The sequence below is a fragment of the Akebia trifoliata genome, chromosome 16, assembly GCF_017979445.1.
Source record: "Akebia trifoliata isolate Shusen 1 chromosome 16, ASM1797944v1, whole genome shotgun sequence".
NCBI classification, from domain to species: domain Eukaryota; kingdom Viridiplantae; phylum Streptophyta; class Magnoliopsida; order Ranunculales; family Lardizabalaceae; genus Akebia; species Akebia trifoliata.
In genome coordinates, this window is record NC_141390.1 from 30,804,290 (window position 1) to 30,863,508 (window position 59,219).

At 33.4% G+C, this 59,219-nt stretch overlaps 5 protein-coding genes, 1 long non-coding RNA gene and 1 pseudogene across 8 annotated transcripts; 6 read left to right on the forward strand and 1 right to left on the reverse strand.

Moving 5' to 3' along the window:
* The first annotated feature begins 138 nt into the window (after positions 1-138).
* Positions 139-2,160, forward strand: LOC147383501 (major allergen Pru ar 1 pseudogene; annotated as a pseudogene).
* A 7,994-nt stretch (positions 2,161-10,154) lies between these two features.
* LOC147383502 (uncharacterized) lies at positions 10,155-12,710 on the forward strand. The gene is made up of 2 exons (XR_015173197.1): positions 10,155-10,757; positions 12,261-12,710. It is a non-coding gene; the product is annotated as an uncharacterized LOC147383502 (long non-coding RNA).
* A 4,705-nt stretch (positions 12,711-17,415) lies between these two features.
* Positions 17,416-18,845, forward strand: LOC147383503 (uncharacterized). The gene is made up of 2 exons (XM_086429081.1): positions 17,416-17,574; positions 17,696-18,845. The coding sequence occupies exon 2, from the start codon at positions 17,707-17,709 to the stop codon at positions 18,667-18,669; it is 963 nt and encodes a 320-aa protein (XP_086285207.1). The 5' UTR covers positions 17,416-17,574; positions 17,696-17,706; the 3' UTR covers positions 18,670-18,845.
* Positions 18,846-27,869: 9,024 nt separating this feature from the next.
* LOC147383504 (uncharacterized) lies at positions 27,870-28,388 on the reverse strand. Its single transcript, XM_086427302.1, has one exon. The coding sequence runs from the start codon at positions 28,386-28,388 to the stop codon at positions 27,870-27,872; it is 519 nt and encodes a 172-aa protein (XP_086283428.1).
* Positions 28,389-34,203: 5,815 nt separating this feature from the next.
* Positions 34,204-35,115, forward strand: LOC147383505 (uncharacterized). The gene has a single exon (XM_086429529.1). The coding sequence runs from the start codon at positions 34,378-34,380 to the stop codon at positions 34,891-34,893; it is 516 nt and encodes a 171-aa protein (XP_086285655.1). The 5' UTR covers positions 34,204-34,377; the 3' UTR covers positions 34,894-35,115.
* A 2,324-nt stretch (positions 35,116-37,439) lies between these two features.
* On the forward strand, positions 37,440-44,381 carry LOC147383506 (uncharacterized). Of its 3 annotated transcripts, none has more exons than XM_086428697.1 (6): positions 37,440-37,548; positions 38,898-39,097; positions 39,728-39,786; positions 39,873-41,588; positions 43,361-43,508; positions 43,592-44,381. In XM_086428697.1, exons 2-6 carry the CDS (start codon positions 38,977-38,979, stop codon positions 44,251-44,253), a joined length of 2,706 nt encoding a protein of 901 aa, XP_086284823.1. In that variant the 5' UTR covers positions 37,440-37,548; positions 38,898-38,976; the 3' UTR covers positions 44,254-44,381. The 3 variants fall into 3 exon arrangements, with proteins under 3 accessions (XP_086284823.1, XP_086284822.1, XP_086284820.1); XM_086428696.1 differs by lacking the exon at positions 37,440-37,548 and adding an exon at positions 38,174-38,358; XM_086428694.1 differs by lacking the exon at positions 37,440-37,548 and adding an exon at positions 38,175-38,364.
* Positions 44,382-50,645: 6,264 nt separating this feature from the next.
* LOC147383507 (uncharacterized) lies at positions 50,646-52,120 on the forward strand. Its single transcript, XM_086428997.1, has one exon. The coding sequence runs from the start codon at positions 50,739-50,741 to the stop codon at positions 51,915-51,917; it is 1,179 nt and encodes a 392-aa protein (XP_086285123.1). The 5' UTR covers positions 50,646-50,738; the 3' UTR covers positions 51,918-52,120.
* Positions 52,121-59,219: the final 7,099 nt, after the last annotated feature.

Consider the following 59,219-nt stretch of genomic DNA (forward strand, 5'->3'; position numbering starts at 1 on the left):
GCAACAGATGGACTTTTCGTATCCTAATCAAAGTCAATAAATACCACCAATGCTCCTCACCATCTTCATCCCTATTCTCTTTCTTTTTCTTCATGTTCCTTTGATCATGATCTTATTTCATTAGAACCGGAGGTGGAGATGGGTATCACCAGTTATAGCCATGAATCGAACTGCTTCATCTCTCCAGTTAAGTTGTTCGATGCCTTGTTCTTTGACCATGACCTTTTTCCCAAGCTCCTACCTGATGTGTTTAGGAGCATCGATATAATCGAAGGTGATGGAGGGGCTGGAACCATCAAACTACTCAGCTTCAGTGAAAGTAAGTTACAAAACATGAATTATCTAGTAAGGTTACACACACTTACACACATATATTTTTGCAAAATTGCGTCTACTTTTGATTAAAGCTCTTTTGTTCAATTGATAATAGATACCAATTTTCAAGAGGTGTTTATTTGGAGAACTGTTCTTTGGACATTATTTTGGTGATTATGTTAAGAGTTGTGTCATGGTTTCAAAACTGGTTTTGACAGATCATCTCGTTCATGGGCAAGACTGAATTGTCTCGGATGATTCAACTCATCTTGGACGAGATAAACCATTTTATTCATTATATATATTATATATAAATGATTATAATTATTTTTATAAAAATAAGGTATAAATTAGAAGTTGTTTAATCATTAAATAATATTTAAAGTTTAAAAATTATTTATTTTATTTAAAATATACAAAATCCTAATTGATTGGATGATTTTTAGTGACTCGGATGAGATTTTCAAAATATCGTCCCAGTCATCTCATTTGTCTTGCAAGATTTTGCAAATGTGAGATGACTCATCTATCCGTCTCATTCATGGATGATGTTGATACGGTGTCGGATGAGATTTAAAACCATGAGTTGTGGTCCTTTTGTCTTTAATAATTAATATCTTAAAGATATGATGAAAGGTATTTTAGTAATTAAATAATTTCTGAAACAAGATGAAGGGTATTTTAGTTATTGGCTAAAATAGATGCACATTGTAGACCAAAATATATCAATAACTTTAAGAATATGTTTGATTCATGGAAAATGACTTTCCAAGGAATTTGAAATCTATAGAAAAATAATCGTGGAAAATTGGTGGAGTTGGAATACCAAATTTCATTGTTTGATTTCATCTAGAAAAAATCATGAAAAACAATATATGAGAAGAAGTAGAAATGGGGATGGTGGAGAAGAGAGAGAGGGTTGAGGTGGAGGGAGGAGAAGGAGAAAGAAGAAGAGGAAGAGAGGGAGAGAGGGAAAGGGTTGGGACGGAGGGAGGGAGGAGGAAGAGAGAGAGAGAGTGGTGGCCGGCGGCAACAACGACGAAGGGGTGAATGTGACGGTGGCTATAGTGGTGGGAAGAAAAAGGGATGAAGTTAAGATTTTGATTTGAGGATGAAAAATAAGGATGAATTTCATTTTCTCGTAGGTATGGGTGGGAAGATGAAATCCAAGTTTTGTGGGACTTTTGGAGGAGGGTGGAAAATCATTTTCCATGTAAAAATGCAATTAAACATTCGGAAAATGCAATTTCCATGGTAAATAGTTTTCCACCCTATTTTCCATATGCAGTCAAACAGACCCTTAGCTCTGTTTGATTGTCACAAGCATTGGACGTGGAAAGTTGGTCTGAGAAGTAGGAAATGCTTCTCAAATCTGTACCGAACCTTAATATGAACTCCCAAAATGATTTCAAATGTTAAAAGCACTAGATTCACTCTCCAAACACTAATTAATTATTTATTTATTATTATTAATTTTCTCAAAAAATACTAACTTAGATATGATTGTATGCAGTTGGTGACTTGAAAGACTTGAAACATGTGAAGCATAGGATCGAAATACTTGATAAAGAGAACTTCTACTGCAAATACACTTCGTTCGAAGGTGATATATTTCCAGACGGCCTGGAAAAAATAGTTGTCGAGGTTAAGCTTGAGGACTCTGGCAATGGAGGATGCATTTGTAAGCAAGTCAGGCATTACCATCACAAGGATGGTGTTGAAATCAACGAAGAGGAAATTAAGGCCTTCAAGAGTAAATTCATAGCCCTTTACAAAGTTGTCGAGGCCTACCTAACCGAAACCATGACGCCTAAATTTAGTGTCTCCTTTTTTTTACCCCAATAAATTATGGTAAGTGTGTCTTGTCTATCTTACGTAACACTATCACTTGTACCATACTGGCCCAAATAGTGTTTGGCTTAATAATAAGAAACCCGTGTTTTGATATTCCTTTTAAAAGGGGTTTTGTTCAAAAGTTTAATTTAAATCAAGTGTTGATGTATAATTTTGTTTAATTGTGCGCAAGTTTTTTATAACTTGAAAAGATTCCAAGATGGAAGAAAGAACTTAAAATTAATAATGGATGACTAATGAAATGATTGAGATCTTATGTTGCAAAATATATATTTGTATTAGAAAATTTTCTTATTTTGAAAATTCCTCTGTTTCTTTTTCTACCATATTCTATGATGAATGACAAAACAAATTAATAAGAAATTATTAATAACAAACTTGGTAGTTGAGTACGATCAAGGGCAAAATCATAGAATTCAAGAACTTTAAATGGGCGGTTGGGATCGTTAGAACCATCATAGTCAAGCATGTACACAATAATTCAGATGGAGTTAAAATCATTATGCTTCTTGGAATTGTAAATGAACATTCAAAATATATCCATCATAATTCAAAGTCTTATCCAAAGAAAGTGTCATTCCTCACAAAAAATCAGCTCAATCCGAAAGTTCTAGCCCATATTTTAAAATTTTATTATTATTACATTGTTTTTACATATGTCCAACTCAATCTGAAACTTCTAACCCATATTTTGAAAATTTATTATTATTGCATTGTTTTTACATATATCCCATGATCCATCATATATGTGTGTGTGAGTAAGTATGTTTTATTGATAAAATATAAAAATATCATTTTAAAATTATTGCAAAAAAAAAAAACAAACATAATACATCATCTATAAAAGAACCAATAACATAAAAACAAATTGATCTAACAAATATATGACTTAACTTCAAAAAAAAAAAAAAAACTGAACTACATATTTAACAACAATAAACTTGTAGGAAAGAAGGAATTTTTAAATCCGCATAAAAAAATTTATATGAAAACATGAAAAATTTTAGGCAATATCTATTAACTTTAAAAGGTACGAAAACCATCAACCATTTATAATATGAAAAAATAGTAAAAGAAATTGGTTCTGATTTCCATTCGATTCGGTTCGTTTTAGACCCGACTCTAATTAGGTAGTGAAAACAAGGATCGAGATTTGAGGTTGTAGACACCCAAAATTTCATAAGTCCACTTACAAAAAGGGTCCAAAAAATTAGATTTTGGGGCACAGCCCATATTCAATTTAAAGGATTCCTAAACCTAGATTATGTTCAAAATAAAAGTCCAAGAGACCCCGAAACCCACCAATTTGGCTCATGGATCTCCCAAAAGAGCCATTGTACATATTCTTATTTTGCTTGCCACTTGGAAAACCCTCATAGTTTCTTAATATTTAGTCCATGTTCAATTTGGAAGATACCTAATCAAAGCCCAAAGCCCATGAATCTTACATCTTCCCCCAAAAGAGTCACTGGGTAAATTCCATAGACCCCAACACCCAAGGAAGCCTTTCATTAGTAGGCCAAGGTTAAAAGTCCACCGGTGGGTCAACCCCTTAAGAGAAATTCCAACATTATCCCCCTTTGAAATTAAAGTTAACTAATAAAATGCTTAGAATTCTTGTAAATATATCAAAAACTATGGTGTGGTTCTATCTACACACACCAAGATGACTAATTATACTCACTCTAAGTGAAAAATGTAAAAAGGAATTCAGTAAGTATTGGATTTAACCGATTTGAAAAGTACCTACTAAACATTACAAAAGAGATTCAATAAGTACCTACCAAATAGAATTTTCTCATGTGAATGGCTTCGACTCGATTGGAAGTTTTACAGTAAGAAAAACAAGTATATCAAAACTTAGAACTCTTATTAAAATCATTTTAAATACAAAGAAGAAGAAGAAGAAGAATAAGAGGAAGAAATGGGTCAATTGGGTGGGTGCAATGAGAATTAGACAAAAACAGAAAAGGGAAATAAGTGTGTGCAATAAGATATTTTGTCTTTAAGTTGGACATCATGAATAAGTTGATACAATTAGCCATTTTGGTGTTTGCAAATACAACCACCAAAAATTATGTGATTGGAACATCTTACCCTAAAAGATAAAAAAAATCAAGTACATATACTTTGTCCTTTTTTACCAGATGTCTATCATGTAAAGGGCCTATTTTTAACTTAAATTTTTACTCATACTCTTTAAAATATTTTTAAAAGGGAATTGCTAACGTCCAATACTTTATAGGGACGTTAGCATTGTTCAACATTTTTTTTCAATAATACTCTTCATTGGATTTGTTTTTTAGTGAAAAAGACAAGGGTATATTTGTCTTTTATATAATAAATGTCTGTTTACATAATAAATACTATAAACATTTAAGTATTTTGAATTAAAAATCTTTGTTGTAGTAAATGGTTTGGCGATCAATACCAACATAATAAATACATTTATTAATTGCATAATAAATATACTTATTGTTTAAAAGACTAACATGACCTTGTCTTTTTCACTAAAAAATAAAATAAGGAGGGGTATTATTAAAAAAAAAAATTGTTGGATAATGCTAACGTCCCTATGAGGCCTTGGACGTTAGTATTCCCCTTTACAAAATACTTAAAGCCCACATTTACATTTGTCATCTTCTCATCTATACTCGCAAAAGTATTTTTTCACTTCTTCTCATTTACTTTTTTTTTTTTAAATATTTACAAAAGAACTAAGATTCACCTTTCCACATGGTATTATCACATTTATTCTCCCAAAATATTTTTGTCTTTTCTCATTTACCCTTATTTTTAAAAGTATTTATTAGAAAGCAAAAGATCACATTTCCACATGTCTTTCTCTGACTCATTTTTTTACTTTTTTTTTCTCCACCACCAAAGTTGAGTCACTATGCCAAACTCATGTGGGTTGTAGGTTGTGTCATGTGGCATGGGTCAAGAGACCCATAATATTTTTCCCTATTTACCATTGAAAAGTAAGAAAAATCGAAAACATGTCCATGAATCAGCTCATTCCAAAACTTCTAACCCCATCAAAAATGATTTACAAAAAATGGACGGTCCATGATTTTTCAACTTATAAACATGGGGCTAAAAGTTTTGGAATTGGCTGATTTTTGGTGATGATAATCTTTTAATCATAGAGATCATCCTCTCCAAAAATCAGCCCATTCCAAAACTTCTAACCCATGTAAGACAAAACACGTTGTTAAAGTGTAGGGTAAAGCTTAGGGTGTTGAATATATATATATATATATATATATATATATATATATATATATATATATATATATATATATATATATTTTGAAGAAAAAGAAGGAAAAAAGTTGTCTAAACTGAAGGACCAGATTAAGACTGTACCGAAACAATGAAAACGTGACACATGTATTTTATTTAACTAGAGGTGAACCTGCGTTAATCTAATAAATCATGGGTCTTCAACGATTTATTTTCTTTCTCTAACTGCTTCCTAAAAAAGAGGGAGAGAAATAATAGAGTTTGAGAGAAATTCATCTTCTAGATTAAAAAAAAAAAAATTTCTCTTTGTGATTTCTTTCCTAAATGCTGGATCTCTTGATCTCTCTACTCCCATATATCCATCTTTTCCTTTTCTCCTCTAAATAAAACATTAGGAAAATCTGAAAATCTAAATCAATGGAAAGGAGGAAGACATTTAATCTAAATCTCCTTTTGTTCTAGTCTCACCATCAATTATTAAGAAAAACTAGTTTACTGTTTTTGACCTTTATACACAACCATGGAAAAACTCAACATAAGAGGGGGCGAGCCAATTGAAGTCAACTTTTCATTCTCTTAAAATTTGTTGTATCTAATAGTGTTATGTATTTTCATTTTTCCCATTTTTATGACCAAGTGATTTGTCATGGTTCAAAGTACAGTTTATTCTATGAATTTATCGTCCAAAGATGTTTTGTTTTCAAGCAAATTGATTTAGATGATTTTTAGTGACTTGGCCAAGATTTTTAAAATATCGTCCCAATCATCCCATTTGTCTCGTGAAATTTTGCAAATGTGAGATGATTTGTCCATCCGTCTCATTCATGGACACTATTGAGACATTCTCAAACAAGATTTAAAACCATGAGTTGTGGTCGTTTTGTCCTTAATTTATATCTTAAAGTTATGATGAAGGGTATTTTAGAAATTAGATAATTTTTTAAACAAGATGACGTGTATTTTAGTTATTAGCTAAAATAAATGTACATTATAAACCAAAATATATCTATAACTTTAAGGGTATGTTTGATTACATGAAAAGTGATTTTTCAAGAAATTTGAAATCTATGAAAAAATAGTGATGCAAAATGGGTAGGGTTGGAATACCAAATTCCATTGTTTGATTTCATTTAGAAAAAATCATGAAAAAAATAATATGAGAAGAAGTAGAAGAGGAGGAGGTGGCGAAGAGAGAGGGTTGGGGCGGAGGGAAGATGAGGAGAAAGAAAAAGAAGAAGAGAGGAGAGGGAGAGGGTTGGGGTGGAGGGAGGAATACTAATAATAATAATAAGAAGAAAAAGAATAAGAAAAAAGAGAGAGGGATGGTAGTCGGCAGCAACGACGATGAAGGGATGATCGTGGTGGTGGCACTAGTGGTGGGAAAAAGAAGAGTTGCAATTAAGATTTTGATTTGGGGATGAAAAGAAGGGTGAATTTCATTTTTTTTTCATGGGCTTGGTGGCAAATGAAATCCAAATTTTATGAGACTTTTGAATGAGCATAAAAATCATTTTCCATGTAAAAATGCAATCAAACATTCGGAAAATGTCATTTTCAATGGTAAATGATTTTCCACTTTATTTTTCATGTGCAATCAAACATACTCTATGTTCTGTTTGGTTGTCACAAGCGTTAGACATGGAAAGTTGGTCTAAGAAGTAGGAAGTGCCTTCTCAAATTTGTACTAAACCTTAATATGAACTCTCAAAGCCATTTCTGACATTAAAAGCACTAGATTCACTCTCCAAACACTTTGATTAATTAAATTTTTTGTTGTCAACAAATGCTAACTTAAATATGCATGATTCTATGTAGTTGGTGACTTGAAAGACATGAAATATGTGAAGTATAGGATCGATTTACTTGATAAAGAGAACTTCTATTACGAATACACTTTGTTCGAAGGTGATGAATTTCCAAACGGCCTGATAAAAAATAGTTAACGAGGTTAAGCTTAAGGACTCTGGCAATGGAGAATGTATTTCTAAGATTGTCACCCATTACCATCTCCAGGATGGTGTTGAGATCAATGAAGAGGAAATCAAGGCCAGCAAGAGCCAAGTCATAGCCAATTACAAGGTTATCGAGGCCTACTTAACCGAAACCAAGACGCCTAAATTTAGTGTCTCCTTTTTTTTACCCCAATAAATTATGACATGGGTGTATTGTCTATCCTTTGTAATGCCATCACTTGTATTATACAATGGCCCAAATAGTGCTTGTCTTAGTAATAATAAACCAATGTTTTGATATTCCATTTGAAAGGGGTTTTTTTTTTTTTTAGAGTTTTTGAAAGGGATTTTGTTCAAAGGTTTGATTTAAATGAAGAGTTGATGTGTAATTTTGTTTAATTGTGCACAACTTTTCTTATCACTTGAAAAGATTACAAGAATGAAGAAATAACTTAAAATTAATAATGGATAGCTAATGAAACATGGAGATCATATTTTAAGAAATATATATGTATTAGAAAATTTTTTGTTTTTCGGAAAATCCCTCTGTTTCTTTTTCTATCATATGTTCCGATGAATGACAAAATAAATTAATAAGAAATAATTAATAACAAACTTGGTATGTTGAAAAACAATCAAGGGGGCAAAACCATAGAATCAATAGAAGGATGTTTATTGGGCGGTTAGGATCATTAGAACCATCATAGCCATGCATGTACACGATAATTTAGATGGAGTTAAATAATTATGCTTCTTTCAATAGTAAATGAACACTCAAAATACATCTATCATAATTCAAAGTCTGATCAAAAGAAAGTGTCATTCTATGAAATTAATCAACTTTGTCTTCGATCCATCGTCAATGTCTAGTTTAAACCCTAAAATTTTTTTACCCAAAATCCCATCTTTCTATTTCTCCAAAAATTATTTTTATTTTTTAATTTTTAAAATATTAAACTATGTGAGTAGAAGGCCAGATGCCTCGAACTTATAATCTCATAAAATGAAATAAAATCTTAGAATACTTCGACGTGCCACCATCACAGATGCCTCAAGATGGATATTTCTGACTTTCATGTGTTTGAAACATCTAGAAGATGTGATGTTGGACGTAAAAAGGTCCAAACCAAAGACTTCTCAACACATGAATGAGACCAATAAGTTTTGAGCTGGGCCTAAACTATATGGCTACGTGTAAGTACACATATGCCACAAGTCCACTCAAATCTCTGTCTAATTTAATTTCTAGAATTCAGATAGGGACCCACAGCTTTAAAAAAATAGGAAACCTCCCAACGTGTTCATATTTTAAGAAAAACTAATAATTTTCTATTATTATGAACATTGACCATAATCATTTCGCACCCAAGACATCTTGATGATATAATAAATCTATAAATTACATAAATGCCCTCCACCAATCTTCCCAACTCAAAAATAGTTTATCCCCTTAAGCCAATTCAATCTCCTTCTATCATCTTATATTTCCCTAAATGTGAAGATGGGTGTCACCACTATACAAATGAGTTGGACTGCTCCATCTCAGCATCTAGGTTGTTCAAGGCATTGTTCCTTGATCAAGACCTCATTCCCAAGCTCATACCCCATGCGATTAAGAACGTTGAGGTACTCTATGGAGATGGAGGGGCTGGAACCATCAAACAACTCATCTCAGTGAAAGTAAGTTATCAAACATGAATGGTCTTCTTGTTTATGATGTTAAGTTCGAGGCATCTGGCCATGGAGGATGCAAATGAAAGATGACGAGTCATTGCCATGCCAAAAAAGGTGTTGAGATCAAAGAAGAGGAAATCAAGGCTGGCAAAGATAAGGCCATGGACATGTACAAGGTTGTTGAAACCTACCTCACCAAAAATCCCAATGCCTATGCTTAGTGTCTTTTTATTTTTTGCCCAATAAATTATTCAAATTCTGTCTTTGTTGAGTAAATGTTGTATGCCTTCTTCTATCCTAGGTAAGGAAAAAATTTATTCTATGTACCTTTGCCAACACTCCTTGCAGTTGGTTCAATAATTAATAAGAATCCCCTTATTATGATATTGCTTTCAAAGGGGGCTTTGTTTTAATGTTTTTTATTTAAAAAAAGAGTGATAAGTTTGTTTGGATTCATTTTAAATTATTACTTTTAAAAAATAAAATATTTAATTATTTTCTATTTTCTAAAAGTTATTTTTTTCCAAAGATATTTTATGCTAACTACTTTCTATTTAAACGAACTCTTAATTGTTTAAAGACTGCTGATAATTTGAATCCCTATTTTGTACGTTCCCTGACCTGGCAATTCATAGAACAAATATATATATATATATATATATATATTTTTTTATTTATTTATATATCCCAAAACAAAGGATCTACGACTCTATTAAGGAAACGTACAAAAAAAGAGACAGATCATCACAATTCTTATTCAAAACTAATCACTCTGATATGTATAATTTTAATAACAAAAACAGAAATTGAGAAGAATTAAGGGCAAAGTCACATAGAATTAGGGGGATTAAGTATACTAATTTGGCAGTAAGGATCATTTGATTCGATCACCTATGCCATGATCACAGAAAGAATTGGCCCGTAGATCTCACATGATTGATTGATCGTATTTAAATTTCTAATATAAATAATACAAATTTGGGTACTTCAAATTCAAAAGACATCTATCTGACATCTATCTTGTTGAAGAAGATTGATGATCCTAGAGAATTACATTACAAATCACATATCTCATAGAACAATTCCAAGAGAGATAAATCTATTACTAATGAATTCCTCGTATTTTAAAGTTTGTTAAAGTAAAATATGAAGAGACCATCTCAATCAGTCTTCACATTTAACCTAATGAGGGCAAATTTGGCATTAGCTAGGAAAGTCCTTAAGATTGAGAAGTATCGACCAAAGAGAGTAATTTCTTAGTTGGTGGTCGAGCTCTCAATGATTGACAGCATTCCGAACCTCATTATTATATGATATTTCAAGTCTTTGAAATAGATTTTTGATATTTGACTTTCGGCCGGGTTCATTGAATAGTAGCCAGGGATTGAACTTGGAGTAGAGATCCACTTTTCCTATCCTAATCAAAGTCAATAAATACCACCAATGCTCCTCACCATCTTCATCCCTATTCTCTTTCTTCTTCTTCATGTTCCTTTGATCATGATCTTATTTCACTAAAAACTGGAGGCGGAGATATGGGTATCACCAGTTATATCCATGAGTCGAACTGCTTCATCTCTCCAGTTAAGTTGTTCGATGCCTTGTTCTTTGACCATGACCTTTTTCCCAAGCTCCTGCCTGATGTGTTTAGGAGCATCGATATAATCGAAGGTGATGGAGGGGCTGGAACCATCAAACTACTCAGCTTCAGTGAAAGTAAGTTACAAAACATGAATTATCTAGTAAGGTTACACACACTTACACACATATATTTTTGGGAAATTTTGCAAAATTGTGTCTACTTTTGATTAAAGCTCTTTTGTTCAATTGATAATTGATACCAATTTTTCAGGAGGTGTTTATTTGGAGACCTGTTCTTGGACATTATTTTGGTGATTATGTTAAGAGTTGTGTCATGGTTTCAAAACTCATTTTGACATATCATCTCGTTCATGGGTGAGACTGAATTGTCTAGGATGATTCAACTCATCTTGGACGAGATAAACCCTTTTACTCATTTTATAATTATTTATTCATATAAAAATGATTATAATTATTTTTTATAAAATAAGGTATAAATTAGAAGATGTTTAATCATTAAATAATATTTAAAGTTTAAAAAATTATTTATTTTATTTAAAATATACAAAATCCTAATTGATTGGATGAGTTTTAGTGATTCAGATGAGATTTTCAAAATATCGTCCGAGTCATCTCATTTGTCTTGCAAGATTTTGCAAATGTGAGATGACTCGTCTATCCTTCTCAGTCATGGATGATATTTAGACGGTGTCGGATGAGATTTAAAACCATGACTTGTGGTCCTTTTGTCTTAAATAATTAATATCTTAAAGATATGATGAAGGGTATTTTAGTAACTAAATAATTTCTCAAACAAGATGAAGGGTATTTTAGTTATTAGCTAAAATAAATGCACTTTGTAAATCAAAATATATCAATAACTTTAAGAATATGTTTGATTCATGGAAAATGACTTTCCATGGAATTTGAAATCTATGGAAAAATAATCGTGGAAAATTGGTGGAGTTGGAATACCAAATTTCATTGTTTGATTTCATCTAGAAAAAATCATGAAAAAAAATATATGAGAAGAAGTAGAAATGGAGAAGGTGGAGAAGAGAGAGGGTTGGGGTGGAGAGTGGAGGGAGGAGGAGGAGGAGAAAGAAGAAGAAGAAGAGAGGAGAGGGAGAGGGTTGGGACGGAGGGAGGAGGAAGAAGGGGGAGAGAGAGAGAGAGAGAGAGAGTGGTGGCCGGCGACAACGACGACGAAGGGGTGAATGTGACGGTGGCTATAGTGGTGGGAAGAAAAATGGATGAAGTTAAGATTTTGATTTGAGGATGAAAAATATGGATGAATTTCATTTTCTCATAAATATGGGTGGGAAGATGAAATCCAAGTTTTGTGAGACTTTTGGAGGAGGATGGAAAATCATTTTCCGTGTAAAAATGCAATCAAACATTCGAAAAATGCAATTTTCATGGTAAATAGTTTTCCACCATATTTTCCATATGCAGTCAAACATACCCTTAGCTCTGTTTGACAAGCATTAGACGTGGAAAGTTGGTATGAGAAGTAGGAAATGCTTGTCAAATCTGTACCAAACCTAAATATGAACTCCCAAAATGATTTCTTTAATTAATTAATTTATTATTATTATTATTCTCAACAAGTACTAACTTAGATATGATTCTATGCAGTTGGTGACTTGAAAGACTTGAAACATGTGAAGCATAGGATCGAAATACTTGATAAAGAGAACTTCTACTGCAAATACACTTCGTTCGAAGGTGATATATTTCCAGACGGCCTGGAAAAAATAGTTGTCGAGGTTAAGCTTGAGGACTCTGGCAATGGAGGATGCATGCATTTGTAAGCAAGTCAGGCATTACCATCACAAGGATGGTGTTGAAATCAACGAAGAGGAAATTAAGGCCTTCAAGAGTAAATTCATAGCCCTTTACAAAGTTGTCGAGGCCTACCTAACCGAAACCATGACGCCTAAATTTAGTGTCTCCTTTTTTTTACCCCAATAAATTATGGTAAGTGTGTCTTGTCTATCTTACGTAACACTATCACTTGTACCATACTGGCCCAAATAGTGTTTGGCTTAATAATAAGAAACCCGTGTTTTGATATTCCTTTTAAAAGGGGTTTTGTTCAAAAGTTTAATTTAAATCAAGTGTTGATGTATAATTTTGTTTAATTGTGCGCAAGTTTTTTATAACTTGAAAAGATTCCAAGATGGAAGAAAGAACTTAAAATTAATAATGGATGACTAATGAAATGATTGAGATCTTATGTTGCAAAATATATATTTGTATTAGAAAATTTTCTTATTTTGAAAATTCCTCTGTTTCTTTTTCTACCATATTCTATGATGAATGACAAAACAAATTAATAAGAAATTATTAATAACAAACTCGGTAGTTGAGTACGATCAAGGGCAAAATCATAGAATCGGTTCAAGAATTTTAAATGGGCGGTTGGGATCGTTAGAACCATCATAGTCAAGCATGTACACAATAATTCAGATGGAGTTAAAATCATTATTCTTCTTTGAATTGTAAATGAACATTCAAAATATATCCATCATAATTCAAAGTCTTATCCAAAGAAAGTGTCATTCCTCACAAAAAATCAGCTCAATCCGAAAGTTCTAGCCCATATTTTAAAATTTTATTATTATTACATTGTTTTTACATATGTCCAACTCAATCTGAAACTTCTAACCCATATTTTGAAAATTATTATTATTGCATTGTTTTTACATATATCCCATGATCCATCATATATGTGTGTGTGAGTAAGTATGTTTTATTGATAAAATATAAAAATATCATTTAAAATTATTGCCAAAAAAAAAAAAAAACATAATACATCATCTATAAAGAACCAATAACATAAAAACAAATTGATCTAACAAATATATGACTTAACTTCAAAAAAAAAAAAAAACTGAACTACATATTTAACAACAATAAACTTGTAGGAAAGAAGGAATTTTTAAATCCGCATAAAAAAATTTATATGAAAACATGAAAAAATTTAGGCAATATCTATTAACTTTAAAAGGTACGAAAACCATCAACCATTTATAATATGAAAAAATAGTAAAAGAAATTGGTTCTGATTTCCATTCGATTCGGTTCGTTTTAGACCCGACTCTAATTAGGTAGTGAAAACAAGGATCGAGATTTGAGGTTGTAGACACCCAAAATTTCATAAGTCCACTTACAAAAGGGTCCAAAAAATTAGATTTTGGGGCACAGCCCATATTCAATTTAAAGGATTCCTAAACCTAGATTATGTTCAAAATAAAAGTCCAAGAGACCCCGAAACCCACCAATTTGGCTCATGGATCTCCCAAAAGAGCCATTGTACATATTCTTATTTTGCTTGCCACTTGGAAAACCCTCATAGTTTCTTAATATTTAGTCCATGTTCAATTGGAAGATACCTAATCAAAGCCCAAAGCCCATGAATCTTACATCCCCCCCCCCCAAAGAGTCACTGGGTAAATTCCATAGACCCCAACACCCAAGGAAGCCTTTCATTAGTAGGCCAAGGCTCAAAGTCCACCAGTGAATCAACCCCTTAAGAGAAATTCCAACATTATACCCTTTTGAAATTAAAGTTAACTAATAAAATACTTAGAATTCTTGTAAATATATCAAAAACTATGGCGTGGTTCTATCTACACACACCAAGATGACTAATTATACTCACTCTAAGTAAAAAATGTAAAAAGGGATTCAGTAAATATTGGATTTAACCGATTTGATAAGTACTTACTAAAAATTACAAAAGAGATTCAATAAGTACCTATCAAATAGAATTTTCTCATGTGAATGGCTTTGACTCGATTGGAAGTTTTACATTAAGAAAAACAAGTAGATCAAAACTTAAAACTCTTATTAAAATCATTTTAAATACAAAGAAGAAGAAGAATAATAAGAGAAAGAAATGGGTCTATTGGGTGGGTGCAATGAGAACTAGACAAAAAAAAAAGGAAATAAGTGTGTGCAATAAGATATTTTGTATTTAAGTTGGACATCGTGAATAAGTTGGTACAATTAGCCATTTTAGTGTTTGCAAATAGAACCATCAAAAATTATGTGATTGGAACATCTTACCCTAAAGAGATTTTAAAAAAAATCAAGTATATGTATTTTGTCCTTTTTTACCATATGTCTATCATGTAAATGACTTATTTTGAACTTAAATTTTTGCGCTCATACTCTTTAAAATATTTACAAAAGAGAAATGCTAACGTCCAATATTTTATTGGACGTAAGTATTGTTTAACACTTTTTTTTCAATAATACCCCTTCTTGGATTTGTTTTTTAGAGAAAAAGATAAAGGTATATTAGTTTTTTACATAATAAATGCTTGTTTACATAATAATAAATGTTATAAGCATTTAAGTATTTTGAATTAAAAATCTTTGTTGTAGTAAATGGTTTGGCAATCAATACCAACATAATAAATACATTTATTAATTGCATAATAAATATACTTATTGTTTAAAAAATTAACATGCCTTTGCCTTTTTCACTAAAAAACAAAATAAGGAAGGGTATTATTAAAAAAAATTGTTAGATAATGCTAACGTCCCTATGCGACCTTGGACGTTAGCATTCCCCTTTACAAAATACTTAAAACCCACCTTTACACTTGTCATCTTCTCATCTATACTCGCAAAAGTATTTTTTCACTTCTTCTCATTTACTTTTTTTTTTTAAATATTTACAAGAGAACTAAGATTCACCTTTCCACATGGTATTATCACATTTATTCTCCCAAAATATTTTTGTCTTTTCTCATTTACCCTTATTTTTAAAAGTATTTATTAGAAAGCAAAAGATCACATTTCCACATGTCTTTCTCTGACTCATTTTTTTACTTTTTTTTTCTCCACCACCAAAGTTGAGTCACTGTGCCAAACTCATGTGGGTTGTAGGTTGTGTCATGTGGCATGAGTCAAGAGACCCATAATATTTTTCCCTATTTACCATTGAAAAGTAAGAAAAATCGAAAACATGTCCATGAAAATTTTATGTCATTTTCTTTTGTTTTTAGGGCTAAATCCCTTTAATCCTAAAAATACTCCCAAAATGTTATAAAAGAGGTCCTCTTCTTTGAGAAAAACTCTTAGTCGAAGGCCCTTATCTACCTTAAACTTTTCCAAAAGCTTCTCTCAAGAAGTCTTCATCTCTATTCAAAACTCTACCAAAATCCTCTCTCAAGAAGTCTTCATATCTATCCAAAGCTCTACTTAAAAAATCTTTATTTTACTTTCTTCTCCTTCCCTTTACTTAATCCTTGACTTAAAGAACCCTCATTTAAGACTTGAGAAGAAGAAAGAAGGAGAAAATCCAAGGTCAAGCTGGGTTTTAAGATAGTTTGTTTATAAGTTTTTACTTTCGTTATCATTTTTCTACCCCCTTCAATTTTCTTTCTATTTTCATTTAGAAAATTCTTAGGATGTAATGAAATAATCCTCTTCCACATTTGATAGATAGAGTTCAACCCTCATACAAGACATGTGAACAGATTCAATCGAAGTGGTGAAAATTGAAACTTGATATACCCAATGACAAGCACAAGTGAGATGCCCATATTCCCTAGGAGATGACACCACTTATGTTCCCTTGACCATGATCATTGTATGTTATACACATCTTACTCACATTCACATCATCTTGAATGGAAAAAGGCAAGAGGGACCACTCTTTTTTTTCATGAAAATGTGTCTCAAACCATAGCCAAAATTTAGCATTTCTCTATCTTATGCATTTCCATGCATTATAAAAATTTGGGTGAATACTCTATTTTCCAATGAGATGACTTTATTCACCTCTTAGTCATCATTACAATCTCTTTCTATAGAAAACATTCATGCATCCACACCATTATAAGGCAAAGCTTGAGTAAATGATTCATTTCTCAATAAGAATGCCTTCATGACCCTACGCCAAAAGTCAATGTCCCTTTTTAATCATAGGTATATCCTATGCATTTCTTCATGCATGTTTTTTTTAAGATGGCTGACTTAAAAATGTGTACCTGTCTAAGGATAGAGAGAATGGGGTGCTTAGGGAGTTAATGGGATCCATCGACACAATTTGAAACTTTGTATTTCATTTCATCTAATCCCTATCGATAATGATTTGACTTGTTCAAGTCATCTCACCGAGGATGAGATAAATTTGAATAAAGAATGAATTAACCCGACCTACCCGATTTGGGTTGGGTTCAATTGAGTATTTTATACCTGAGGTTGGGTTCGACATGGACACTTATTAGTGTTTGTAACCCAACCCGCAAGAGTTGCAATCCCTAAACCCTAACGTGTCTGTGGGGGTAAAGGGAACTCAAAAGCGAAGTGATACGAGTGGCACGAGCTAAATTATCGAATTTACCTCCACATTCCCATATAGAAACTAAATTAATATAATTTCCGAGAACCTAGATTAATATAAGTAAATTATTATTATATTAATGCTAATAAGATTTATTAAAGAAATAAATAGAATGAAACTCTGGCTAAATCCAAATTTCCCTAAAATATGTCCTAATCTTATTGAGTTGCGATCCAGAACGATGTCCCGTTCCTATGATAACATTCGGTGTCTACGTGGCGCATTTATATTGGAGTTCAAACACATAGCTTGGTTAAGAAGCCTTAGGTGTATGAAACTCCAATAAAAATGTGACATGTAGAGGGCTAACCTTAAAGGATAGGAACTCAATCTTATTAATCTTCATCTAAATCTTTATATGAATATGATTTGGTACAACTCCATATAACTTATTACCGTGTATCATTTCAAAGCACTCAATCTGATTCGACAGTGAAAAGTAAAAGTCGTCGTGGGTCGTCTCTCTCGTACAGAGAAATTTCTTTTTTTTCCTTTAGAAAGTCGAAAGACAAGAGAACAGATCAGACTTACAGAGTTCATTTCTAATCGTCTCGAAGGGTTTTCGACTCAAGATAACGTCTTTACTTGGTTAGTCTCTCTCTCTTGTTCAATTCTACTATATAGAAGCGATTGAAATTCTCTGTTTCTTTTTAACAGATTCTAAACAAACAAACAAAACCTATCTCTCATCTTCTCTGTTTCTTTGTAGATTCTCGCTCCATGGAAACTAATTTGGCTGGAAAAACAGATTCTGGAGGAATCCCTTTTGTTCCAGAGAGGGGATTTTACCAACCCAGTACTGAAGAAACATGGGATTCGTACCAAGCGCTTCAGAGTGTTCTTGAACAGCAATTGGGAGGGTATCGACCTGTCGTCATGTGTTGTGTGGCTGATGAAGTCTTATCGGTTCTAAAATGCGTGAACATCAAGAGCCCCATTGAAAAGAAGGCAGAGATTGAGAAATTGGTGGGTCCCATCCCCGATCATTCCTTTGATCAATTAGTTATGATTGGTGGTTGGATCAACGATTACTACAAAGATCAGCAGCCTCGTTGTGAGAATGATGATAGAGCAGTTCTGTTTGTTCCTGAGAAAGAGTTTTACCAGCCGAGAACAGAGGAGACATGGACTTCGTACAAGTTGCTGTTGGACGTAATTGTCCAGCAGATTGGTCATCAGCCGCAGATCGTCTTGTGTATGGTGGCCCATGAAGTTTTGTTTATTATGAATGGTGAGGAGATCAACGAAGGGATCTCGAAGAGGGGAAGGGTTGAAAATCTGATTTATGGCATCTCCGATGAAACATTTGATTTGCTAGTGTTCATTGCTGGACTCATCTGGGATTATGGAGATTGTTTGGAGGGTAATAATGTTTCTCAGAGGGTGGTGAGGGAGGGACTTGATCAGAAGCCAATCCAACGGTTTGAACAGAAAAAGGAGTTTGAAGTCAACGATGGGTCAGAATTCGATCAAAAGGTAGAGAATGGTGATGATGACGACGACGACGACGATGATGATGATGATGATGATGAGGTTGTTGATAGTGATGATCAAGTCAAAGAACCAACGGTGGATGATATTGATTTCAACATCAACCTTGATAGTGAGGATGAGATGAATCTTGATCAAGCTGATGAGGAAGACAAAGACTGGGTGATGGTTGATAATGATTTTGATGAATGATGAATGATGAATGATGATGATGATGATGTAAATTGATGAAAGTTAATAAGAGAAAGGTTGGTTGGTAAAATTAAAATATTTTTATTTTATGGTTCTGATCGTAAATGGAAGTCTAGTAAGATTTTGTATTCATCTTAATTGCTTTTCTTTAAATATAGTTTTGTTTTTTGCCTTTAGGGAGGGTATGATTTTAGACTTTGATTGGGTTAGAAGCGCTTTTTTTTTTTTTTAATCACTTATAAGAGAAATGTGGATGTCATACTTTGATAAATACATTAAAAGTTTCATTTTATTTTAGATACAAACCAAAGAAAACAAAGACATTCTTGGTTGAAGTAAGAATTGAATTGATCTGGATTTTTTTTTTTTTGCTTTTGATCTATTTTCAACTTTTCAATTTTCCTAGAATTGAAAATTGATTAAATTGCATTTTCATACTATAAACACTTGTCGAGGTTACAAGCAAGGAAATTGGTACTTAAATAGATATTTATTGTGGAGAGTGATTTTGCCTATTCATGGGTACTTCACACTGGTCCTATTAATCAAAAGGACTCCACAAAATCAATTATAGTAAAAGAATAATGATGAATGCACATGGTAAATCACATGTAATTTGATGTGACAAGGGCACAGAATCGAATTTTTTCCTTGTGCATCCCAAAGAAATAGATCTTTCACATCAATCACTTATAGACTACGTATCCATTATCTACTCCCGGGGAGCAATGTTTCACAAATCACAATTGCCATCTTTCTTTACTATCAACTTGAAGAGCAAGAAAGAAATTCACTCTTTTTTTTTTTGTTTATCCCATTTTCTCTCTTTCTAAAATATTTCATAGTAGAGAATCCATATTTCATAAATCACAATTATCATCTTTTATTTTAACTTTTAACAGGTAAAGAAAGAGAAACACAATCTTTTCTTTTGTTTATCCCATTTTCTCTTTTTCCAAAATATTTTAAAGTGAAAAATCACTCCCCCAGTGAACTAGAATGATGTTTTTTGAGGATTCTAATTGGTTAAAATGGCAATGGAACATGTTATAGAGTTTGAGAGCGTTATAATTGCTCTTAGAGATCAGATCATTTCTCTTAAAGTCGTTGGAATTGCTCTCAAAGACTAGACCATTTCTCTTAGAGTCGTGATGAATGCACGCGGTTTTAAGTACGTGACTGACGTGACAAGGGCACATAATCATATATATATTTTTGGGATAAACAGGAAAAAGATATGGGGTTCTCTTACATTTAACACAAATTTATGTATGATTAAGAAGATAAATTAGATGGATAAAATGCTTGAATACAATTTGATTCTCCATTCTAACGAAATAGTACAGATAAGATAGTGGTACCAGTCCCAGAATGTACAATTCCTTTTATATATATATGAGCATTAATGCATTATTGTACCACTGTAAATGCTAGCCACATAAATTCTTAGATAATTAGAACTTTCATACAAATTCTCTTGTCAGTTATTAAAATAGAACCAGTGACCATGGTTAATTGTTGAATCCAATATTTGCTAGAAATGTCTCATTAGTAAGACCCACATATGATATCTTCTCTATTTGATTATAAATCTGGATGTGATTTGAGGCTAAAAATGTATAGTTGTAGGCCATCATTATTGTTCAACAACTAAGTACAAGGTGATGGAACAAAACTTTATATCATATCATATCAAATCATTTCCTCCTTACTTTTCTTCTTATTAAATGGACAAATGGACGAATGGACAAATGTTTTGACTTGACTTGCATTCATGAATTCGACTCAACCTAACCAACCATTATAGCTAGTTTTGCTTCACTTGGGATTTTAGTAACGAAAATATAAGGACCAAAAATCAAATCTTTAAAGTTGGATTGACTTGGACAGACAGAGAAAGGGAGATTTCCAATTTGATAATCTTGTTAGTAATTTTTTTTTAATTAAATAGCTTTCACCTTGAGAAAATATTTAAATTACCAAAAATTTCAGTAATTTGTCATAATGAATTATATATGTTGTAATAATTTACAACAACTAACCACATTTTTATCATTTTGAAGATTTAATTTTTTATAGCGAAATATAATATTTTTTTTCAAAAAATAAATTATTTATCAAAAATTACATTATAATCTTAAGAGATATCATATAAAATATATTTTTTATTCAATGTTTATAAAATTTTGTTAAATTAAAAAAAAATAAATAAATAAGAATTACCCCAAAGGCATATGGGAGACCGATGCCAAATTTTTTGCAGTTTGAGAATAGGTTCATCTAAATTTAAGAAGAATAATTTTTTGAAAATTTAATGTAAAAAAATCTCTCAAATTTTCATGGTTTTTAATTATCTTGAGCCTGAAAGATAGTTCCTTATCTTTTTTGAACGGATTTTTGTTAACGATAAAGGCACACATTAAAATGCAATAAATACAATTTGGAAATTGGAATCTGAGGGTATTTTGATTATAAAAAATAAAATAAAATAAATTAAGGTCACTTTCGATACAATATTTAATCTAAAGTTTTGGTGAAAACAGATGGGCAAATTTAATTAAGTAATTTCCCATTTTCCATTTCTTTGAACATATTCGTGTTTGTTGAAATTGAAATACAGTCAAAAAGTTTTCTATGACATGTGAGGGAATTTGTTGAACAATTGTTGATGCCTTAGTTTTCCTCGATCTTGACATTTGACGAAAAAATGAAAAAAAAAAAATGTTCAATCATCGCATGCACATAAATCAAAGGAAAAGAAAGAAAGAAAAAATGTTTTTATTTTTTACAAATAAAATATCTCACTTAGGCCAACTACTGCATTCCATACTCAAGTTAACCATTTCACTAAACATTTTATTTAGCATAAAAAGAAGAATCGTGATAATGTAACAACCCCACGTGGCAAACTCCATCAACTATCCTAACATGACAAGTTTCGCAACCATAGATTTATGCTCCTTGGGATACATGGCTACACTTCCCCATAAAATGTGTATCTCAAAGAGTATAAATCTACGATTTCCGAACTTATCACATCGAGTAATCGATTGAGTTTATCGGATAGTCAAAATATCATGATTCTAAAAAGAAATAGAATTGCAATAATTTGACTAATACCACGTGACACACTCAATTAATTCTCCTGACGTGACAAGTTTGGAGCCGTAGATTTGTACGTCTTGGGATGCACAACTCTACTTTCCCATAATAATAAAAAGTATATCATGGCTCTCAAACTTATCACGGGAGAGTCAATTGACTGTGTCAAGTGGGGTAATCAGATTATCATGATTCAAAGGAATAATATTGACTAAAAATAGTAATAAAACCTACTTTGATTGTTTGGTTGGTATCTTTAATTTCCAACTTTAATTAATGTTGGATAAATTATTTTTTTTCAACTAAATTTTCTTCTTAACGAAGATAGATTAAGTACAATATAATGATATATCGCATCGATTGCTTCACCATCAAGAATATCAAAAGTTTGGACTATACATTTGGACCTTTGTGGTAACGATAGTAGATAGTTTAACTTGGACTTTAAGCTGTCCAGAGAGACAAACTCTTTATCTTCATTTATTTTCTTTCCTTTATGTGATACTTTTCTACTTTTTTCCCTTTCTTTCTTTTATTTCTTGTCTTTTTCTATCATTTGTTCCTAGACCTTGGAGGCCAAGCATCCCCTCTAAACAACATGTCAATCCAAAACCAAAATCGTAAAAACAAACATCAGAGCGGATGTTCATGTGTAGCATTGTAACTTATCTTTCGTGGTCTTCTTCTTTGGAGGAAGGGGTTATGCGAATCTTGACCAAAGCTGCAATCATGGTGAAATTGCTTCCCTCACTCAAGACACATTATCATTTGTAATTGTCTTTTGTACCCATCACTCGAAATGCCACGTGGCAATACTATTGAGGGCTCACTAATCTTTAAGTACATGAATGACAAGGCAACTCTTATTAATAATTTAAGATTAATGAGTGACGTCAATGGGGACATCTTGACATGATGGCGTGCACATGTCAGTAGATGCATTTTTTTTCTTCTGAGATACGAATAAAATGCATCTACGGATATGTACACACCATCACGTCAAGGTGTCCCCTACTGAGGTCAATCCAACAAGACTCATAATTTAATTTAAGAGTCATGATAATATGACTCGCCTGATGGCATACACAATCAACTCCCTGATAAGGACAAGTTCAGGAATTGTAAATATGTACGTCTCAAGATACATGATTGCACTTTCTTGTTTAAAAAAATTATATCCCAAGACATATAGATCTACGATTCTTGAATTTATCCACGTCAAGGAATCGATTGAGTATGCCACTTGACAAGTCATATTATCAACACTCTTAATTTAATTTAGGAAACTTATCAACCAAGTTAAAAAATAAAGAAGGTGTGGTTTGGAATAAATTCTTAGTCCAAAAAGTATAAAAGATGTTTGAGAATATGTGAAAGAGTGATAGTTCTATGATGACTTTGGTAGAATTTCCCTAGTCAAAGTAGGAATCTTCGAGGAAGAAGATGGGAAAGCCTACTCTAAACTATCCACCTTTGACTAGATCACACACGCTTATAACTTGACATCTCAGGCAAAGCCATGACAAAAAAGTTCGAATTATGTAATTATTTGATAGCCCCAATTTGATTTATTTGGATAAATTCGTAAAAGTTTGGTTAAAATTTGGGAGAATCGAGTAAATGTGCAAATGATTATTAATCGATAAATAATTTATTAATTCGTTAAATTGTCTATTATTAAGAGAATTTTATTTTGTTTAAAAAAAAAAATTGAGGAATTTTGTGACTATGCGCAAAATAACAATAGCCAAGATTGGAACAAGGATATCTGAGATGGCGTTAAAAGTCCTATTAATAACGGATTTAATAAACTTATTTGTAGTATTCAAAATTTTAAAACTCTCATTGAACGAGTCATCTAGACTTTGAAGATAATTCCAGATGACTCTGAAGATAATTCCTTGTTAGCAATCACCCGGTTAATTCTTGAAAATTTCACGAATTTTTTGTTTTTTTCAATAAAAATATTATTCTCAGGATTAATAAATTATTTTGACTAATTTACGAATTTTAAGTTTGAAAAGAATAAAACACATTTTTTTTTTACGAATTTTTATAAAACTCGGTTGAAAAAAACATTACCACTATAACTTGTTTTATGTTGCAAAGTGTAAATTTGTAAGTTGCGTTGTTTAACACATGTCGACTTTGAAGAAGTATGCTTGGAAGAATCCACATTTTAATGTGACAGAGGTCCTTTTTGTCTTTAAAAAAATGATGACATGACTCTCTATATTTATTTGAGATTACACTATAATTTTTCAAATTGATGATTTGTCCTTTGACTTTGGTATTTTTTTCAAAAAAATCAATGGAACAATACCTTAAATGTCCTCATTATCACCACCATCATTATTACTGTCACCATTAACATCACTAATTTCATCATCACCATCATTATCATATGGACGGATTTTTGATTTTTGAATTTTTGCAATGAAATGGATAATACATGTATGAAATATATGCCTTATATTTTTTATTTATCGATTTTTAGACCGAATATTTGCAATCCAAAATTGAATAGAACTCGAATTTTTATTGTATTCCGAATTGCTAACATGGAGACATACATGACAGAGTCAATGACATTTTTAGTACAAAATCCAATTTCCAAAGTGTATTTATTTCACTTTAATGTGTGCCCTAACAAAATCCTATTTTAATTATTTTTCATTTATATAAAATTTAATTTACAGAAAATTAATAGTAATTATTTAACACTATACATAAACTTATAAAAATTTAAACTGCTTTTAATATTTTGACTCATCTGAGACAGATATCAATATGTACTCTGAGAAGATACATGCTTTAGTATCCAACGAGACCCTCATTTGCTACAATAGTCGATTTTTTCCTTTTTTAACTGGATAATTATATTGGGACATCAGTGTGATGCCTTCCAAGGACAATTTTGATAGTCATTTAGTGGAATAAGTTGGGAAAGAGATAGAGGAAATGGAGTCGAAATGTTGCAGCGAAAAAGTCAAATTCAAAGTCAAGTCTCAAATGAGTTCAATGTGCCTTTTTTGGCCAATACTTCGGTAGGCCTTTTCATCTGATGGTCAAATGAACTAAGCTTGAGAATTGGCGATATTGATACAAATCACGGTTTGATGTATGATGTTATGACAACCTATTAAGTGTGTAGACATCTAATCCCATACATTTTTCGTTGCAAAATTGTAAAAATAACCATGGTCATTTTGAATCCCAAGGGGTTGGATCAATGGCAATTTTGAATCCAATAATCGAGTAGTCTATAGGTTGTGTGCTCGATACCAAGTATGAGCAATGGCTCCTCGAGGCCACCCTGGTGTGTGTGTGTGTGTTGTACAATGTTGTGCCCCAAGGCTAGTCCTTGGACAAGACCGTGGTCTAAGGATTTAGCAAAGCTCATATAAGGACCCGTATCATTGTCTACAAGTATATTTCAAAAAAGAGTGATGCTAAATGCATGATATTTTTTACTGACGCCATTTTCTCTCTCTTGCTCATAGTGAAAAAAAGAAGCAAACTTTTTTATTTAATCATCTTGTGACATTCAAAAACATGATCCGATGCAATGGAGTTGTAGAGGACAAAATTATATGAACTCTAAAAAATTAAAAATTAAAAAATAGTTATTTTTCACTGTTTAATTTTATTTTTAAATTTAGGTGCTTGGTGGTCGTTCATTTTCAACACCTTAGATCAAGCTCGAAAAATAATATTTTTTTTTTTTTATTCTTTTTTACTATGAATATTTTCATGACATCTAAAAAGCTGTGTTGTTAGATTGTCAATGTGATGATTAATGTGAGCCCAACAATCTTTTTTAAGATTTGAAATCTAAAAAAATAAATATGTCTCTATCAACATGTCATAAGGGGTCGGGGCATGGGCAAAAAACGACGTCCATTTAGCATCTTTAAAAAAATATATTTATTTATTTTAATAATAAGGCACACTGTCACGTACCCGGTGCGTGTGATGTGAGGTCTCGGGTTGAAGTCAAACTAGCCAATCAACAAAATAAAATAAAAAAGATGGTAAATGATTTTGTGGATCCTATAGGAGCGTCAATGGGCCTGGCTGGCCTGGGCTGACAATTCTTTTTGGGCCATTTTTCAATAATAATAAAAAATATTAATTTCTTTTAGCCCAGGCTAGAGCCATTGATTAATTATAACCTGACGGGTTATGGTGAAGTCGGTCGGGCTGGACCGTTGCCATGTAAGACATATCGGGACCAAGCCTATAGCCTGTAAGACCAAAACACTGGGCCACAAATGTTTTTCACACCTGTGTTCAACTTGAATACGAACATATTACTATTGTTGGATCCAACTACATGTAACGGAGCTAGGGGTGTCAATGGGTACCCATTATACCGTAACCGAACCAGAACCAAAATATTTGACACCCTTAAACGGATCAACACCCACAACAACTCTATAATGCTTAGGTAAAGGTCAAAGAAAGAATTCAAAAGGGTAATTTAGTAAAAAAAACCCTGCCGAATTGACTATATTAGTTTTACGCCTCTATAAATGCACGATTAGGTTCCCTTTGACCAAAAGTCAATGTCCATTTTCTGTCGTTGAATTAAAGGTTAAGTTTTAATTTAATTTTTTTTTTTTCAAAATATCATCTAAAACTTAAATTGTTAAATTAAATCAAATTTTGACCGTGAATTATTCAGGAAAAAGGGATGTTGACTTTCAGTCAACGTAAGCCTAATCTTGCATTTTGGAGGGGAAAACCTAATATCACCAATTTAGTTGGTGTTTTTAACAAATTACCCAATTCAAAATCACTGTTTTTAACTTTTTTTACTTAACTCCTGGGATTATAAGTTATATTTGACATGCCTACCTTTATTTTAAACAAATTTGAGTTGCCTCCTTAAGCCTTTTCTCACTCAAGAGTTGGGAACCTATTTTATTTCATGTAACATTTTTGAAGTCAGCTGGACTTTGATGAAATGGTATGGCTGAACTCTAAAGTTTGAATTTTAGATGAAAGGCGGTACAATGACCTAGCCATGCTAGCCTGACCCATAAAAAGGCCTGAATATGTGAAGTACAGGCTTGGAGATAGGCACTCCGCTGGTTGGCATGGCCCAAGCCCATTAGACAGACTATTTTGGGTTAGGATTTTGAGGTCGAGTAAGATGGCCTGTTAAGGCCCAGTATGAACCCGGCCTGATCCATTGATGGCCTACACGTGAGGGGGAGTTTGAGCGATAGTCTCACATCACCTAAGTATCAAGACCTTGGGCTTCTCTACATGGTATCAGTGCGGATAAATGCGGATAAACACAAGTATGTAGGAGACACGTTACATGCTAGGGGGAGCAATAGTCTTAGATCGCCTGGGTACATGACTTTGTGCTATATATAAACCTGGGGCAATCCCCTCACCTTACAAGCCAGTTTTGTGAGGATGAGTTAGGCCCATTGGCTTTTACATGGTATCAGAGCAGATAATTATAGGGATGTAGGAGATATGTTAGAGGGGGAGTGTAAGCGATAGTCCCACATCGCCTAGGTATCAAGACCTTGAACTATATATAAACCTCGGGCAATCCTCACCTTCTACAATTTGCACTATGTATCATCAATGTACTTAGATGGTCATTACTATCTGTATTCTTAGGCTTGATTCTAGTTCCTCAATTTCTTTCGAGCATAAAAGAGATAAGATATTTAAAATAAAATGAAAAAATTAATCAAATTTAAGGACACCTGACATTCATGATTTTATTTGAATTTTCTTCTCAAACATTTCATGGTATTTCAAACTCAATGAGATCTCTATTCCACTAAATTTGCTTCATTGATACAAATTCTACAATTACAAAAGAAACAAAATATACATAAAATCAAAATATTATTTCCAACATAACACCAACCCATCTTCCCATAATGTTCTCTCTTTTTTACTCATTTATTCATTTATCACCCAATTAAACTAAACCAATTTATTCGTGCTAAAATTAAAATAAATAAAGACATAATATAATAATAATAATAATAATAAGAGGGACAAAAGGAAGAAAGGGCTTCCATGCATGCATGCATGCTAGCATGAAACCCTAGTGATATTGCCTCTTAACCTGATCCCTTCTCGATCATCTCGTGATAACGATTGATCGAATCCATCCTTTGAAGCCTCATCTGTTCATAGAAATGTGCAATAAACTCCTCGGCCCTTGCATCGATCATCTCGTCTCCATCACTATCATAACACCCATTCTCATTTCGATCTAATTCTTGGAGATCCAAAGCTGATGCGTAACGAGAGGAAGGTGAATCTGATTCTTGTGGCGACATGGGTGAGGGGAGCACATCATCCAATTTATCAACCTTCGGGGTTGTAGGAGCCACAACCATCGGTGGTGGAGGAGAATGGTTGTGCTGGAGGTGTTGGTGATGTAATGGGCGCATTGCACCCACAATTCTCTTCCATAAGCCCTTCGAACCGACATCGACGTGGACAGTATTGGATTTTCCGTTAGATCGACATTTTATCATGTACAGTGCGACGCGTATCAGATGTAATGGGCCACGCTTCTTCATGCTGACATGTCCTTTTGGTTTCTCCGTTCTCTTGGTGGCTTCTATCTCCATTAGATGGAGAAAGAGAGGCCTCCTTTGAGGGTGGGGGGCTCTCCCTAGCCCTGCTTTAAGCAGGGTAAGAAGACACGAGAGGATGGTTGGGGTTAAACGCTAACATGCTAACAATATTTATAGAGTATAGGGAGATGTTTCTAAATTACGTAAATGCCATTGATTGTTTAAATGACTGAATTACCCTTTGCATTGGTTGATTATGTAGGTTTGATTTTCTCTATGGGTTTGTGGGCCATATTAAGACATATGGTAGGGCACATATTTTGGGTCCATGACATCCAATAAAATAAATTACTGGGTGGGGTTTATTTAATTGTTGACTGGGTCAAGAGTCTGATTTCATTCTAATAAGAGGGCATAACAGTAATTGTGGGCAAAATGGGCTGCAATTATAGTATATTATAACGTGAGGAGCGGTTCCTAGGGCAGGGGAATCGGAGTGTGTGAGAGAAGGAAACTGTGGTGTTGGACTGCTCCGTTGTGCGCAAGTCTCGCACCGCCCTCTAGCGAACTTAATTGTCTTCGATTGTCCCACGTCACTTATAATAATATTTCCTTTCTTGCAAGTTATAACCAACCACAAAGAAAATGACTATCATGCAACCTGCATGATCAAACTCCACTGGTGGGCCCGAGTGCCACCTGTATCCCCACTGTTCTTCTAACTTAGATAGCTATGAAACCTAGGTGGGTTGGTAGATAGACTAGGCTCCATGGTTTTAAAACTCATTTTGATCGTCTCAACCAAGTTTTCCTATACATTTTGAATCATCTCATTCAACAATAAGAAAAATGAACCCTCTCGTCCGACACATTTGACTTGTCTTTCTGTTTCATTGGTGGACGATATCGAGATGTATCAGACGAGATGTCTCAGTTTCAAATGAGATTTAAAACCAAGCTAGGCTCAGTTCAACTCGACTTGGTGCTTGAGCTCTTTAACCCAAGCTTAGGCCGAACTTAAGCTTCTAAACTTGGGTTAACCTTAACTATATAGATTTGGATGGATTGGACTCGTGGAAGGAGCAAAATTTAATATAGCAATAGACTTATAGGCAACAATTAGAAAGAAAACTAATACTAAAGATATTTTTTGATCCTTCCAACAAATATGTGGTAAAAAATAAATAATGAATATAAAAGAGAGCTTCTAGTGCTCCCACCAACTTTTGCTAATGCCAACTCAAGATGTGTGCTAACTCTTTGGTGATTTACATATGAATTGGGGTGGGGTTAGGAAAATTTAGGGTGTTTATAGAATCTCTCCTATAAAAATACTTATATATTATTATATAGTCTTGGGTTTGGGTTGAGCTAGGTTGCCTGGATGCCCAATCCAAGTTCATCTGAATTAAGATCGGGTTGAATTATTCTAACCCAGGGTAAACTCATGCTTCACATAACTCGGACCAAGTTCGCCCATTAATCAGGTTCAGCCCGGGCCAATCCGCCCAAGTTACAGTCCTAAACATGGGCCCCACCTTATGATGAAATATAGCATGAAAGTCCAATATCAGTTTTTCCTTGCTGGCTTGAAAATAAAAAATCAACTTATCATTTTATTATGTTAGTAGTGATCTGTTTTTAACAAGGCCCACTAAAATCAGGGTCTCAAATCTTGATCCGTTTCATTGGAACCACAAGAAATGATTTGGTGCCTATGGATGAAATGTTTGGAACTCTTTTGCAATTGGTTGGCCAAGGGTATTTCAGTCATTTTGGAAAACAATTTCTGGTGGTGAGGATGATGAGGTTCAAATGGTTTGCTTCTCGTTTTAAAACTTCCTTTTATGTGGTTTGTTAGTGTTTATTGCTTCTTTTACACTTTAAACTTTGGAAAGTTGGGGGAATTTGAAACACTCTACAAAATGCTTCTAGCATGAACGATACCCAGTTGTAATGTGGGCCCATTTCATAAATCACAGGTGGCACCGTGTGAAACCGTAAATTACTATTTTCGCTATCTATTTTTGGACTCCAACTGTTATTTTATTACTACATGTACCATGTAAGCTTAAATGAGTATCATAAAAAGTGCCTTTTATTTCCCTCTTATTTATACTTCAAGGTAATAAGGCATATGGCACACGTGCAACCACTCATGACTCGCCATTCAATGGCCGGCCCCCCTTGCGAGATGATCTCAACCATGTGATTACAGACGATTTCTAGACAAATCGATTGGATTTTATTTGATTTGATTTACCAAAGACAAGTTGTTTAATGTGATTGTAAGGGATATGATCGAAAGACTCAGGATCAAGCAAACCCTTAATTTGAGGTGTGTTCGGGAGGGTTCGTGATCCAAAACGATCTCTTATTTCTATAGCAACTTTAAATGTCTACGTGATATATTTTTATTAGAGTTTAAATACAAAAGCATGCCATGTAGACATCATACCTTTATTATAAGAACAGGACATCGTTCTAAATCCTAACTCTTAAACACGCATAGGATGGTCAATCAATCAAATTAAACTTCCAATTGGAGTCCACTTCACATGGGCAGGCAGAATCATGAAAAAAGCATGATTGGCAAAAATCATAAGTGCCGGGTTGGAATTTTGACCCAACTTCCATAGGTTATGAATCAAGACAACAAACCCTGAGTTCTTCATATTAATTATAAATATTTACTACCTTTGACTATTCATTTTTAAAAGAGCCTGTAAAAAATGAAAGTGTTCATTTATTGGTAAGTAGATATGGTGAGAAAAATCACTTAGCTATATTGTTCATCGATGACGACTTGCCCTAAAGAAAAGCTAATTTATAAGGTGATCACATAATAGAAAGTCTCCTAAAAGTGAAAATATATAATCGAAATTCTCAAATGCATTGTATCTTCACATTCAATTTGTCAAATCCAATTAAAACATTTGACAAATTGCAACAATTTGGACTGACAAATCTATTGATACACATATGATCAATTAAATTCCATGAACCCAAAACAAATTATAATGCAAATCGATTCACTATATTGGGTGAACGAATCTGATGGCAACATTCTTGGGGAGTTGTCAATATCGTGATTATAATTAAAATGATCACAATTTTTTCTGATAACCAAATATCCAACAGTCGATCGGGTTTGTATTTGGACTTTACACAGTTCATAAACCATGGTCTTCTCCAAGGACAAATCCTGGGTCACATGCACCAAGTAAGTGAGGGTCTACCCTCACGGGTGACCCCTGAGGAATTAACTGCGTGGGCTCAAGCTGTCTCAACCACTAAAATACACATTAAGATCAAACCCGAAGTCACTCCCAACTTGATACATGAAGTCTACCATATAGATTTTACAATATATTAAAAAATAAGCACACATTGTTATTTAAAACAATAAGAAACGTATACATCAACTTTAATTGAATAGTAAATTATTACATAATGGATGGAAACATAATAAAATATTAAAACAGCAAAACATGGCAAAATTAATAATAAAAATAAAAACTAAGTCGCTCTCTCAGACAGCAAATCAACAGCTCGTCTACCAAAGACTTATAAAGGCCTTCTTTTTCTCTATGGGAAGCTTAGGATTCTCGTTTTGTCTATCTGACTATCTGTAAATTTAAAATGGAAAGAGCAAACGACAAAAGTTCAATTGCACAAACTACAAAAGTCATCACACCTTTTGTGCTGTTTTACGAAATCGAGAAAGAGAGAGAGAGAGTAAGAAAAGAGAGCAATTTCTTACCAAAAACCGACAAATAATCCAGACTGGAATATGGGTTTCAAGCGTGTGTACCTTTTTATTTGGAGAAAATACAAAAATGGGCACTTAAGATTCCGAAATTATTAGTCCTTTTGGCAAAAATTTAAAATATTTATTAGAAAGGGGCATTTACTATTTTACTTGTTTTTATATTTATTAAAGTTAGGCAACATTTTATTTTGAAAAAATTACTTAAAAGGATTTTTTTCTATATAGGCTGTCTCTTAATAGTCTTTTAGTAAACTTTTCTTTTTTTAATAGTACTGGACCTCACGTGTATAAAGTCTTTGAAATATCCAAATTATTATTTTCTCATTTTTTTCACATAATTAGATTTTCTAACAATAATTGCAATTATTTTTGACAATTTTTTTTTATCATGAATGACGAATAGAGAATGATATTCTCTTAATTTTTAACATCTAAATGCATTTTTTTTTTATTTATTCTAATGATTTATAATAAAAAATGAAAAATGAAGTTGAGATTCGAATTGTTTTTTATAATTAAGTTGTAATTTTTTATTTCCAACTGTGATTTATGCATTTTGAGTGTTTTGAGGACATTAACTCATTGACAAAGTTGTAAAAATGAAAAATCTTATTCACATTTACAGCGTCAAGTTCACCACTTTTTATTATCTAGTTCACAATTTAATTATTGTTGAGTTCGACAATATTTTCATAAGCTTTCATAAGAGGAAAAAAATACCATGAAACTCGATAGTAATTATATGGTGAACTTGACGGAATAATGTGAAGCAAATTTTTTTTTTTTTTAACTTCAATACTTGATAAATTGCCTCGAAATATCCAAAATGCATAAATCATAATTACAAATGAAAAGTTATAATGTAATCATCAAAAAAATTTGAATCTCAAATTCGTTCTTCATTTTTTTTTTAATAATTGAATTAAATAAATAAAATACGTTTAGATATTCAAAATTAAGAGAATATCATTCTCCATTCATCATTCATGATAAAAAATAATTGCAATCACCATTGAAAAATCTGACTATGTGAAGAAGATGAGAAAATGGTAGTTTGAGTATTTCAATGACATCATACACATGAGATGAGGTAAAGGGACTGTTAGAAAAAGGAAAGTTTACTTAAGAGGCCGCTCAAAACTTAGGGATTATTTAGAAAAAATCCCTCCGATAGGGTCTTTCAAGTAATTTCCCCTTGTATTTTTTTCCTATTATCTTTAATGTTGTTTTACTTGAGATTGATAAGAAAGGTTCAACTGTAAAACACTTGTGAAAGTGACCATCCAATGGGTCTTGTGTAAAAATTATATAAATACCATAACTGATACCTTTCTAATAATTTTTTTTATTTAAATATCCGAATTAGTAATTTTGGCAAAATACTTATCTAAGTTGAATTTCAGATTGATTTAAATCTGAGTTGAATTTAAAATATACATATATATTATAACATTTTTGAACGACAATTTTTCGGGTAACACGATTGGAGTGCATATCCTATGAATATCTAAATTGACTACCCATAAGCACTTGATGACCCATAAATAAATATGAGTATGGTTATCTCTGTAAGAGATATTTTTACAAGAAATTCCAATTTTTTTTTCTAATAATCATGAATTATTTAGGTAAAAGTGTGTGTGTGTATATATATATATATGAGATTATTAATCCAAACACATTTTTAAGATATTTATCAAAAAGGATATATACACATTTTGGTAATTATTTATTTTTATCATTACGGATGCCCTCTCTACTGTCGTTTGACTGAATTTAGCTTTTTATCTGATTGTTCTTTTATTTGAGGTTGAGTATAAAGATTATATAATTTATAAATGTAAAAGCAGGAAATTGATCATTATAGTTTCATTCAGCCAATACCCATTTTGGTAAATATGAATAATACCAAACTAGATACCTTCTCCTTCTTAGTAAAATATTTTAAAAATATGTCTAAGTAAATTCGTAAAACCAAGGGCATATTTGGAAATTAAAGTGTCCAACTGGATTCCCCTTGTAAAAACCGTGTTTCTTCTCTTTCTTTCTTCAAGTACACCGCGTATCAAACTCCATATCTATATATACAAGTATGGCCATTACCTTGTCATCTCCATCAAACAAACAAACTCAAAAACTCTTTTATTACAACCAAAATTTTAAACACTTTGAGCTTCACATCCTGTTTTGTTCTACCTTTCAACATTGCTACTGGTGTGACATTAGCACCAAAATTACTACTACTTTACTTGCACAAACACCAAATCAAAAATGGCAACAAAGGGAACAATTTTGGCCCGTCGATCATGGAATCTTTTGAGATTAGCAGCATTGTTATGGATGAAGAAAGGTGGTGCATTGAAGCGAGGATTAATCAAGTGCGTCCGTCGCACTACCAATCATGATTCCATCCATTATAGGGAGAAGGAATTCTCTTTCGACGACACACCGATATTCCACTTCAAAATGCACCGGCCCAACTCGATGAGATTCCTGCCTAGTCTACCATGTATTAAAGCACCCCAAGTCGATTTCGATTTTGATTTTAATTTGATTGGTGATGATCATGAAGATTGTGATTATAATCAAGAGTGTAGAAAAAGTTACTTAAGAGGTGATGGCATAGTAGAAGATTATAATTGTGGGGATGAAATGGTTCCATTGGAAGATGAAGGGATTGATCATAAGGCAGAGGAGTTTATAGGCAAGTTTTATGAGCAAATGAAGCTGCAGAGACAAATCTCCTATTTACAATACAAAGAGATGTTGAGTAGAGGCACAAGTTGATGAGGATTTTTTATTTTATTTTTGGTTTAGATTCTTGTTTTATTTTCTTTTTTGTTTTTTTGCCATTTAATTCATTCTTTTTTTAAAATGTACAACAAGTATTGCAGTATTGTTGTAAATTCTGAAAGCTTCCATGTCGAAGCTTTCGTCGAGTATTTGCGAATTCTGGAATAAATTTGCGAGTTCAAGATCGATAAGAATTCTTTTCGTTTTGGAAACAAGATCTGTGTTTTGAGATTGTGAGTTTGTGGATCAGAGTGTATTTAAGTCGAGTGAAAAAACTGATTAAAAATTTGGTGTAAAACTTATAGATAATTTGCAAACCCACTCCTTTAGTGGTGAAATCTACTTTTGCAGATTAGAAGGTTACATTTCATGGAAAGGGAAGTGAATTTGGTTAATTTACACATGCTGGTAATGTTTTTCACTTTCCCTATTTTTTAGAGAGTTGCTATTCCCACACCAACTTTTACTAATGCCACATTAATTCTTATGCAAATCATCAAAGGATTGAGCACAATTGGTGTAGCAATAGTAACCCCGTTCTTCGTCTTCGTCCCAATTTTTTTCTCTCTTGCCTTCAGTACTACTCAAGTTAGCTTCCACTATTTCAAGAGTATTTTGAGTTTCGTAGCGATCAATGTCATTGCTTGTCTCTGCACCATTACTAAAATGATGATTCATTATTGCATATTCTACCAAAACCACTCATTAGAGCTATTGTTAACCATCAATCGTTAAGATAGATTCTCAAAATACCTATACTACAGCTATGGCAATAAGGGTATCATTTGTTAATACTCCAATTTGATCATTATTAGTAGATACTACGAAGGATGTTTTATAAAGAGTCGTGATAATATGACTCGCCAGTTGGCTTACTCGATCGACTCCCTAACTTGACAAATTCAGGAGCCATAGATCTATACGTCTTGGGATACATGATTGCACTTTCCCATAAAAAAAATGTATCCTGAGGGAGCCATTTATCACAAGCCATACAGATCTATAGTTCCCAAACTTGTCCACGCCAGGGAGTCAATTGAGTATGCCATCTAGCAAGTCATATTATCAGGACTCTTTTATAAATCAGGGATGCCCTTAATGCACATGGGTTTGTATGATTGGTCCATTCAGGATTCTCTTAAATCCTTAATTGACTTTTGTGTGAGAAATTTTTTTCCTAGCCTACCTTGGGAATCCAATGCCACAGCCCTCTTAATTTCATTGAAAAACTCAGATTTAAGATTAAAAAAAGTTCAATTAAAAAAAAAAAAACTTCTTGAGCTTGATCCAAACTTTTTAAAAATGAGAGGTAACCAAATTAACATTGAGTCGTGCTAGAATAACATTGGGGGGGACATCATGGGGGACACTTCCACGTCAAAAATTTCCACCATGATGCCCTATACAATGTTACTTCAACATTATCCATTAAAATTTAAGGGTGAAATTATTTTATTTTTATTTTTATTTTTTTGGAAAATTCTTAAAATTTTGTGATCTATATACATCCATTTGTCATCTGAACATGGTTTTGGATGTCGCATAAGTTTCCAACTTTTTTGACTAAAGCTAATTAGAAGTTTGTAGTTAGGCATAAAAACATTGAATGTGCGAAAGTGACCTTAAGATTGCACCGCACATCGCACATCCTGACGTGAAAGTGTATTGGTACCATATATTCTTTCATCAAGATACGAGTGAACTATGGTTCATATACACTTTCACGTCCGGGATGCGCGATATAAGGTACAATCATGAAGTCACTCTAGCACAACTTGCAAATCAATTCTAAAATCACAAGAAATGAATTTTGCTACACTTTTATTTTAGCAGATTTTTCTAATTTAATTATGACAGAATCAATAATGCCTCATAGTTGAAGCTGCTTTCATAAACAAGATCTGTCCAAGGCCCTCATCTGAATTGGACTGCCAATCCATAATATTCAAATCAATAATTACATCTTATACCTATAGACAAACAAAAAACTATATAAAATCTTATATTTTAGTAAGAAAAGGTAATAAAATCTTCGGTTGAATCTAGTGATAAAAAATTAACAGATGTAAGGTTACATAGAAGTAAGTCAACATTCTTGTTTTATGTTCACGTTTGAATCCACCATAAGATCCGTCTAACAATAGTGAGGCCATAAAATATTACACAAATTATGACTTAAATTTTATACATGAACTTGATCTATTAAGTGATTCACTTGTAGAATATTGATCTACCATATAAAATAGGTCATTTGACTTCGTATGCACATGATTGAGTTTGAATGGGACTACCATACTAAGTTGGTTACATTTAAGATCCAGACTGCTCATATTCATCGGGATTTACAGTTCATAATCTTGGAAGGTTATGCATGGCTTTGAAATATTCGTGTGGACCCATTAATTTGACACGCCACTGAAATCTAAGGGTGGACTAATTTCAAATAAATAATAAATAAATTAAGGGCACCACTCTCTTTGTTATTTATGTGTCTTCTTCAATGAACCAACACACCAGCCATTCTCTCTCTCTCTCTCCTCCTCCGGCATCACGAACCTAACCCCCCTCTCCAATGAGAGCGGATCCTCTGTAGCAAAAGTTTCCTATAGAACCATGTAGCACTCTTTCCATTGATGAGAGAGAGAGATGGTATACCAAAATTAAAATCCCAACCCTCTTATGATCATAGTTTAGATCTGATTAAAAATATATATATAAGTTTTGTTCATTTGATCCAAGTCTTTAAAAATGACAGTTATTGAAATCCAAATATTTTAAGTGTGGGATTTTATTGATTCACTGATGCGACATACTTACAATCGTTCAAACGATACTACAAGAAACTTCCGTTATAGAGGATTCACTTCCCCTCTCCGACACTTCTGCATCTTCTTCAATGAATGAACACGTCGACCATTCTCCAGGCTCTCTCTCTCTTCTTCAATCTTTATCTTTCTTCTCTCTCTCCGATCATCAAATTCAACGAAATCGCTATTCGTAAGGGGTGCCATTTGACATAGAGTATCCAAAACGTTTTTTCAATTTTTATTTTTTAAATTGACCCGTCCTTAGAGATTATTAGCGTATCAAGAAAATTTCCTTTTGAAGTGATCAAATGAAGTTCATCGAATTGATATGAGAGATGTGTATCAAACTTTCGATGAAGATGGATGTATCAAAGAAAAGCAACATCCCTTGGTTTGGAATTTGAAAATCACTCCGTCACTCGCACACGAAGGACAAAGAGACGTTGTAATATTACTTTTTAATATTTTCGTAATAAAATTGTCTGTTTTTAACTATTATTTTAACTTTAATGGCTCGAACTGCTCCATTCTGTCTCCATTTAATGCTCGAACTTCGCTCTTTCTCTTACTTGCATTTTATTTCTATCCGAAACCCTAGGACCACACCTTACTTTGAAGAATCAAGTGCGAAACGTTGCAGATCTTTCTCACAGTTCGTGTTTGTTCCTAACTTGTATCTATGTTTAAATTCTTATTCTTGAAATTACGATTTTGGTGCTCATTTGTGTGTTTGGAAGTGTGAACGAAGTGATTCAACATTCAAGTTCATGTTTTTCCCCCTTTTTTGTTGTTTTTGAAGTACTCCGTCGAGTGATATAGTTATTTTCAATCTCTGTTGTTTGTGCAAATTAGGGATTTGGGAAAGTTTGAATGTGAAAGAGTAGTAATAGCTGTTCTGGAAGACGGATTGATTTCATTTAAGTTCTTCAGCTCGATTTGCTTGAATTATTTGAATTTTGTTGAAAATGAAATCCATTACCCTAATTTTCTGAAATTAGAGTGTCTTTGAAATGTGGATTTGATTGAAGTTTCTGTTTTATGTGCTGTTGTGATAAATTTTCAGCTTGGCGAAGTTAGTTATTCTTCTTATATCTGTCGATTTCCAGATTCTTGAGAAAAATATTTATAGAAATGCTGTGCAAGTTGTTGAAGTACTTGAATTTTTAATTTTTTTTTCCTATTAAAATGCAGTTAGATCCAAGTATCTGGAGCAAAAGTCATGATTTTTCCCTCATTTGAGTGTTGGATGCTCTTGATCTCTACATGAGACATGGGGATTGACAAACAAGGTTCAAAGGGCGGTGGAGGTTATGTTGGGGGTTTCCTTCAGTTGTTCGACTGGAATGGCAAGTCGCGTAAGAAGTTGTTCTCTAACATGTCTGATTCTTCAGGTATATTTTTCATCCAAGTTTTTGCAGATTATGGAGAGATATGCATAGTAAAATGTGAAAGCTTGACCAAAATCTTGTCATACACGCTCGTTTGGATTTATGAAACAGATAACCTCAATTTCCATAATTGATATTGAAATATAAAACACTTGATACTATCTAAAAAATAAACTTTAGTGGTTAGTAATTAGTAGGTGAATGTGGATTTTGAACCTGGGTCATGGTATAAACTTTCACAGACTTTAACCAACTTAACAAGCTAGCACCTTCAATTTTAAAATCAGTTTTGAGAGGGAATTTTGTAGGAGATGTGTTGGGGTCAGAGGGTGTTCTGGTGCAGCGATTTATAGGTCGTTTTGGAGGATTAATAGGGTTAATAAGCTTTCCTTAGAATCTGCATTGTTTTTTAAACATGGATGATTGTTGTAATATGTATTTTCTGCCAAAAATTTCGTTTTCCTCTAAGAAGGGGAGTATTGATAAAATAAACCAAATACCCTTTTATTAACAACACTGATAACCTTTCAAAATGGATATGAATCCCTCCTATTGTAATATCTGCTTTGAGGTTTGCGCTGATATTTCTAAGAGTTTGTAACCAATTTTCTCTTTGTGAAAATTTCAATATAGATGGGTCAAAGCAAGGAAAGGGAAGCGATGGGAGTTTTCCAATGACAAGGCTTCGTCTGGTTTGTATTTATTTATTACAATGTCTTTTTATTTATTTATCTGAATTGGTGATCAAATATGCCTTTTCTTTGCATTTTATTTTCAGACCAGTGAGGATGGCAATGGTGGGTCAAGTATTAAAGGAAGCAGTGATTATAGTTGTGCTTCTTCAGTGACTGATGATGAAGGAAATGGAACCAAGGCTCCTGGGGTGGTTGCCAGGCTTATGGGACTGGATTCCTTGCCAACTTCCAGTGTTACTGAAATTACTGAACCCTATTCTACCCCATTTTTCGACTCCAGATCTGTACGAGATGCTCACTACCGAAGGACCCCTGAATTTCTATACGCTCATCAAAATATTCATTCTGGCAATCAACCCACTAAATTGGAGAGGATTCCCTTAGTATCAGGGCCTCAAAAGATGCTAAACAAGCCAATTGAGAGGTTCCAAAGTGAAATATTACCTCCAAAGTCAGCTAAATCCATTCCATTTACTCACCATAAGCTTTTGTCTCCTATCAAGAGCCCTGGGTTTATCCCAACAAAGAATGCAGCTCAAATAATGGAGGAAGCCGCAAGGATAATTGAGCCGAGACCTCGGGCAAGTAGTATCAAGGGAAAAATGTCACCTGTTGGTTCTTCTTCTGTTCCTTTGAAATTTCGGGATTTGAAGGAGAAAATGGAAGCTGTACAGAGAATATCCAGGCTTCCCGAATCATCACAAAGGCCAGTGGAGTCCAAGGCTGCTAAGTATCTTAAAGGACAACCTTTGAACAAGAGCTGGAATGGAGTAGAAGATGAAACCCAGTTCAGGGTTTCTCCTTCAGAACAAAGTAACTCTGTTGGCTTGAAGAACAAAGGAAAATCTGTTTCACTGGCTATCCAAGCTAAGGTCAATGTTCAGAAAAGAGAGGGATTGAGCTCAGGTATTAGTAGGAGTTTGCTAGGCCAGAAGGAACAGAATGAGTTTAAGTCTAACCAGCCATTCAAGGGCCAACTGAATACCCAAAAGAATATGCAAAAGAAAGCCTCCACGCACAACACTTCTGGAGTGCTCAAGCAGAATAATCAGAAACAAAATTGTTTAACAAAAAGAGAAAAGTTACCATCAAAGCCTTCGGTTCCCAACCAGAAAAGCAGAAAGACTCTGCCCGGGGATTCTTCTGTTGGCCGGAATAGAACCTTAAATAAGGGTGGAGGGAAGTCCAAAGTTGGATCCAGGAAGACTAGCTTAGGTACAACTGATATCGAAGAGGATGAACATATGTCAAGATCAAATAATTTCTCTCGAAAGAAGCGATCTATAGAGGGAGACTTGCACTTTGAGAAAAATGGCTTTGTTAATACTGTTGTTTTCGATAAAGACGTGAAGCCTATTCTACCTAATGTAATGAAAAATGGAAACCTGAAGTGGGCAGAAGATAACCGAAGGAATGGCACAGATGTTGTTTCTTTTACATTTACTTCCCCTATGATAAAATCCATGCCTGGATCTCAGTCTTCTAGTCAAGTGGTTGTGAAACATAACTTTTGTGTTGATTCTCATAACGAAAACACTCTTAGTGATTCAAAAAATACAAAATTAACTTCCCTTGGATTGAATGTGATCAGAGGAGATGCTTTGAGTATTCTTTTGGAACAAAAGCTTAGGGAATTATCGTGTGGAGTTGAATCTTGTCAAAATAGTTCAATCGAATCAGGTGCAGTGAGCACAACTCCGAGGGAAAGTGGTAGTAGGTCCCAGCTTGGGCTACACAAAGATAGATTGAGTAGCATATGTGATTCCAATTGCTTTTCAACTGCTGGTCATAAGTTGCAGGTATGCATTGTTTATTTATGCTTGGGCATCACAACTATTGTATTTTTTATCCCAAACCCATTCTTTTCGATACTTTTTTTTTACCAATAGACGGGAATGAGAAAAACTAATTTTTTTTCTGAGATCTTTAGAGCATGTGTAGATATTAACAAATGTAATCAATTTAAAATGGAACCATTATTAGAATTATCTAGAAACATTGATGTTGTAATTGACAAAATAGTGCCAACTTACCTCTAGGTAGGAGTATCCAAACAGGCTCTTAACTCCTTTCGTTTCAGAATCTAAATATGAAACCTTTGGAGCCTGTTTAGATATGCACCAATGTAATCAACTTAGAATAGGATTTTTTTATTTATTTAAAATGGTACCATTGACATAATTATATAGAACATTGATGTTGTAATTGACAAAATAGTGCCAACTGCCCCCTTTGTAGGCGTATCCAAACAGGCCCTTTGTAGGCATATCCAAACAGGCCCTTAAATCTTTTGTTTTCACATTCTAAATATGAGCTTGCTAGGAGTACAGTTATATTCCTTCTTGATATGATTGTATGTTGTTAATAGCTCTGAAATAAACTGATTTCTGTGAGCAATCATTTGAGGCCGATAATAGTCAAATAAGTGATAGGGGAGCAATGGTGAACGGGAACCATGGGCTTAAGACTTTTCTGAATATTAGTAGAATACTTCTTAGTTATAATTCCAAAGAAGAGAACTGGAGCAAGAAAGGAGGAATATGATGAATAATATGTATTCCTTCTGGACAAGGAACAGATGAAAGCTAGGAACTTAAACGCAGGTCCATTGCCAGGGAGAACAAAGGTTTTACAGCAAGTGTTCTATGTCAAGAAGGATTCACTCAGTCAGGGCTCCATTAGAAAATGTTCATCAGTCTTGTTCACTTGTAGTTTATCCAAATTTCCAAAGAGATCGCTTATAGTTTTACAGGAATAGTTGTATATCAAGAAGATTCATTTGGTCAGGGTTCCATGGGAAATGTTCTTCACTCTTGTTAACTAGTATTTATCCAAATTTCCAAAGAGACCACTAAGGAAATATTTTGGACTGTAAGCACCTTGAAAATGGTATGAAGCATGATAGTTTTATCATTTTAAGTGCGGTTACTATGTTAAACAGTTCCACCATAATCATGATATTTCTATCATCAAGAAGTACTCTGGTTCTGAAGTAAGTGTGGTTACTATGTTAAACTGTTCCACAATAAGCATGAGATTGAATTTTGATCAAATACTTGCATCACCTAGACCATATGGAGTTCTTTTATCACATATGAGCCTTCTCCGGACTCCTTTGAGCTCAGGATGTGTCATTGATTTGTGTGTTAGTATTGTATGATATAATGTGTCTCTTCTAGAATATGAGCATTCACCACTGTTTTGTATAACACAAACAAATATCATCCAAGTTGCACGTGAGAATCAGAATTTTCAGAGGGGTTCTTGTAACATACGTATTGTAATATTAACCTCTAGTCTTATACTATTTCTTGTTAGTTCTTAGCAATGTAATCATCTTGAGTCGTCGAAAGTTGTAACTGTAGCCTTAGAAGTGCATATACTACAGCACTTTTATCAAGTCTCTTACTCTCTGTTAACCTATTAGTTTTGTATAAGATTGTGAAAGGCAACTAACCATTAAATTTATAAAAAAAATTCTCCCCCCCTTCCCCACTGGAAATATGATTATTTATACTGTACTGATATCTTATTTGAGGGCAATGTTACTCATATCACAAACATTTTTCAGAGAGTGGAAGAGAAGTATAATGGTGGAAACAGTGAAGCCAGAAAGAAAGTCGACTGTCGAAATCCCAGCCCAGTTTCAATTCTGGAGCCATCTTTCTCGAATGAAAGTTGCAATTCTTCGGATAGTGGGGACAGTAACAATACGAATGGTAAAAACATTATATCATTTATTTATTTTCTGAGTTAAGGCATCTGTTCTAAAAATCCCTTAACTCCTGGCTTCTATTTCCAGGTGGAAGGCAATGTTCTTCCTTTCAAGCCCAAGACATGGTTGATTCAAATTGTATAGAGAAGCTCCTATCAATCGAAGTTGATTCAGAGTTTTCTGATTCAGCCTCATCGACGCCTATTGGAAACGTGAGTAGGGAGCACTCAGAAATAAAATCGGACAAGTGGAAACTAGAATACGTGAGGGAAATACTCAGCAATGCGGAATTAATGTTTGAGGATTTCACATTGGGAAAGACCCATGAAATCTTAAACACGAATCTCTTTGATCGGTTAGAAAATCAGAAAACCTGGTCGAGAAATGATTTTGGGGACGACGATGACAACAACTTTAAGCTGAGGAGAAAGGTGTTATTCGATTGTGTGGGAGAATGCTTAGATTTGAGATGCAGACGATATGTCGGTGGGGGCTGCCAAAGATGGGCAAAAGGGGTGACGATGATGCGAAGGAAGGATGGGTTGGCAGAAGAAATTTATAAAGAGATTTCAGGGTGGAGAAGCATGGGAGATTGGATGTTGGATGAACTTGTTGACAAAGACATGAGCACACAAGGTGGGAGATGGCTTGATTTTGAAATTGAAGAATTTGAAGTGGGGGTAGAGATTGGGAGGAAGATATTAAGTTCATTGGTTGATGAAGTGGTTGCTGATATTTTGTTTGTTTAGGTCTTTAAAGGAGTTTGTATTTTTCCCTCTAGTGTAATTTATTTTTTACAACTGTTTCCATGTATCTTACATGTTGTGACTTTTTTTTTCCCACTGAGTTTGATCTTCCAGGTTACTTAGTTTTCTTATTTGGGTAATTTAGGTAAAACTCTTTGTGGGATTTTTTGTCAGTATTTGAGATACACCTTCATATTTAAACTGACGATATACTCATTTAGAGTTTATAGAGAATAGTTGAAAATGATCAAAATACAGTCATCTTAAAATTTTTTAAGAGAGCTACTATTGCCACACCAACTTTTACTAATGCCAAACCAATTCTTATTTATAAATCACCCAAAAAAAAAATAGTTGGTGTGCCAATAGCAATTCTCTTCCCTCCCCCACCTCCTCTCCTAAAAAAGTCATTTTTTATTCAATGGATAGGTTAGAAAACTATGATATATTTGGTAACCCCTCATCTTGTCCCCAAAATCTTTTTATATTTTCTCAATGAACAAAACTAAATTGATTGGAAGAAAAGGTACTCAAACAAGCTCAACTAATGTACAATGTGCATCATGATTTTAAAACTCGTCCGAGACTAAGACGTGTCACTCAAGTTAACTCGGTATCGGAGTTGAACGAGACCAACCCATAAAGTCACTTTTTTGATTGAGATTTAGGATTTATGTTCAATATTTTGATTTTTTGAACGAGACGTCTCAAAAAATTCGTTCGAGATGACTCGATATTGGACCTAGACGAGATGAGACGCGAAATCGAGTTTTAAAACCATGATGTGCATAGAATCATAGATTTTTTTTTCTCGTGTATCTCAAGGAAAAATCATCTATGGTTATGTGTATATTTCGCTTTAATTGAGTATTTTCTTTTTTGAGTCAGCTTAGCATGGCTCTTTCCCAAAAACCCACCCTTTGTACAAGATGGTGTTAAGGGTAAAATCTTATCTATTGTCCATCCGTTAAATCTTTTATTATATTTTTTTTGGGATTGTTTTATTTGCACACGCCAAAATGATCAATTATACCCCCACTTGCGTGTGATACCCACCTTATCTTTAAACTACCTAGTTGCACACACATAGTAATGTATTTTAACTTAATTGTTGATTTCACCCATCTAAAGATACCTAAGGAATTATTCTTCTTTTTCTCTCCTCTCCCTCTCATTTCTTTTTCTTTCAATAAAGATGTTAAGTTTTAATCTTACTTCTTTTTTCTCACCCTAAGACTTTTAATTAAGTCAATGCCGTTTACATGAGAAAATGTTGTTTGATAGGTACTTATCAAATTAATTTTGTAATGTTCGATAGAAAATTTTGTTCGGTATATACCTACTAAACTTATTTGGTAATATTCGATATGTTTCTATTGAATTTGTTAAAAACAATCTAAATTCTTTAATTCAAAATCATTGTTTTAAAATTTTTAAATAATGATTTTTTTCATTTTTCTTATGATTAAATATAAAAAAATACAAAAATTTTAAAAATTAAAATAGCTTAAAATCTAATCTCCATTTACTCAGTCTCTCACAAAACTTAAAAAGAGATTAATATGGAGAGAGAGAGAGAGAGAGAGAATAAATGGATTGTGTGATCGACACGTTGTTTGTGTGTGTAAGTAAGCACGAAAGGGTAAAAGTATATTTTGCCCAATTTTTAAAAAATTATTAGAAAAGTCATTTAAGTGGGTGCAATTAAGTGATTCCGCGTGTGCAAATAGAGCCACCCATTTTCTCCTCCTATTAAATGACAAAGAATCAGAGAAATTGGTAATTAATCAAATTATTGGAAAGACAAGTGGCCATCAATTTCAAAACGAAGGGAACATCTCCAAAATTCACCAAAAATCAAGAGAAATGTCAAAATTACCCTTGTAGGTGATAGACCCCTCCATAATTGGCAGAGCTGGATTTGCTTATCAAACATGTGTGTCACGTAGACGACATGAAATATACCTAAATTAACCTTCTTATTATTATAATATGGTACGGCTGTGCAGTTCTTTTTTGCAGTTGATAGACCCCTCCATCACTCCATCTAATTTAACCTTCTTCTCATGTGGTACGGCTGTGCAGTTCTTTCTTGCAGTCGATAGACCCCTCCATTGGTCCATCTGCGGAAGGGCCTTTGTTTTCAACTCATGGGCTCCCCTAAAATTCAAATAATTGAGAGAGTTGGATATGCTCTTTCCAAAACTTCAGTCTCTTAGACATGATGAGCTCAAGAAAGGAGATGATTTTTTTTTCCTTGTTTGAAATAAATAATCTAAGATTTTACTTAGGGTATGTTTGATTGCATATGAAAAATAGGGTGAAAAATTAATTTTTATAGAAAATAATATTTTTCAAGTGTTTGATTGTACATAAAAATGAAAATTTATTTTTCCTCCCATTCAAAAAGTCTATTAAATCATGAATTTCACTTTCCTACCCATATGGGTGGGAAAATGAAATCCACCCATATTTTTCATCTTCAATTCTTTCCTATCATCACCACCACCACCAGCATTATACTAACCTCGTCGTCGTCGTTATCATCGTCGTCGCTGTCGATTCCGTCTCCGATCACATTCTCTCTCTCTTCTTCTTTTTCTTCTTTCCTTCTTCTCCATCCCTCACCTCTTTTGCCACCACCACCACCACGTTCTCCCCCCATCTTCCTCACTTACTTTCGTCGTCACCGTCACCGTCGTCGTCGTCGCCGCCACTGTCGTCATTTTCGCCGTCGTCACCACATCCTCCCCCCTCCTTCTTCCTCATCATTTTCTTTTTCTTCCTCTCCCCCTCATCTCATCTTCTTCCTCCTTCTCCTCTTCTTCTTTTTTCTCATATTTTTCCATAATTTTATCCAAGTGAAATCAAATAATGGAATTTGATTTTCCAACCCTACCTATTTTTCATGGATTTCAAATTTCATGGAAAGTGACTTTCCATGCAATCAAACACACCCTTAATCTCAAATAATCAACTGCACAAAACTTAAAAAAGGGTAATTTTGTAATTTTGAATTACTCTCAATACATGGAAAGTTGTATGAATGATGGAGATTTTGTGATATCCTGGATTGACAGAAAAAAAAATTTGCTCACAGAAACTTAAGATCCACCAATCACATGTATTTGTGTTTATTGAATGACATTTTTTATTTACAAAATTACTGTTATTAGTTACAAAGTTACCATTACTCTTGTATGTTTGACGTGGTAAGTAAAAAATAACTCTTGAATTACTTATTATGTGAGTAAAAAAAATTTAGAGCATTTTTTTAATTACCCCACTTTAAAATTGATGATATTAGGTTTGGAGTCGTGTTGCAGTAATATTGAAATTGTCATCGTTTGGGACATTGGTGTGCATAGAACCATAGATGCTTCTCACTCATATCTCGATGAAATCATTTATGATTTTGTAGACTCATTCACGTCAACAATGTCTCAAACGATGCCAATTTCAATGGTACTTCAATATTTTCCTTAAGTTTATCCCCTGCAAAATACTTACATTACCAAATTAAATTTCATTGTTAAATCATCAAAAATAAAATTAAAATAAATAAATAATGTTGACTTGCAGTCAATGGTGGCGAACCTAATCTTGCATTTTGCAAGATTTTAAACCTAACATCAGTAATTTATAAAAATACCCTAAATTTTCTGTATCTCGAGGATTCATAATCCTTCAAATTCATACTAACGTACTGAACCCATAACAGCTGGGTGGGTGCATGGACCTAAAGACTGCCCTATTTTCCATTTCACTACTGTAATAATGCATCGGGAATGATTAACCAAACCTAGTATGTTTGTGTCGTCTTCTTTCCATCATTTGTGGTCCCATTGTGCTACTTGAACCAATAAAAATAGGCCACTATGGTGTAGTACAATTAGATTTCATAGTGGCACTACTATAGGATCGATACTAGCTGTAGAATACAGCTTGATTGACAGAATGATTGGTCTTAGACTTAACTTACCCCACATAGAGCTAGATTACGTGTGTTGTGGGAAATTGAAGTTTTGCTGCAAAGCACTTGCTTATTCAGTTGTGGACCCTACACGTCCTATCATCACCACCGCATGTTTGGGTGTGGGTGTGGGCCTGTCCTGTGGGGTTCGGTCGGTGGGTGTGAGAGGATGAAACAAAGAGTCCCTGATTCCCACATGTTGTGGATTGTGGAGCTTGATAGTACTAATCAATAAAGAGGTAATGTTAATTAATAAGAAAAATTTTTAAGGGTATTTTTATAATTCCAATTAATATTGTGTAAAATCCTAAATGGGTTTTCGGGGGTATATATATCTATATTCGGTGAAAGAAGATAATTTGTAATTACTTTTTTTTCCCTCTTCATAGTGGATGGACGTACTTTAATTTTGAGGGAATCACGTAAAAATCTTTATTTTTTGTGTTTAGTGCATCAAGTGCATCTTGATTTACTTTTTTTTATGTACTGTACTTAAATCGATCTCTACAGCATAGTCCCACTTTCATTTCTCAAAACACACTCCAGTCGACAAGATGTTTGTCAATAAAAATAAACGAACCAAACAACTATTTGGTTTAAATGAATTTGGTAAGGAACTATTTAAGGGACCTATGTTATTTAATTCGTTAGTACTATTCTGAATCACGAGCTGATATGAATCGAACCAATTTACAATACGTTACAGACTAGATTCGTAAAATCAAGTGAACCACAAACCCATTGAATTTTGATTGGGTTCAATGAACCAATTGTGTGTAGGTTCGCAATAATTTTTTAATTGATTCAGTGAATCAAACCAATTTTTTATATTTTTTTTCATTATTTACATTTAAAACTATTGTCTACTTGAATACTTGAATTATATAACCTTATTAGTTGAAAGGGAGGATATGTATGAAGCTTGTTACCTATTATAAGAATATAACCTTACAAATATTCACAGTTTGGATCCTTGGTGTACCAAACAACTACAATCTGCCTACAACAAATTATTTCAATGGAGCTTCAAAAAAATCTTATTTAATTGTTTCAGAGAGTGTAAAATAGAGGTTTTTAACCAATGCGGTTATCAAATTTAATTGTTGTGGAGTTGTTTTGTTTTATTTAATTTACAAAAGTGAGAATTTGAGACTGTAAGACCCATTCATGCAGAGAATACGTAAGAATGTTGATATAGGTTGAGTTGGGGGGTTTCTTCAAGATGAGATTATAAATATCATACCAATGTTTGGGTCTCCTAAGTGACTCTTCTACTCATAGTTGTCAATTTTGGAAATTTTGAAGCCACTTCATGATTGCTTTGTTCTCTCCACCATGAATTATAATAATTTGTCATTGATAATTTATAAACTAATGATAAAAATGACTCAAAAAAACATACACAGTCTGTACTCGGTTAACGTGCACGTGCCATGTCGATCGAGTACAATTTTTCTTACTAGATTATCACGACGTAAATTTATATTTGTAACCCAAATTTTTTTTGTAGGTTCTTAGTTAGGTAAGATGTCCATTTAGAATGCATCCAAGCTTTTCTTTAATAATTCTCTCAAAACTTTATCAACATACAATTTACAACAAAACTAAACCTCATAAATTTAGCAGCAATTTTGATGGTAATTTATTTAATTCTCAACGCGAGTTGGTTGGAGCTTGGGCATTTTGAGCCAACTACTTGGAAATATTGGCGACTCGTCCATAAAGAAAAACACTAGTCTCAAAACTTTCTTTGATAGAAAATCTTTGGGAGTAGATCCTATGAAGCCTGTTTTTCTTGTCGCTCTTATCGACGGTTGAGAGTGTGTCATGTTAGCAAGACAATTATATCCAATTGTTTAAATTTAAGAGATCAATTAGAGTCAATTTTCAAACACTCCATTTGAGAGAAAAAAAAAGTTTTTTCTTTTTATGTGATGTCCTATATAAATTTAATAGTAGTCATATTAGTAGAGAATTATTATTGGCACCTTAACTTTTACTTATTACACATTAATTAAAAAAAATTTAATAACTAAAAATAAGTAAAAGTTTGAGTACCAAAAGGGACTCTCTCTCTCTCTCTCTTATAAGAATTTTATTTGTTAGATTAGGATTTTATATGAGCCTAATTCAAATTATAATAATTTTATTTGAATGGGTTACGATGCTTTCTAATGTTGAGGTAATAACTTAGAACCAGACTTTTATAATGGTTGATTGATGCGCTTTAATCTTTGAATAGAATGTGATTAATAATTTTAAAAATTGGGGTATAACAAGTAAAAGTAAGGGTGTCAATACCAGCTGTTATTGGGAAATTAATCAAACCCAGAAGGACTGAATAGATAGTGGCATTGACGATATTTCAACACATATCCAAGGGCATTTAGTTCTACAGCCTGATCTATTTCTCTTCGTCTCTCTGATAGTTTCTCTGCGTGGCTTATTATTGCGTGTAGAACAAGCACCCATTCCTAACTCCCTTAGTTAGTTAGTTGTTCCTCTTCACAGCAAAATGGAGCTCGAAAACCCTAAAAATGGAGAAAACCAGAACCAGAACAACGCACCAGAACTTAACAACCCTAGAAATGGCGAATCCTTCAATCATAATCAAATCCAACATTTCACTGAAGAGATCGATAGCACTAGCTCTACTCCTTACGTTAGTGCTCCTTCGAGCCCTAGCCGCGTTCCTAATGGATACTTTTTTAGTGCTCCAGCGAGTCCAATGCACTTCGTTCTATCCTCCTCTTTGTCTTCTACATCTTCGTCAGATTTCATCTCTTCTTCATCTGATCCTTCTGTTTCTGCATCGTTTGAATTCGATTTCTCTGCAAAGTTTTCTTCGAATGGTTCGAACGACACAGCTTCGATGATTTCTGCTGATGAATTGTTCTTGAATGGCCAGATCCGGCCTATGAAGCTCTCGTCTCACTTGCAGAGACCTCAAGTTTTAGCTCCGTTACTGATTCTTGAAGGTGAAGATGAAGAAGATATAGAAACTAAGGATACAAGAAAATTAGAGTTTGTACATCGAGAGGATTCGATGGTTAGAGGGAGAGATCTTAGGTTACGTAACAGATCTCAGCATCGGCGAACCAGATCTCTGTCTCCTCTGAGAAACGCACCGTTTCAATGGCACGAAGAAGAAGAAGAAGACAACGAAGAGCGAGAGATCAAAGAGAGTGATCTCGATTTGGAACGAAAAGAGACCGATACGCCATCAACTGATACGACACCATCAGTCTCTGCTTCGTCTTCAAGGTCTTCTTCGTCTGGTAGGAGTTCAAAGAGGTGGGTGTTCTTAAAGGATTTTCTCAGAAGTAAAAGCGAAGGTAGAGGAGGGAACGTTAAAGAGAAGTTCTGGCATTCGATATCCTTCTCTCCTGTTAAAGACAAGAAATCTTCGTCATCGGTATCTTCAACGACAGAACCACAGAAGCCAAAGCGAACTCAATCGATTTCCGCCAAAAAATCTATGTCCAGGAAACCCGCCAATGGCGTTGCAAAGCGAAGGATACCTCCCTCACCTCACGAAATGCATTACACAGCAAACAGAGCTCAAGCAGAGGAGATGAAGAAGAAAACGTTCTTGCCTTATAGACAAGGACTGTTTGGGTGCCTAGGGTTTAGTTCGAAGGGCTACGGCGCCATGAACGTATTTGCCAGATCTTTGAACCCGGTTTCGTCTTAGGTAAATTAAATTCATTTCTGTATTTTTTTACAGATTTTTTTTTTGTATAGTTTTATATTATCTCTGTATTTTTCTGTCCTGTTTTAAGTATAAAACTTTAACTAGAAGCTGATGAATATCGATGTATTTTGCTTCTACAAATTATGGAATTATGGGGTGGCTTTTAAATTCCCATTTGCCTTGAAAACAGGCTTAGCAGTTTATAGATTTTTCCTATTTACAGTCTCCCTCTCTCTGTCTCTATATATATAGATATATATGTTTCAATATAAGTTCGACACGAAATTAAAAGATCATTAGGAGTATGTTTCAGGCTTTCTAACATATGGATGAGTTTTCTTGCACTAAAACTAGATTTGCCTTTGTGTTCGTTTGTTGGGCTGGGCGGCGAGGGAAGCTCGTAGTGAAGATTTATATTTACAACTCGACGAACTGACTCAAAAGTTTACCCGAGTCGATCCAAATCGGACGGGTTTGCTCAACTGACTCCCTTCTTGAGAAGATGTAGAGGGTGGAGGAGAGAAGTAAGCAATATGTCTCGCAGTATGAATTGAGGAATAGCATGGTTTTAAAACTCGTTTTGACAGCTCGGTTTGCCCCATCCGTGAACGAGACCGAGTTGTCTCGATTGAGTTTTCCGTTATGTTTGAGATGTCTCATTTAAAAATGATATTGAGATACATTAACTTGTCTATCTGTCTGGACAAATTGTCTTGGTCTCGGATGAGATTTAAAACCATGGGAATACATAGTCTATTGAGATAGACTGAAAAAGCACAAGAACATACGAAGAAGTCGACTCACTGAATTGGCTCACAGTTCATTGGGTGAAAATCTACCCTCACTCATTTTTTTAATCTTACCTACAAATATAATAACTAGGAGATTGAGATAATGTGTATCAATTATGTGACCCACATTACATTTCATATTTATTGTGCAATTAATATAGAACTGTTATTGCCACACCAATTCAAATGTAAATCACTGCGTACAGTTGGTGTGGCGTTAGGAACTTTATTAATATATTATATAAATATTTATATATATATTGGTGACCTACTAGAACCCACAATAGTTTCTTGGTTGGGGAGTGTGTCTGATGCATATATATTTCTTGGTAGCTGGGCTACGGTGTGATGTCTGACTTATAATAATTTATATATTTTTGTTATTTCCTTCTCGTTTCGATTCTTGAACCAAACGATCTGACCCACATGGGCAAGGGCCCTTTGTTAGGTAGGAAGTCCATTATCTAACCCATACTTGCAAAGGTGATCTGTGTGTCCTTTTTGGTTGTTTCTGAGCACTACACGTCAACCATGTGTATGCCTGCATACATCGCATGAATGTGGTTATTGGGTACTTGGGAAGGCACGACTAATCACTTCTTGTTGGATTATTTATTTATACCCTTCCAGGTTTTTGTAAAATACGTTAGACATACCTCAGTTTTTTCAAGCTTAAGCTGTATATACCCCTTGCTTGTGGTCTTCTCTTTTAGGCTTAATGGAATTCACCTAAATGCCCTCATCTTCAACCTTGAGTCAAAAATCCTCAATCTTTCTCCCACAAAAAACAAGTGTCTTCAAATTCTTCAACTGATAGATAATATATATATATATATTTTTTGGATTGAGTGTAATCCAACAGTTGGTATTGCTTCCAGATCAAAACACGTGATAAGTTTTTTTTTTGTAAAAATTACAATTACCTCCTTGCGTGACATAAAAAATTCGATGGGGTTTTTAACCTCTTCTCTCTAATGCCTCTTCTTCAACGAGACTCCAACCCTCTTCTCTCTAATCCCTCTTCTTCAACCTTAGGCGAGACTCGAGCTTTCTCTGCAACTCCCCTCTCCCTCTCTCATATATATATATATATATATATATACATATATATATATATATATATACATATACATATATATATATATATATATATACATATATATATATATATATATATATATATATATATATATATACTGAATTGGCACATTGCGAAATAACTTTGAGGTCGTGGGTTTAAGTATAGCTTAACCATCTAAAAATTCCTATTTCATTTTTAGCGTCCAGATCAGATCAAATTTCATTTTTAGCATCCAGATCAAAACACGTGATAAGTTAGTTTTTTGTAAAAATTACAGTAACCTTCCTGCGTGACATAAAAATATCCAATCAGATTTTTTAACCTCTTCTCTCTAATGCCTCTTCTTCTTCAACCATCTCCCCCTCCCCCTCCCCCTCTCTCTCTTTATATATATATATATAAAATGAAGTGACACGTCGCGAAATAACTTTCTGGTCGTGGGTTCAAGTCCAACTTTACCCATCTAAAAATTCGTATATCATTTTTAGGGTTTATTGGAAGTTTAGAACAAATAGAAAATGAGGGCATTTAAGTCATTTGCTCTGGATTCTCAAGAGCAGACTTGGTCAAGGATTTATGTCATCTCAAATATCCTCCAACACCTGGAAGGGTATATGTCCAAATCAACTTTTTTTTTTTTTTTTTTTTGCTTTGTTTCTCTTGTTTACCTGGGAGCATTGGGACCATAGGAAGCTCCTCATTGCATGTATTTTCTTTTTGATGTTTAGTAGATAGATGAGGATTGAAGGATCTATTTTCCAAAATAAGAAACATCTGTGATGTGTGATGTGTGATGTGTGATGGGGTCATGGGGTTCTCTTATACATGGACATAAAGATATTTGGGGGTCGCATATATTAAGTGATAGTGAGATATTTGTAGTAAATCTAATCCCACACGGTGGACAATCTCTTTCAAGGGCCTTTTGTCTTTTACTTCTTGGCCTCCTTTGTTCTTATTTGATTTAAAAAAAACACTATGTTTGGGTCTTCTTAGATGCTATTGTTTATAATGAACCCTGTTGTGCTAGGTGATTTCTTTCCTTTTTCCTGAAATTCCAATGGCGAAAAAAGAGAGATGCTATTGGCACATCAACTTTTACTTATTACACTCTAATTTTTTAAATTATTTATTATACTCCAATTAAAGATTAAAACACACTTTTCAAAACATTAGCAAAGATTTGACTCAAATTATAATCTCAATGTCACAAAACATTATAACATTCGTTCAAACAATTTAAATAATTATTTACAATTATGATTAGGCTGATGTAAAATTCTAAACCCAAACAAACAAACAAAAAAAAAAATCAGCAAAACAAATCGAGTGTTTCTATTGGCACCCCCAACTTTTACTTATTCTCAATCATTCAGTTATTTTCTTGTGTGAATCTCTATTTCGTGCGTTGAATATGTCAAAATTCCGGTTCGGTATAATGTTCATTTTAATTCTCAAAATATGTTTGTACAGTGAATTTGTCATTTTTGTAATCTACGAATTCGTTGAGAAAATAACAATGATCTTGCTTGTAATTTATCAAAGAATTCACTGAAAAAATATGTTTTGAGAATTAAAATGAACAATGTACCAAAACTAGAATTTGGACAAAAGTTGCCTACATTTTGGGACAAAAATCTCTATTTCTTTATTTTTTATTAAGATGCAATAAGTAAAAATTGGGGTGCTAATAACAGCTCTAAAACATTTGTAAATTTTATTTTTATATTTATTCAGAGAGATGCAGTTTATTCTCTTGCCATTGAAGGTCATACCATACTAAAATCTGGTGACATGTTAATGGAGGATTGGGTTCAGTGCCAACAAGTTTTATTGTACCCATCTGATTGCTGAACATGTACAGAGAATCAGATTACTGCTCACACACCATCATCTTAATGTACCATGATACAATGGTGGAAATTTCTAGGTCTTTCAATTGGTACTGGTCTCTAGGTGAGAATTTATCTTAAAAATCAAAAAAATATGTTCAAAATTCACCCTAAAAGTTTGGGCATCTTTTGTTACTTTTACTTTATATATTTTTATTTTATAGTTAAAGTTTCTTTGTGTCAGGTGCCCAATAAAATATTATACCCTCTAATTCAATGAACTAAGATCTATTAGTTTGTGATTTTGAAGAATATAATCTCATGGGTATCATGGGGCAAATTGATAAAATTGGTTATAAGATCAAGACGACCCTTCCAAAGCTATATTTTAAAAGAAAGTCTCATGGGTTTTCCTCCCAATCTCTTACATTCCCTTTTATTTTACTCACTTCGAGATTTAAATGGAATAACTTATGGAGTTATGGTTAAAAGTTAGTTGATGAGGTGTCCACTTGGTTACTAATGATATTTTGACTCGAAAAAACTCACTCGATCTGTAGGTGGCAAGGGCACAAAACTATTGATCTTTTTCCTTGTGTATCCCGAAAAAAATGATCTATGATTCTATGCCCTTGCCACGTCAGTTGTGTACAGATTGAGTAGGTATTTTGAGTAAGAATATCATGACTCAAAACTAAAACTTTTGGGTAATTAACTTGAAATTTCGGACGATGCTCTAATTTATTGGATTTCTTTCTGACATTGGGTGATTTAGATACGCACTTTTATGTTTTGGTGAAAATTTTGAGATATTTAAATGTTTTCATATTGATGACATGTGCTTTTATTGACTAATGTAAAATTACCTAAGCACTATCTTCTTCAACCTCTAGCAAAAAATGGCTTAAATGCTTTCATCTTCAACCTGTAGTAAGTGAAAAACCTTACATTTCTTCTCTCAAAAATCTCATCTTCAATATCTATTATAAATTATTTTCTCAATTTTTTTTTTTTCTGTTTCTTGTGTAAAAGAAATGGGGAGTCCATTTCTCACATTTTGATTCAGTGTCCACATGTCTGTAAGTTGTGGATCTACTTTTTATCTCTATTTAATTGTTCATGGGTGTTTTTAAATTCAATCTTGTCACTTTTCCAAGAGTGGAATCAAAACGTGTTTTTGCGTAGAAAAAGATATCTATGGTCCCTCATTCCATTTGTTGTATGCTAGGTTACATGGAGGGAAAGAAATAAAAAAGTGTTTGATGCACATATCGTGGAGTTCCAAAATTTTATTTTGGAGGTGTTAGGATTTATATATTTTTTTAAAACAAATTGGATTCGGACTTTTTAAGAGTGTTCTTTGATGATAAATTACTTTTAAAAGAAAGTCTTTATATTCAAATGAACATTATACCAACCGGTTTTAATATATATATATATATTTCAATCCAATGTTTTTAACCTCTTCTTGCTCCATTGCCGAGAATATTTAGTTTTTATGCTTAAAACTAAAAATGATTAATTTTTGGAATTCACCAAAATTGTAGATGGTATATTTCTGGGGTCACTCTTTAATATTAGAGGTACGTGACGCTGTAGTTATGATAATGAAGATGGTGTCGATGATAATGCCAAGAGTCGTGCTGGTGTGATACAAAGGGGGACACAGGGTTGACACAATGCCTTGGTGGTGGGCACATAATCGTAGATGTTTTTTCGTGGGATATGAATAAAAAGCATCTATGACCATGTGCGAGCTACCACACAATTTGTGCCACGCTTGTGTCTCCCTCTCTGTCATTCCAGCATTTGTCTAGTGGCAATTCAATAACTGACACACCATGTTCCGTGCTTTTGTTGCACTTACGCATATGATAAGGTTGTGAGGATTTGCGGTGGTAAAGTCAATGATGTTATGTTGTTAAATCAACAATATGCTGCCACATGGTATAAAACATGTAACATTCTAAATCATTGAACCTCCTAATTCATGTATGCTAGGAGAATTTTCTATCCACAGAAAAATCAATCCGAGACATCGTAGAATTTAGATTCATTAATCATAGGATGTCTTGTACATTGAGGGTTTGTCCACGAAAATATACACATTAGAAATACTTTTAATACATGTGACATTCTACGACTAGTCAATCCAAGATTCTATAAAAACTTGAATTTAATTTTTTATGTAAAAAAAAAAAAAATCTCATTTTCCGTACATTTTTCCCGTGCAATTTGGATTTCCATGTAATAAACCAGTTCAAAGGATTGCTTTAGTTCATTTCTTCAAACAGATGCCATAATCCTCCATGTGAATATTTGATTCAACTTCTCTAATAGATAAATAAAAATGTTCTTAATGTTCCCATCTTCAACCTATAATAGTGACTTGGCACAACTTCAACTCATTTTAATGTTTCACGTGGCATTTTATTGGGGAAAATCAAACTATTTTTCTTCGAATACGAATTTGTTGTTAATAAATTTCTATGATAAGTTGATGAATCAATGACAAGATGTCACATTATTGAAAAAAAGCAAACATGATCGGTTAGTGGAGAGAAATTTAGGATTTGGACTTTAAGTGTTTTTTCAGTACACATAGTCATTGATTTATCAACTTAACACAAAAATTTCTTAACAGCAAATCCGTACTCTTTTTCTTCCCATCATGTCAAAAAATTTGTAGGAAGTTAGTGTAGCACAGCTCTAAGAAAAAAAATGCTTATTTTAAAAAAAAAAAAAAGAAAAATTTAGGATTTGATGAAACAATTGTTTTGTTTTGTTTTGTTTTTTTTTTTTTTTCTCAAAGCTTTTGAAGATGCGTTTGAGGTGGTGAAGAGGCCTTCCTATGGATAATTGATTCCTTATTTGAAAGGGACACGTCCCCTGTTTACTTGTTTCGAGATCCAAATTTTATATTCGTCATTTTCATGAACTTTTTCAGATTCTTGGTTGTCCACCACCCATGAGTGTCTGTTCAGTCCCTATTATTAATAAGTAGGATTGTGATGCAAGATCCGGATGGGTTCGGGTTGTGAGTTAAAATTCTATAAACCGATCCAATCTTAACATAAAGACCCAAACCAATGTTAAAAATAATTATCCATTGGCATCCTATATTTTATTATTAACCGTGATAATATGGCCTTAACAAAAGCCCCCGTCACAGAACCGTAGATCATTTGCCTTGAGAAATTAAAGAAAAATATTTATGATTCTACGTATCTGAGGCCAATGATCAACAGTTTTATGATGGGGGCATTTGTTAGAAGGGGGTGTCTTATTATCACAACTCTTTTATTATGGATGCATTATAGATTACAAATTTTTTGCATATTTGATAAAAATCAATTAAAATTTTCACTTAGAAGAAATATTCAAGTCAAAGATTGAGAGAAAACGAGATAAAAATCCAGGAGGACATATGCAGAACCTTGAAAAATAAATAAATATATTTTTTATTACATGTTAAATATGTTAGATCATATATACATAACCCTTAGGTCCAATTGGTAATAAATTGACTAGGTAAGGATATTTTTATCAAATGATAGGTAATTAATTTGAGAGAGACATGTTGTAAATAAGTACAAAA

Bases quoted from the DNA above. Each gene is read 5' to 3' on its own strand.
- LOC147383503 (XM_086429081.1), top strand. From the start codon at position 17,707: ATGGAAACTAATTTGGCTGGAAAAACAGATTCTGGAGGAATCCCTTTT.
- LOC147383504 (XM_086427302.1), bottom strand. From the start codon at position 28,388: ATGGAGATAGAAGCCACCAAGAGAACGGAGAAACCAAAAGGACATGTC.
- LOC147383505 (XM_086429529.1), top strand. From the start codon at position 34,378: ATGGCAACAAAGGGAACAATTTTGGCCCGTCGATCATGGAATCTTTTG.
- LOC147383506 (XM_086428697.1), top strand. From the start codon at position 38,977: ATGGGGATTGACAAACAAGGTTCAAAGGGCGGTGGAGGTTATGTTGGG. The intron at 41,589-43,360 runs GTATGCATTGTT...AACATTTTTCAG, and splicing joins CTGCTGGTCATAAGTTGCAG to AGAGTGGAAGAGAAGTATAA. The intron at 43,509-43,591 runs GTAAAAACATTA...TTCTATTTCCAG, and splicing joins GGACAGTAACAATACGAATG to GTGGAAGGCAATGTTCTTCC.
- LOC147383507 (XM_086428997.1), top strand. From the start codon at position 50,739: ATGGAGCTCGAAAACCCTAAAAATGGAGAAAACCAGAACCAGAACAAC.